At 43.5% G+C, this 71,402-nt stretch overlaps 4 protein-coding genes and 1 long non-coding RNA gene across 5 annotated transcripts; all 5 read right to left on the bottom strand.

Annotated features, from left to right (window-relative positions):
* Positions 1–4,135: 4,135 nt before the first annotated feature.
* LOC140358678 (uncharacterized) lies at positions 4,136–5,794 on the bottom strand. The gene is made up of 2 exons (XM_072443679.1): positions 5,524–5,794; positions 4,136–4,772 (listed from the first exon to the last, which is right to left on the bottom strand). Exons 1-2 carry the CDS (start codon positions 5,781–5,783, stop codon positions 4,262–4,264), a joined length of 771 nt encoding a protein of 256 aa, XP_072299780.1. The 5' UTR covers positions 5,784–5,794; the 3' UTR covers positions 4,136–4,261.
* Positions 5,795–30,008: 24,214 nt separating this feature from the next.
* On the bottom strand, positions 30,009–31,706 carry LOC140358672 (uncharacterized). The gene is made up of 2 exons (XM_072443675.1): positions 31,433–31,706; positions 30,009–30,666 (listed from the first exon to the last, which is right to left on the bottom strand). The coding sequence occupies exons 1-2, from the start codon at positions 31,690–31,692 to the stop codon at positions 30,132–30,134; spliced, it is 795 nt and encodes a 264-aa protein (XP_072299776.1). The 5' UTR covers positions 31,693–31,706; the 3' UTR covers positions 30,009–30,131.
* Positions 31,707–43,080: 11,374 nt separating this feature from the next.
* Positions 43,081–44,823, bottom strand: LOC140358673 (uncharacterized). The gene is made up of 2 exons (XM_072443676.1): positions 44,553–44,823; positions 43,081–43,720 (listed from the first exon to the last, which is right to left on the bottom strand). The coding sequence occupies exons 1-2, from the start codon at positions 44,810–44,812 to the stop codon at positions 43,204–43,206; spliced, it is 777 nt and encodes a 258-aa protein (XP_072299777.1). The 5' UTR covers positions 44,813–44,823; the 3' UTR covers positions 43,081–43,203.
* A 2,606-nt stretch (positions 44,824–47,429) lies between these two features.
* LOC140358676 (uncharacterized) lies at positions 47,430–53,344 on the bottom strand. The gene is made up of 4 exons (XR_011926720.1): positions 53,092–53,344; positions 48,361–48,645; positions 47,682–47,996; positions 47,430–47,524 (listed from the first exon to the last, which is right to left on the bottom strand). It is a non-coding gene; the product is annotated as an uncharacterized lncRNA (long non-coding RNA).
* A 2,706-nt stretch (positions 53,345–56,050) lies between these two features.
* Positions 56,051–57,787, bottom strand: LOC140358674 (uncharacterized). Its single transcript, XM_072443677.1, has 2 exons — positions 57,517–57,787; positions 56,051–56,684 (listed from the first exon to the last, which is right to left on the bottom strand). Exons 1-2 carry the CDS (start codon positions 57,774–57,776, stop codon positions 56,174–56,176), a joined length of 771 nt encoding a protein of 256 aa, XP_072299778.1. The 5' UTR covers positions 57,777–57,787; the 3' UTR covers positions 56,051–56,173.
* Between the last annotated feature and the right edge of the window lie 13,615 nt (positions 57,788–71,402).

Genomic DNA, 71,402 nt, shown 5'->3' with positions numbered 1-71,402 from the left:
ATAAATGGCTTGCGCTTTAATTAAACATTTACCATTTATCTCTCACCGGACACCTCAGGCTAAGATCCTGGAAGACCAGCAAACTTGACTCATCTAAATCAGTCTGGACTTTTTAACAAAACATTGAAATGATATTTTCTGGTAAATGACTCAGTGTCACCCAGTCAGAACTCGAATGCCACTTAATGCCTTATTGCGCCGAATGACTCACAATAGACAAGGGCCCATCTACTTTTAACATTGTGACCTCACGACCGAGAACAACAGGTTTCAAAGTGTAGAATGTGACCGTGCCGGGCAGATTAGTTTGACGGATCGCTGTAAGTCCATATTACTAGGAAATGCACTAGTGTGTGACTGTTGATTCTCTTTTATTTAAGGCATCAATCAGGACGTTTGTCACTTGGCCCTTGCAGCAGACAGATTACAGTTCACCTGCAGAGAAGAGGCACAAATTACAGCTTTCAGCCCCGAGTTCAGCCGTTTTGTGTGGGGAAACTTGGTCTCATTAGTCAGAATGTGGCACTGTGGGCAGAAAAAAGCCACTGTGATGTTAACTGCCCAGAGCGGAGAACTTAATGTGGTCCTTCCATTGAAACAGTAATATTATCTGAGGCTGTATAGACAGAGCTCACATGAAAAGACGTCTATTGCTGCATGAGTTTCAGACAACATTACAACATTCTATAAGACAATAATATTTAGGCTATTACAGGGGGAAAAAATCTATATTCTGTTTTGTCGGTGAAAATGTTGGCCCTGATTTGGCATTTGGCATGATTTTGCTCTTCCGACTGTACAATCGCATGAACTTACGCACTCGCTCACACCAAACAAGAGGAGTCACTATCATAAACGCCCACTTCAGAGGCTGTGAGGACATTTCATCCCCACACGACCGTCAGGAAAGAGACACCGAGGCCAAAAGAGTGGTTAAAATAGCTACTAAAGTTCAGTGGAGTTTGAAGGCCTTTAGAATATTTATGGTCTTAATAAATTATCTGGTATTCTCTGGCGCTGAGTCTCTCCAAGTCCTTGCAGAGTTGCTTCATGTAATAATAATCCAAGTCATTACATAGAGTCATTACGTTGTGTAATAAAACCACGTTTTGGAATCATTTTCCACACATATGGCCCATATTAAAAATAGCCGTTATTAAATTTTGAGACAAATTATTATAAAATTCATAAGGCACATATTTTTACAACCAATAAATAAAAAACTAAATATTCCTTTTTTAGCAGTGGCTTATTGTTAGAGCATGTGCCCACTAACCTAAAGGTTTGATATCAGTGTTTATAGATTTGTTTGACGATCTGCACTGGCCCCTTATGGATCCTCCTGCAGGATGTGGGTCCACGGGAGAGTGGCCCCACTTCACTCCTTTGGGCTGTGCCCAGCCGGGCCCCGTGGGGAATGACCCGGCCACCAGACGCTCACCGTCGAGAGCCCACCTCAGACCTGACTCCAGGGAGGGGCCCCGGCAATCCCAATCTGGGTGACGTAACTGGCCTTGTTATTTTACTCGTCATAAGGGGCTTCTGAACCAGCACAGTAATAACATAGTAATAGCATAATGATAGCATAGTAATAGCATAGTAATAGCATAGTAATTAAAAGGGTTATTAAATGGGACACATCTGTCACTTCACTTAAAGATTGTTCTTATTCTTTGGTAACAGGATTGATCCTAACTTTAACCTAACCAGTGTGTGAAGACTGTAAGTCAGCAGGAAATATGTTTGGTGTTTTCTTGGATATAATATAAAAACAGTAAGTGATTCCTCATTTGTCCAGCAGTGGTTCATGAAAAGATTTTCACAATGTTTGACAAGACTAGAAGTCATGTTTTTATGAGTTTCAAACTCTCTACAGATTGGCCATAACAGCATTACCTGGTGAGAATCACATCGTTCAGTTATAGAATATGTCTTTCCTTATTTGCCATGGCTCCCTCAGGACGTCTCTCATAACATGAAACAGCAGCTCTCCATCTCATCAAATAAGTTCTCCTCAGGAAGCCCAGTGGCACAAAGCTGTTATTTCAGAGCGTTGCAGAGCAGAGACTCGCCTGTGACCAGTATTCTTTTAGCACCATCTTGTGGACACAGCATGTATGAGGTGGAAGGCGGCGTGCGTGGCTTTGAGTGGAGCTGTGGGCTACTGGAAATATATTCTGCTGTTGTGTCATTAACCCTTCGGGGTCCGGAGCTTTTTGGGCCGTTTTTGGGTACCTTCAATTTTGCCCTGATATACTACATTAAGAAATGGTTACCAGACCAATGTTGGGTATCTTTTTTTTCAGCACAACCTCACCTATATGATGAGTTAGTTAGTTTTTCACTTTGACATACTATTTCAACACACTGGACCTAAACACACACAGAAAACACAAAGTCCGTCTAGAAAAATTATGTTTTTTTCATTGTGAAACCCTCAAACATGCTCAACCAAGCGTTTAAAAAGGTTCAAACTGAACCACAAGGTGCGAATATGAACATATAAAAGTATTCTTGTGATATATACAAGCAATAAACCACTATTTACAATAAAAAGTAGGTAAATCCTTAGGCGTTTTTCTATTTGTGCAACTTCTCAAAACAGTTTCAGTCCAAAATGACCTTGTACTTCCATGTGAGTGATGTTCAGAAGGAACTCTAAACCAGGTCTAAACCAGGTCTAAACCAGGTCCAACCCAGGTCTAAACCAGGTCTAAATCAGGACTAAACCAGGTCTAACCCAGGACTAAACCAGGTCTAAACCAGGTCTAAACCAGGTCTAAACCAGGACTAAACCAGGACTAAACCAGGACTAAACCAGGTCTAAACCAGGACTAAACCAGGACTAAACCAGGACCAAACCAGGTCTAAACCAGGTCTAAACCAGGTCTAAACCAGGACTAAACCAGGACTAAACCAGGACTAAACCAGGTCTAAACCAGGACTAAACCAGGTCTAAACCAGGACTAAACCAGGACTAAACCAGGTCTAAACCAGGACTAAACCAGGACTAAACCAGGTCTAAACCAGGACTAAACCAGGTCTAAACCAGGACTAAACCAGGACTAAACCAGGTCTAAACCAGGACTAAACCAGGACCAAAGCAGGTCTAAACCAGGTCTAAACTTGATCAACATGAAGTGTGCCCCTCATTTTGCTTCACAACTATATTACTGACAATGAAATACTAAAACTCTCCAAAACTACTCAAAAACAGTATTATTCCTCTCGTTCGTTCTTCCTCTTTGACTAATTGTCATGTGACTAATGTTTACGTTCCTCGTGTGCGTCCTGAACATCCGGGTTAGCACAAGGCTAACGTTTTTTTCCGTTTCGTTTTATCACAAAAGACGACAAAGTTATTATAAGAAATGTAACGCGCGCAGAAAAGAGCGCATATTTTTCCGCAAATTTTTAATGGAATTGAAACGTTCATAACTTTGGTTTTATCTGGTGGATTCGAAAAAAACAAAAACTCAGATGTTGCTACGGGTCCCCACTTCCGTATGACGTCAACGGCAGCCGTCTACGTTGTTTGGTTTTCATGCTACAGGGTCCTAAAGCCGACCTTGTTTTCACACGCGCCGGCGCGGGCGTCGACCCCGAAGGGTTAAGCAAGACACTTCATCCACCTTGTCTCAGTGTTTACTCAATGGTGTTTAAATGTGCCAGTGTGAATGTAAATGCCCAGCAATGAATACATGACACACTACAGCCCCCTTCACACACATGCAGGGTGGGTGTATGTGTGAATAAAGCCACAACATCGCCAGTAGTTTCTTAGGTTACTTGGTCTCCCAGGATACGCCATGCAGATAAGTTCCAATATTATTCAGGTTAAATGATGCAGCACGTTGCTTTAAGGACAGAATGCAGAGAGACACGTGTCAGGAGTGTGAACAGAGCAAAGCTGGTAATGTTCTGGGATGGAAGCCTGTGTGAATGGGGGTCCGAGCTGACTGTTCTGGCAATTTACTGGAAATGCTGTGTGAATGGGGCATTTGATGCTCACTTACTCCTGCTTTCGACCTGGATTAGATCAAATTGAGTTGGTACAGTTTAACCTTTGAACCATTGCCCAGTTTGGAGTAATATGGAGTGATAAGACTTTTTTTGTTGTTATAAAAGTCTTGCACATAATTGAGAAATGTTTTATTAATTACAATTTCACACATAAACAAGATAGAAAATAAATAAGAGAGTTGAGTGGGTGTAAACGTGACAGTCTGTGGGGGCATCTTGGAGAATTAAGATCATGGGTTTAGTCAGTTTGGCCCTCGGCTTTATCCTTTCTGATGGGGAACTCCAGTGAGCTTCTGAACTGCACCGCCACATCCTTCTCCTTCTCCTTCTCCTTCTCCTTCTCCTTCTCCTTCTCCTTCTCCTTCTCCTTCTTGTCTGTGGTTGGCTGTTTAGCGGCGGGGGCGTGGATCCGCAGCTGCCCGTTGTCCATGAGGGAGCAGGACAGGCCGGTCAGGTCCAGATGTGGGGGCAGCTCGATCTTCTGCGCGAAGCCCATCTTGGCGGCGGCGGAGGACTTGAAGGCAGCGTGTGACGTAGAGGATGAACAGGACTGGGAATCCTCTGCACCGGCCTGCTTCAGAGCCGACACCGCCAGGCTCCGCCCCTCCAGCTTCACAGTGATGTCAGCGGGAGCGTATCCCCGAGCGTCCAGGGTCACCAGGAGGTCACCGTTCTTCTGCGAGGCCGGCTGGACATCCCTGTGTGGATCCAGGCAGGACACGTCTTTATGTTGGTCGCCATTGCTCAGTCTGCACAAAGAAACAATGCTCTTCATTAGTTTGAATTTTTAAAATTCCAAAGATAAACAAACAATAAATAAAACTTAATGTCACTGTTTACACACAATGGGTGCCTTTCTTCAACCAATTATACGTTTTGTTTCAGTTTTGACACAGTTTAGGTGGGTAGAGAAGCCAACAATTATAGTAATAGATAAATAAATACTTTCAAGGCACTGTTACTTCTAAAAAATAGTACTTATGTACAAGTACAAGGCAGTGGTGTAAGAAATGTTTTTAAGTAAGAGTAAAAAGCATTTTGAGAAACCACTTCTGAAGTAAGAGTAACTTTAAGAGTAACTGTCTGGACGTAACTTATGATTTATAATGGATGTTTATTTAAGTTCTTTGAGGGAAATATATATATTTCCAAAGAATAGACAACAAAATTATGAACCAAAATCATATCTGATAAAAATGCATAGACTCTCTTTTCACTTGTAGACTGAGACTTACAGTGGGAAAAGTAACTAAAACCTTTAGTTAAGAGTACTGTTACTTCAATTAAAACAACTTGACTGTGTAAATGTATCTGAGTCCTACCCATGTCTAAGCATGTTTTACTTTTTAAATAAATCTTAATTTGTCTGTCCATGCCAACAAGGCTTGATTCAAATTCATTTAATCCTAAACTACAGTCATTGACTTCACCTCTAGTGAAGTCAATGACTGTAGTTTAGTCACAAAGTCTGTAAGCACTGCAGTGAAGGTCTGAACCCACCTTGGGAAAGCTGAGGACATGAGAGGCAGATGGGGCCCCTCGTGGATCTCCGTGAAGAGGCTGTCTGTGAGTTTGGCCCTCCTGTTAAAGAAGTCCTGCTGTATGGAGGAGAGGGCCTCAGTGCGCAGGGGCCACAGCAGACTGTCCTGGCTGAAGAATGGGTCATCCGCAAACAAACTGCTCAGGGCGCTCTGCTGGGACATCATGCTGAAAGTCTGTGGTTGTCCTTTGAGTTGAGCTGGAGTTCTTGTGTTTGACATGAGGGGATCTCTCAGTCTGCTCTTTATACTGTAGCTCCAGCTGTCCGGCTTGTCCACGCCTCCTGTGCTATTTTCTCCCGGTGAGCTCAGTGCTGTTAACGTTTGTGTATCAGTGAGGCCAGGAATGCCTCTGGACTCATCACGGGGCTAAAGACAGACTCACGGTCAGATCCTGTTTGTGTGCGCGGCACAGTTCACACTCAGCTTTAAAAGTGCCATAACTAACAGCTGTAGTTTGTAAGGACTGTGAAGGTATTTAAAGAGTTAATGTCTGAGCTCTGCCTAGCGACTGCTCTGCACATGTTGACTATACATTGGCATGACACCCCAATTCCACTGTAAATTCAAGTTTTGTTCAGATTTCATCATAATAATTACAAGAGTTCAGTAAAAATATATCTCAGATACAAATACCTCAAATACAGTGCATAACAATATTATAAACACTTTTACATAAAGGTGGTGGAGATTATGAAAAAGTAATAGTATTGATATGTACAGCTTCTGTCAGAAATTTTGTGTTGAGGACTGAACTCTCAACACAGATGTCTCATGTTGTCCTTTGGCTTTGTGGACCAAAAATCAGGTTGAATTCTACAATATTAGATCAACGACATGTTTTAAAATTTATGAAATAATGGTTAATTTAGTTTACGGCTAGGGCATAGGGTTGTGATACTAGGAACTGAAATCTGTGTTAGTTTATGGGGACCCAAATCAGGTCCCAATGAGAATATTACATCTTCTGTATTAGATCAACGGCATGATCTACATGTCTGAATATGCGTGATTTAAGTTTAAGGTTATAATTTTCCAGGGGTGGGCAATTATTTTCTTCCGAGGGCCATATTCGAATCCAGGCAAGTAGCGGAGGGCCGGCCCGCGATAATTGGTGTGAAAAAAATATATATATAATGAAATATCGAATCAAATATCACTTTAATGTTAAATATAAGCTATTGAATCTATTATTTAATTAATTTCATGTCATCTTTATTAAGGATACAAGTGCAGACAGATGTTACAGACAGTTAAAAAATAGAAAATAAATCTTTGTAGGGGCCAGATTAAAACATGCCGAGGGCCACATCTTGCCCCTGGGGCCACAAATGACCAGGTCTGGCCTAAGGGGGGAAAAAATGTTAAACAAAAAAATTGAACATTTTTCTAATATTACTTGGTTTGTTTGGCGGGCCGGATTATAAAGACAAACGGGCCGTATGTGGCCCGCAGGCCGTAGTTTGCCCAGAGTATAGAATAGTAATGATGGTTAAGGGCTAGGATCCAGGAAATTAATGCAAGACAATGGAAATGTGTGTGTGTGTGTGTGTGTGTATTTATGTATGTATTTATGTATGTATTTATGTATGTATTTATGTATATATGTATATATGTGCGTGTGAGAGAATAATAAGCCTAAAAAGGGGTGTGCATCACATTAATGACTCTGTAAAGTGACCAGCCAAAACCAGTCGTGGTGTTTATGTGACATTACATTATGTTGATGTCTTTAGCCTCATAATGTGGTGATGTGAGTCAGCTAGTGCCAGTGCAAAAACAGGATCATGTTTCAATGAAGGAAGCAGCTGCAAAATATAAAAGTGTGTCACTGAAATGGCGGGGGATGCCAGAGAGGGGGATTCAAGATGGCCGCCTCTGCTAAATATACAGCCCGGGTTATTTCTGTCAGGATGAGATCACACACTCATACAGGTAATTATGAATCAATGAGTTCAAATCTGTCCATAGTCTTGTTTTGATTAAAAGTAATTGCTGTGATCATCAACATGAGCAGTACAATTACAACGTTAAATAACCCCACTGTGTGCTTTTCTATAGCCATCTCATCAACGTATATGGTACTTACTTACTTACTTACTTACTTATTGACTTACTTACTTACTTACTTACTTACTTACTTACTTACTTACTTATTTACTTACTTACTTACTTACTTACTTACTTACTTACTTACTTACTGTGTGGCTAAAAGCTCATTAACAAGAACAATCTTGTGGACCACACCTTTAATGGTAGAAAAATAAGTACCTAAAACTAAACTAAACTTAATCATTACATGCAATATTATTTACATAAACAGAATTATGCACAATTTAAAAGAAAATAAATGAAAATTGAAAAATGTATACATACATATCTGTAACACCAACAGTCAAGGTTCAATGACCTAGTGAAACCTTCAGGTTTGTGATGATTTCTGAAAGAATAGTTCTAATAATTTTGATAAATGTTCTCTTCATCACCACACTCTATATTGGATGGATTTACATATATGTCATCCTCCTCCTCCTCCTGCTCCTCCTCCTCCACATCACCATCACCATCACCATCACTGTTGTACACTTGATTCATATTGGCTTTTTCTAATGCTATGTAGGTATTGCTTCCCAGGTTTCTTTTGGTACATTTCAGAGCATCTATGTTAGCGTAGGTCTCCTCCTCTTCTTCTTGCTCCTCATCATCATCTTCAAGAGAGTTGTGAGCAGGAACGTTCACTGAAACAGCAAGTACACACACTGAACAAGTGCAGACAATTTGCATGAATGAATGTTTTTCCAAACATACTTTCTATCTGAGTGTTTCCAGATGGTTTAGATTTTCTTTTCTGTATCACCCTGACGACAGCATACAGCAGGAGGAGCAACAGCAGACCTCCTATAGCTCTTGGGACCAGCACCAACACCAATGGCACTAAAGAGAAAAGTTCTTTATCAGATAACAGCAATAGGTTTTGGCCTATGCTCGCAAAAGGCATCACTATTATAATAATAATTTCAAATATGGATCTTTGTAAATCCAACCTGGTCATCTTCATTGTATTGTGAGCATTAAATGTATGATTACTTACACTTGATAATAAGATCCAGTGTTGTTTGTGAAATGTAGGTGCGTCCTGCCCCTGTGACCTCATACACACAGCGGTACTGTCCCTGGTGTTGGTTCTGGGACACAGGGAACGAGAAGGAGGCCGAGTGGTTGACTGAAGGCTCACTGACAGAGCTGTTGGAGCCAGAGAACCACAGGAGAAACAGGCCTTCAGAGACGTCTGAGGGAACAGAGCAGCGGAGGACAAAACTGTCTCCCCTGGTGACATGGACAGTGTCTGAGGAGCACGTTTCTCCAGCAGAAGAAGACACACACAGGCTGGGAACAGGTAAGTCCACTGGGAGGAAAAATATATATATATAGTGTAAAACGTAGTGTAATCCCTCATTCGTCCCGGAGTGTTCCATTGTAGAAAAAGATTCAGTTGTAGTGATCTGGACTATGTTTTTTTGAAAAGAAAAAAAAACTCCCGATGAAAAGGTGTTCAACACCTTCAACACCTTTTCATCAAGAGGTCACGCCCGGTGGGCAGGACCTATGCAGAGTAGAATAAATATCTGAGTTCCCTTCTTGAGTTCCCTTCCCTTCTTGATTCGCAGATTGAGAATGATAATTGGAGTCCAGATGTCTACAACTAAATCTTTTACTACTATAGAGTCAAACTTGACATTAGTCATAACATCATTTAAATGCAGACTTACCAGTGACTTGAAGCCTCACTGAGTCACTTTGTGGAGAGGTGAAAGTTTGACCCGAGAGCACTTTCTGATACACACAATACTATGGTCCTTTATTGTCAAAGGTCACTCGAGGTAAGTTGAAGGTGGCAGGGGTGGAGGTCGATGTCTGAACATCTCGAGTTGGGTTCTTTAGTAAGAATGTTCCTCCTGAATGCTCAGTATTTATGGAACAGCTGAGTTTGACACTTTGACCCCACATGACCTCCAGGGATGGAGTCACAGAAATAATGGGCTTTGAGAAAATGACTGAGAAAAAGTAGACAAAAGACATAAAGTATAACATATATAATTTTGCACAGTGTGGTGTCCCGAGGGTCGTTTAGCTTAGCCCTTCTGGTCCATAGTGGCTAAACCAGACTAAACCATCTAATGTTTATAAAAGCCAATAACGCCACCTGGGAGTTGGCCCAGGATCAGCTAAATATAAAAGGCACGTAGGTTCGTTGCTGATGGGAGGAGACTCCGTGTTAGCAAAAATACATGTTTATTTTTTTATGGTCAATAAGTTAATTTCTGGATGGACATTACAGTTGGAATAATTTAAGCACAGTTCATTGTTCGACGCTCAGGTCATTCACAAACAGTGCGGAACAGTGTAGAACGGTCAGGTAAAGCTAGAAAGACACAGGGCGAGACAAGGCGAGACAAGGCGAGACAAGGCGGCGACAAGGCGAGACAAGGCGAGAAAAGGCGAGACAAGGCGAGACAAGGCGAGACAAGGCGAGACAAGGCGAGACAAGGCGGCGACAAGGCGAGACAAGGCGAGACAAGGCGAGACAAGGCGAGACAAGGTGAGACAAGGTGAGACAAGGCGAGACAAGGTGAGACAAGGCGAGACAAGGCGGCGACAAGGCGAGACAAGGCGAGACAAGGCGAGACAAGGCGGCGACAAGGCGAGACAAGGCGAGACAAGGCGAGACAAGGCGAGACAAGGCGAGACAAGGTGAGACAAGGCGAGACAAGGCGAGACAAGGTGAGACAAGGCGAGACAAGGTGAGACAAGGTGAGACAAGGCGAGACAAGGCGAGACAAGGCGAGACAAGGCGAGACAAGGCGAGACAAGGTGAGACAAGGCGAGACAAGGTGAGACAAGGCGAGACAAGGCGAGACAAGGTGAGACAAGGCGAGACAAGGTGAGACAAGGCGGCGACAAGGCGAGACAAGGCGAGACAAGGCGAGACAAGGCGAGACAAGGCGAGACAAGGTGAGACAAGGCGAGACAAGGCGAGACAAGGCGGCGACAGTGCACACTAGCTCCATGGCTCAGATCTGCAGCTGGATAAGTGCGACGGAGGACTGGACAGACGGTAAATCAAATCAAATCAATTTATTTTTGTAAGGCCCAAAATCACAACAACAGTTGCCTCTGAGGGCCACAGGGAGAAATGAATCAACAATGTCTGTGGTGGTGATGGAGTCAGACAATGTCTATGGTGGCGAGGGACGATGTCCCAGGGTCCTCTGTCCTTAGACTCTCCTTCTCGGCCAGGAAAAACTACAAAAAAAACCTCTTTGGGAAAAAAGCGTAGAAACCTGGAGGAGTTCCAGTGAAGGAGAGATCCGACTCTCACAGACGGACAGACGGACACGAGGAGACTGGAGCTGGACCCACTCTTCAGGCAGATGAGGGACCGACTGAGGCGAGCTGGACCCACTCTTCAGGCAGAAGAGGGACCGTCTGAGTCGAGCTGGACCCACTCTTCAGATGAGGGACCGACTGAGGCGAACTGGACCCACTCTTCAGGCAGATGAGGGACCGACTGAGGCGAGCTGGACCCACTCTTCAGGCAGAAGAGGGACCGTCTGAGTCGAGCTGGACCCACTCTTCAGATGAGGGACCGACTGAGGCGAACTGGACCCACTCTTCAGGCAGATGAGGGACCGTCTGAGTCGAGCTGGACCCACTCTTCAGGCAGATGAGGGACCGTCGGAGGCGAGCTGGACCCACTCCTCAGGCAGATGAGGGACCGACTGAGGCGAGCTGGACCCACTCTTCAGGCAGAAGAGGGACCGTCTGAGTCGAGCTGGACCCACTCTTCAGATGAGGGACCGACTGAGGCGAACTGGACCCACTCTTCAGGCAGATGAGGGACCGTCTGAGTCGAGCTGGACCCACTCTTCAGGCAGATGAGGGACCGTCGGAGGCGAGCTGGACCCACTCCTCAGGCAGATGAGGGACCGTCGGAGGCGAGCTGGGCCCACTCTTCAGGCAGATGAGGGACCGTCCACACAGGGCAGGGACCACTTCACCAGGGGAGGGGCATCTGGGTCCACAGGTCCTCCGGAGTGAGAGAAAGAAAAGAAGGCGGTGAACAATTTGCAAGTGGAATCAAAAAATAAATATTGTTTGATAGCATAAGTAGTCAGAAGAAGAAGAGGATAGTGCTCAAGCTGTCATACTTCCCCCAGCATAATTACTCCTAAGGCAGCGTAGCTGAAGCTGTGGGTTTATGTTTCTGTTCCTAACTAGTCTGACCATAAGCGATTTCGAAGAGGAACGTTTTAAGCCTGGACTTAAATGAAGAGACTGTGTCAGCATATTTAACATGGGTCGGGAGCTGATTCCATAACACAGGAGCTTGATAGTTAAACGCTCTACCTCCTACAGTACTTTTAGAGACTCTTGGCACCACCAGAAGGCCAGCATTCTGAGAGCGAAGAGCTCTGTTTGGATGATATGGTTCTATAGCATCTTTGAGGTAGGATGGGGCCATGTCATTTATGGCTTTGTAGGTCAAGAGTAGAATTTTGAATTTGATTCTGGACTCGATGGGGAGCCAGTGAAGAGACTTCAGCACCGGCGTAATGTGCTCTCTTCTTTTTGTTCCTGTTAGTAATCTTGCTGCTGCATTTTGAACCAGTTGAAAGCTTTTTATGGAGCTTTTAGGACACGCTGCAAGCAGGGAGTTACAGTAGTCTAATCTAGTCGTTACAAATGCATGGATAAGTTTTTCGGCATCACTTTTAGGCAGGATTCTTCTGATTTTGGCTCTTGTTGCGCAAATGGAAATAGGCTGTTTTACAAGCTTGATTTATATGAGCTTTAAATGAGAGCTCCTGGTCAAATAAGACTCCAAGGTTTCTTACAGTAGAACTGGAGGCTACACTGACATTGTCCAGTGTGACTATCTGCTCAGATAGAGAGTCTCGTAGATGCTTAGGGCCAAGCACAATGACCTCGGTTTTTTCAGGGTTAAGAAGCAGGTAGTTTAGTGTCATCCAGGTTTTTATTTCCTTCACACAAGTACTAAGTCTGTCTACTTGATCGCTCTGATCAGGTTTCATTGATAAATACAGCTGAGTGTCGTCTGCATAGCAGTGGAAGTTAATGTCATGTTTTCTGATAATGTTGCCTAATGGTAGCATATAAAGAGTAAACAGAATTGGACCGAGTACCGAACCCTGTGGCACACCGTAAATTACTTTAGAGCTTGGTGAGGAGCTCTGGTTTACATTAACAAATTGGAACCTATCAGATAGATAGGATTTAAACCAGCTGAGGGCTGTTCCTCCAACACCTACATCACATTCTAACCTCTGCAGTAGAATGTTGTGGTCAATGGTGTCAAACGCTGCGCTCAGGTCCAACAGAACCAGGATTGAGACCAGTCCATCGTCAGCGGCTAATAACAAATCATTTGTGACTTTAACTAGTGCAGTTTCAGTGCTGTGGTGGGCTCTGAACCCTGACTGGAAAACTTCAAATAAGTTATTGTCCTGCAGGTGGCGACAAAGCTGTTTTACTACAACTTTTTCAAGGATTTTAGAGACGAAGGGAAGATTTGAAATAGGTCTGTAGTTTACCAATAGGTCGGGATCTAGATTAGGCTTTTTCAGAAGAGGTTTAATGACTGCATGTTTGAAGGACTGTGGAACATAGCCACTTTCGAGTGAAGTATTTATTATATTAAGAATAGGGTCTATAATTAGGGGGAGAATGTCTTTGAGGAGTCTGCTTGGAATGGGGTCTAGGACACAAGTTGAGCTTTTAGAGGACATAATGGCTGAAGTTATCTCTGCTTGATCAACAGCTGTGAACCTTTCTAAGTTTACAGGTGGATGTATATGAGACGTTAGATTTACAGCTTGGGCTAGTTCAGGGCTAATAGCGGGGGTAATTTCATCTAATTTATCTCTGATTGTTTTTATTTTATTGTTAAAAAATAGGAGGAAATCATCAGAGCTAAGTGTAGCTGGGATTGAGGGCTCTACTGCACTGTGACAGTTTGTTAGCCTAGCTACAGTGCTGAAAAGGAATTTAGTGTTACTTTTGTTGACTTCTATTAGATTTGAATAATATCTGGTTTGGGCCTTACGCAGAGCCTGCTTATAGGACAGCAGGCAACTTTTCCATGCTTTTAGGGATTCTTCTGTGTGAGAGCGACGAAATAATCCCTCTAACTCTTTGTTTATGTGAACGCAGTTCTTGGTTGTACCATGGGGAGGCGCGCTTTGGCCTAATGACCTTCTGTTTTAACAGCGCGACAACGTCAAGAGCAGACTTCAGAGAATTCATGGTCAAGTCGACACATTGATCACTTATACTGGGACTAAAGCTGTTCTCAGCAGGATCACATGACATGTCATGTGATCCTGCTGAGAAACAATAACAATAACACGCCCGATAGCCGGCATAACGGGCGGCACACAGAGAGCGCGTTGCAGCAGAAAGTGCAGGCCCATGGCAACAAGCACTAAATTATACACTTACAATCAGCGTTACAAATAACGCTAACGTTCTCACATGTCTGAATGTTGAACACTTCCTGAGAGTGGCGTGCGTGGCATAAACACCGGGAAACCGGAAGTAAGAGCGAGAGGTCAGAGGGCGCAAGGTAAGAACGGAAGCGCTTTTAAGACTGGTTGACGTTACCGCCAGCCAATAGAAGGCCTGATCAGTGGAAGAGCCCGCCTGCAGGCTATACTGCCACAGCACATTGAAAACGATTTTGTTTTTTATATAAACTTATTATTGGAGAGAACTTACCTGAGACATGAAACATTACAGAGTCACTTTGTGGAGAGGTGAACGTTTGACCTGAGAGCACTTTCTGATACACACAATAGTATGGTCCCTTATTGTCAAAGGTCACTCGAGGTAAGTTGAAGGTGGCAGGGGTGGAGGTTGATGTCTGAACATCTCGAGTTGAGTGCTTTAGTAAGAATGTTCCTCCTGAATATTCAGTCCTGATAGAACAGATGACACTGGCACTTTGACCCCAGGTGACCTTTGGAGGACTAAGTGAAATGCTTGACGCAGGAAGAGTCACTGAAATGAGACCAAACGTTTGTACATTGAAGTGGTCAATTAAAAATTATGAATCCAACTGCACTTCTGCTACTTTACATGCAACACCAGTCAACACATTTATTATGAAAATTCTCATGTGAAAACAACAAGTCCTACCTGAGCAAACTACACCTGCATCTTCACTGTGTTCACAGTTTTCAGTCCCAAATCCTGCGTGTCCACACTGAGTTAGAGAGCTCTCACTTCCAGAACACCCCACATCATCGAGCCAGATCTGACCAGAGCCTTGGCCAAACTCAGCGTTAGTTGACGCCTTTAAAGCAGTTCCACAGCCCAACTGTCTGCACACGACTGCAGCATCATAAATGTCCCATTCATCATCACAAACTGTGCCCCAGCTGCTGCTGAGATACACTTCAACTCTTCCAGAACATCGAGAAGAACCACCAACCAGTCTAATTGAAGCCCCTGTGAAATAAATCTGTATATTTTACATAGCACACTCCCAATGAAAAGAGGTATCGGTAAATTTCATGGTTTTACTATTTTAATGGGACCATTTTATAGTTTTTGGTCTTTGGTTTATTTAAGTAGTATGAATAAATAATGACACTTATAAATACGGTAAGTGACAGATCATCGGCAAGTTTCCAGTACTAACCTGCAGCAAGTGGAGCTAGAGAAAGCAGCAGACAGACTGTGGGGCACAAGACATATTCTTTTACCTCAATAGATTCTGCCATGATCTTATTGAAATATAAAATCTTACCTATGGTCAATTGCAAGTAGAGTCTGTCCTGTGTCTTTTCCATAGGCAAGGCAAGTTTATTTGTAGAGCACAATTCATACACAAGGCAATTCAAAGTGCTTCACACAGCAGGAAAAATGCATTCAAATCACAAAGAAATTACAGAAACAGAAATACGATAAAATTAACTAAATAATAAAAAAAAATTAAAAAACACCTAGCCACAAAGGGTAACGTGTTTTCGGAGTCCAACTCCTTTTTAAATCCCTTTTAAATCAGTCCAACTGATTGTCTAAACTAATGAAATCACATAAAAGAGAAGAGTGCAAATAAAAATCCTTTCAGTCACATGCACAGCTAAACAAAACTGTTTTTAGCTTGATTTGAACATTGTCAGAGTACAACCTGTCTCACATCTTCAGGAAGAATGTTCCAGATTTTAGCTGCATAACACTGGCACCAGCAGGAGGCCGGTCCATGTTTAGTCCTGACTCTGGCACCAGCAGGAGGCCGGTCCATGTTTAGTCCTGACTCTGGGCACCAGCAGGAGGCCGGTCCATGTTTAGTCCTGACTCTGGGCACCAGCAGGAGGCCGGTTCATGTTTAGTCCTGACTCTGGCACCAGCAGGAGGCCGGTTCATGTTTAGTCCTGACTCTGGCACCAGCAGGAGGCCGCTCCATGTTTAGTCCTGACTCTGGCACCAGCAGGAGGCCGGTCCATGTTTAGTCCTGACTCTGGCACCAGCAGGAGGCCGCTCCATGTTTAGTCCTGACTCTGGCACATGCAGGAGGCCGGTCCATGTTTAGTTCTGACTCTGGCACCAGCAGGAGGCCGGTCCATGTTTAGTCCTGACTCTGGCACCAGCAGGAGGCTGGTCCATGTTTAGTCCTGACTCTGGCACCAGCAGGAGGCCGGTCCATGTTTAGTCCTGACTCTGGCACCAGCAGAGATGGTTCATATGGCAATAACATGTCTGAGATGTTCTTTGGTGCTAGGCCATGGAGAGACTTGTGCACAAGCAGAGCTGCTTTAAAGTCTCTTCTTTGAGCCACAGGGGGCAGTGCAGAGACCTGAGAACAGGACTAATGTGATGGTACTTCCTGGTTCTGGTCAGGACCCGAGCAGCAGCGTTCTGGATGTACTGCAGCTGTTTTACAGCTCGTTTGGAGAGACCAGTGAGCGGCCGTTACAGGAGTCTAATCTACTGGAGACAAACGCATGGATCCAAGTCTCTCTGAGTCTGATTCAGACTAAAAGCTGCTGATGTTATTGATTTGACGCTGCTGTTGAATTTCACCTTTAAATATACTTAATCCCTCACATAGTTGAAGTTTTTCTGATTCTATTGTCAAAGGTCCCTCGAGGTATGTTGAAAGTGGCAGGTTTGTACAGAGCATACAAGCAAATGTCCATCAATGGGAAATGTAAACTATATAAATGCATTTTGATTGAAAATAGTTCCCTAACCTTTGTAGAGCAAATTGCATGTTGCCCAGTTTTATAGTTGGAGTAATATGGAGTGATAAGTCTTTTTTTTTTTGTTATAAAAGTCTTGCACATAATCAAGAAATGTTTTATTATTACAATTTCACACATAAACAAGATAGAAAATAAATAAGAGAGTTGAGTGGGTGTAAACGTGACAGTCTGTGGAGGCAGCTTGGAGAATTAAGATCATAGGTTTAGTCAGTTTGGCCCTCGGCTTTATCCTTTCTGATGGGGAACTCCAGTGAGCTTCTGAACTGCACCGCCACATCCTTCTCCTTCTCCTTCTCCTTCTCCTTCTCCTTCTCCTTCTCCTTCTCCTTCTCCTTCTCCTTCTCCTTCTCCTTCTTGTCTGTGGTTGGCTGTTTAGCGGCGGGGGCGTGGATCCGCAGCTGCCCGTTGTCCATGAGGGAGCAGGACAGGCCGGTCAGGTCCAGATGTGGGGGCAGCTCGATCTTCTGCGCGAAGCCCATCTTGGCGGCGGCGGAGGACTTGAAGGCAGCGTGTGACGTAGAGGATGAACAGGACTGGGAATCCTCTGCACCGGCCTGCTTCAGAGCCGACACCGCCAGGCTCCGCCCCTCCAGCTTCACAGTGATGTCAGCGGGAGCGTATCCCCGAGCGTCCAGGGTCACCAGGAGGTCACCGTTCTTCTGCGAGGCCGGCTGGACATCCCTGTGTGGATCCAGGCAGGACACGTCTTTATGTTGGTCGCCATTGCTCAGTCTGCACAAAGAAACAATGCTCTTCATTAGTTTGAATTTTTAAAATTCCAAAGATAAACAAACAATAAATAAAACTTAATGTCACTGTTTACACACAATGGGTGCCTTTCTTCAACCAATTATACGTTTTGTTTCAGTTTTGACACAGTTTAGGTGGGTAGAGAAGCCAACAATTATAGTAATAGATAAATAAATACTTTCAAGGCACTGTTACTTCTAAAAAATAGTACTTATGTACAAGTACAAGGCAGTGGTGTAAGAAATGTTTTTAAGTAAGAGTAAAAAGCATTTTGAGAAACCACTTCTGAAGTAAGAGTAACTTTAAGAATAACTGTCTGGACGTAACTTATGATTTATAATGGATGTTTATTTAAGTTCTTTGAGGGAAATATATATATTTCCAAAGAATAGACAACAAAATTATGAACCAAAATCATATCTGATGGAGCGGTGAAAGATAAAAATGCATAGACTCTCTTTTCACTTGTAGACTGAGACTTACAGTGGGAAAAGTAACTAAAACCTTTAGTTAAGAGTACTGTTACTTCAATTAAAACAACTTGACTGTGTAAATGTATCTGAGTCCTACCCATGTCTAAGCATGTTTTACTTTTTAAATAAATCTTAATTTGTCTGTCCATGCCAACAAGGCTTGATTCAAATTCATTTAATCCTAAACTACAGTCATTGACTTCACCTCTAGTGAAGTCAATGACTGTAGTTTAGTCACAAAGTCTGTAAGCACTGCAGTGAAGGTCTGAACCCACCTTGGGAAAGCTGAGGACATGAGAGGCAGATGGGGCCCCTCGTGGATCTCCGTGAAGAGGCTGTCTGTGAGTTTGGCCCTCCTGTTAAAGAAGTCCTGCTGTATGGAGGAGAGGGCCTCAGTGCGCAGGGGCCACAGCAGACTGTCCTGGCTGAAGAATGGGTCATCCGCAAACAAACTGCTCAGGGCGCTCTGCTGGGACATCATGCTGAAAGTCTGTGGTTGTCCTTTGAGTTGAGCTGGAGTTCTTGTGTTTGACATGAGGGGATCTCTCAGTCTGCTCTTTATACTGTAGCTCCAGCTGTCCGGCTTGTCCACGCCTCCTGTGCTATTTTCTCCCGGTGAGCTCAGTGCTGTTAACGTTTGTGTATCAGTGAGGCCAGGAATGCCTCTGGACTCATCACGGGGCTAAAGACAGACTCACGGTCAGATCCTGTTTGTGTGCGCGGCACAGTTCACACTCAGCTTTAAAAGTGCCATAACTAACAGCTGTAGTTTGTAAGGACTGTGAAGGTATTTAAAGAGTTAATATCTGAGCTCTGCCTAGCGACTGCTCTGCACATGTTGACTATACATTGGCATGACACCCCAATTCCACTGTAAATTCAAGTTTTGTTCAGATTTCATCATAATAATTACAAGAGTTCAGTAAAAATATATCTCAGATACAAATACCTCAAATACAGTGCATAACAATATTATAAACACTTTTACATAAAGGTGGTGGAGATTATGAAAAAGTAATAGTATTGATATGTACAGCTTCTGTCAGAAATTTTGTGTTGAGGACTGAACTCTCAACACAGATGTCTCATGTTGTCCTTTGGCTTTGTGGACCAAAAATCAGGTTGAATTCTACAATATTAGATCAACGACATGTTTTAAAATTTATGAAATAATGGTTAATTTAGTTTACGGCTAGGGCATAGGGTTGTGATACTAGGAACTGAAATCTGTGTTAGTTTATGGGGACCCAAATCAGGTCCCAATGAGAATATTACATCTTCTGTATTAGATCAACGGCATGATCTACATGTCTGAATATGCGTGATTTAAGTTTAAGGTTATAATTTTCCAGGGGTGGGCAATTATTTTCTTCCGAGGGCCATATTCGAATCCAGGCAAGTAGCGGAGGGCCGGCCCGCGATAATTGGTGTGAAAAAAATATATATATAATGAAATATCGAATCAAATATCACTTTAATGTTAAATATAAGCTATTGAATCTATTATTTAATTAATTTCATGTCATCTTTATTAAGGATACAAGTGCAGACAGATGTTACAGACAGTTAAAAAATAGAAAATAAATCTTTGTAGGGGCCAGATTAAAACATGCCGAGGGCCACATCTTGCCCCTGGGGCCACAAATGACCAGGTCTGGCCTAAGGGGGGAAAAAATGTTAAACAAAAAAATTGAACATTTTTCTAATATTACTTGGTTTGTTTGGCGGGCCGGATTATAAAGACAAACGGGCCGTATGTGGCCCGCAGGCCGTAGTTTGCCCAGAGTATAGAATAGTAATGATGGTTAAGGGCTAGGATCCAGGAAATTAATGCAAGACAATGGGAATGTGTGTGTGTGTGTGTGTGTGTATTTATGTATGTATTTATGTATGTATTTATGTATGTATTTATGTATATATGTATATATGTGCGTGTGAGAGAATAATAAGCCTAAAAAGGGGTGTGCATCACATTAATGACTCTGTAAAGTGACCAGCCAAAACCAGTCGTGGTGTTTATGTGACATTACATTATGTTGATGTCTTTAGCCTCATAATGTGGTGATGTGAGTCAGCTAGTGCCAGTGCAAAAACAGGATCATGTTTCAATGAAGGAAGCAGCTGCAAAATATAAAAGTGTGTCACTGAAATGGCGGGGGATGCCAGAGAGGGGGATTCAAGATGGCCGCCTCTGCTAAATATACAGCCCGGGTTATTTCTGTCAGGATGAGATCACACACTCATACAGGTAATTATGAATCAATGAGTTCAAATCTGTCCATAGTCTTGTTTTGATTAAAAGTAATTGCTGTGATCATCAACATGAGCAGTACAATTACAACGTTAAATAACCCCACTGTGTGCTTTTCTATAGCCATCTCATCAAAGTATATGGTACTTACTTACTTACTTACTTACTTATTTACTTACTTACTTACTTACTTACTTACTTACTTACTTACTTACTTATTTACTTACTTACTTACTTACTTACTTACTTACTTACTTACTTACTTACTTACTTATTTACTTACTTACTTACTTACTTACTTACTTACTTACTTACTTACTTACTTACTTACTTACTTACTTACTTATTTACTTACTTACTTACTTACTTACTTACTTACTTACTTACTTACTTACTTACTTACTGTGTGGCTAAAAGCTCATTAACAAGAACAATCTTGTGGACCACACCTTTAATGGTAGAAAAATAAGTACCTAAAACTAAACTAAACTTAATCATTACATGCAATATTATTTACATAAACAGAATTATGCACAATTTAAAAGAAAATAAATGAAAATTGAAAAATGTATACATACATATCTGTAACACCAACAGTCAAGGTTCAATGACCTAGTGAAACCTTCAGGTTTGTGATGATTTCTGAAAGAATAGTTCTAATAATTTTGATAAATGTTCTCTTCATCACCACACTCTATATTGGATGGATTTACATATATGTCATCCTCCTCCTCCTCCTGCTCCTCCTCCTCCACATCACCATCACCATCACCATCACTGTTGTACACTTGATTCATATTGGCTTTTTCTAATGCTATGTAGGTATTGCTTCCCAGGTTTCTTTTGGTACATTTCAGAGCATCTATGTTAGCGTAGGTCTCCTCCTCTTCTTCTTGCTCCTCATCATCATCTTCAAGAGAGTTGTGAGCAGGAACGTTCACTGAAACAGCAAGTACACACACTGAACAAGTGCAGACAATTTGCATGAATGAATGTTTTTCCAAACATACTTTCTATCTGAGTGTTTCCAGATGGTTTAGATTTTCTTTTCTGTATCACCCTGACGACAGCATACAGCAGGAGGAGCAACAGCAGACCTCCTATAGCTCTTGGGACCAGCACCAACACCAATGGCACTAAAGAGAAAAGTTCTTTATCAGATAACAGCAATAGGTTTTGGCCTATGCTCGCAAAAGGCATCACTATTATAATAATAATTTCAAATATGGATCTTTGTAAATCCAACCTGGTCATCTTCATTGTATTGTGAGCATTAAATGTATGATTACTTACACTTGATAATAAGATCCAGTGTTGTTTGTGAAATGTAGGTGCGTCCTGCCCCTGTGACCTCATACACACAGCGGTACTGTCCCTGGTGTTGGTTCTGGGACACAGGGAACGAGAAGGAGGCCGAGTGGTTGACTGAAGGCTCACTGACAGAGCTGTTGGAGCCAGAGAACCACAGGAGAAACAGGCCTTCAGAGACGTCTGAGGGAACAGAGCAGCGGAGGACAAAACTGTCTCCCCTGGTGACATGGACAGTGTCTGAGGAGCACGTTTCTCCAGCAGAAGAAGACACACACAGGCTGGGAACAGGTAAGTCCACTGGGAGGAAAAATATATATATATAGTGTAAAACGTAGTGTAATCCCTCATTCGTCCCGGAGTGTTCCATTGTAGAAAAAGATTCAGTTGTAGTGATCTGGACTATGTTTTTTTGAAAAGAAAAAAAAACTCCCGATGAAAAGGTGTTCAACACCTTCAACACCTTTTCATCAAGAGGTCACGCCCGGTGGGCAGGACCTATGCAGAGTAGAATAAATATCTGAGTTCCCTTCTTGAGTTCCCTTCCCTTCTTGATTCGCAGATTGAGAATGATAATTGGAGTCCAGATGTCTACAACTAAATCTTTTACTACTATAGAGTCAAACTTGACATTAGTCATAACATCATTTAAATGCAGACTTACCAGTGACTTGAAGCCTCACTGAGTCACTTTGTGGAGAGGTGAAAGTTTGACCCGAGAGCACTTTCTGATACACACAATACTATGGTCCTTTATTGTCAAAGGTCACTCGAGGTAAGTTGAAGGTGGCAGGGGTGGAGGTCGATGTCTGAACATCTCGAGTTGGGTTCTTTAGTAAGAATGTTCCTCCTGAATGCTCAGTATTTATGGAACAGCTGAGTTTGACACTTTGACCCCACATGACCTCCAGGGATGGAGTCACAGAAATAATGGGCTTTGAGAAAATGACTGAGAAAAAGTAGACAAAAGACATAAAGTATAACATATATAATTTTGCACAGTGTGGTGTCCCGAGGGTCGTTTAGCTTAGCCCTTCTGGTCCATAGTGGCTAAACCAGACTAAACCATCTAATGTTTATAAAAGCCAATAACGCCACCTGGGAGTTGGCCCAGGATCAGCTAAATATAAAAGGCACGTAGGTTCGTTGCTGATAGGAGGAGACTCCGTGTTAGCAAAAATACATGTTTATTTTTTTATGGTCAATAAGTTAATTTCTGGATGGACATTACAGTTGGAATAATTTAAGCACAGTTCATTGTTCGACGCTCAGGTCATTCACAAACAGTGCGGAACAGTGTAGAACGGTCAGGTAAAGCTAGAAAGACACAGGGCGAGACAAGGCGAGACAAGGCGAGACAAGGCGGCTACAAGGCGAGACAAGGCGAGAAAAGGCGAGACAAGGCGAGACAAGGCGAGACAAGGCGAGACAAGGCGAGACAAGGCGGCGACAAGGCGAGACAAGGCGAGACAAGGCGAGACAAGGCGAGACAAGGTGAGACAAGGTGAGACAAGGCGAGACAAGGTGAGACAAGGCGAGACAAGGCGGCGACAAGGCGAGACAAGGCGAGACAAGGCGGCGACAAGGCGAGACAAGGCGAGACAAGGCGAGACAAGGCGAGACAAGGCGAGACAAGGTGAGACAAGGCGAGACAAGGTGAGACAAGGTGAGACAAGGCGAGACAAGGCGAGACAAGGCGGCGACAAGGCGAGACAAGGCGAGACAAGGCGAGACAAGGTGAGACAAGGCGAGACAAGGCGAGACAAGGTGAGACAAGGCGAGACAAGGTGAGACAAGGCGAGACAAGGTGAGACAAGGCGAGACAAGGCGGCGACAGTGCACACTAGCTCCATGGCTCAGATCTGCAGCTGGATAAGTGCGACGGAGGACTGGACAGACGGTAAATCAAATCAAATCAATTTATTTTTGTAAGGCCCAAAATCACAACAACAGTTGCCTCTGAGGGCCACAGGGAGAAATGAATCAACAATGTCTGTGGTGGCGATGAAGTCAGACGATGTCTGTGGTGGCGAGGGACGATGTCCCAGGGTCCTCTGTCCTTAGACTCTCCTTCTCGGCCAGGAAAAACTACAAAAAAAACCTCTTTGGGAAAAAAGCGTAGAAACCTGGAGGAGTTCCAGTGAAGGAGAGATCCGACTCTCACAGACGGACAGACGGACACGAGGAGACTGGAGCTGGACCCACTCTTCAGGCAGATGAGGGACCGACTGAGGCGAGCTGGACCCACTCTTCAGGCAGAAGAGGGACCGTCTGAGTCGAGCTGGACCCACTCTTCAGATGAGGGACCGACTGAGGCGAACTGGACCCACTCTTCAGGCAGATGAGGGACCGACTGAGGCGAGCTGGACCCACTCTTCAGGCAGAAGAGGGACCGTCTGAGTCGAGCTGGACCCACTCTTCAGATGAGGGACCGACTGAGGCGAACTGGACCCACTCTTCAGGCAGATGAGGGACCGACTGAGGCGAACTGGACCCACTCTTCAGGCAGAAGAGGGACCGTCTGAGTCGAGCTGGACCCACTCTTCAGATGAGGGACCGACTGAGGCGAACTGGACCCACTCTTCAGGCAGATGAGGGACCGACTGAGGCGAGCTGGACCCACTCTTCAGATGAGGGACCGACTGAGGCGAACTGGACCCACTCTTCAGGCAGATGAGGGACCGTCTGAGTCGAGCTGGACCCACTCTTCAGGCAGATGAGGGACCGTCGGAGGCGAGCTGGGCCCACTCTTCAGGCAGATGAGGGACCGTCCACACAGGGCAGGGACCACTTCACCAGGGGAGGGGCATCTGGGTCCACAGGTCCTCAGGAGTGAGAGAAAGAAAAGAAGGCGGTGAACAATTTGCAAGTGGAATCAAAAAATAAATATTGTTTGATAGCATAAGTAGTCAGAAGAAGAAGAGGATAGTGCTCAAGCTGTCATACTTCCCCCAGCATAATTACTCCTAAGGCAGCGTAGCTGAAGCTGTGGGTTTCTGTTTCTGTTCCTAACTAGTCTGACCATAAGCGATTTCGAAGAGGAACGTTTTAAGCCTGGACTTAAATGAAGAGACTGTGTCAGCATATTTAACATGGGTCGGGAGCTGATTCCATAACACAGGAGCTTGATAGTTAAACGCTCTACCTCCTACAGTACTTTTAGAGACTCTTGGCACCACCAGAAGGCCGGCATTCTGAGAGCGAAGAGCTCTGTTTGGATGATATGGTTCTATAGCATCTTTGAGGTAGGATGGGGCCATGTCATTTATGTCTTTGTAGGTCAAGAGTAGAATTTTGAATTTGATTCTGGACTCGACGGGGAGCCAGTGAAGAGACTTCAGCACTGGCGTAATGTGCTCTCTTCTTTTTGTTCCTGTTAGTAATCTTGCTGCTGCATTTTGAACCAGTTGAAAGCTTTTTATGGAGCTTTTAGGACACGCTGCAAGCAGGGAGTTACAGTAGTCTAATCTAGTCGTTACAAATGCATGGATAAGTTTTTCGGCATCACTTTTAGGCAGGATTCTTCTGATTTTGGCTATGTTGCGCAAATGGAAATAGGCTGTTTTACAAGCTTGATTTATATGAGCTTTAAATGAGAGCTCCTGGTCAAATAAGACTCCAAGGTTTCTTACAGTAGAACTGGAGGCTTCACTGACATTGTCCAGTGTAACTATCTGCTCAGATAGAGCGTCTCGTAGATGCTTAGGGCCAAGCACAATGACCTCGGTTTTTTCAGGGTTAAGAAGCAGGTAGTTTAGTGTCATCCAGGTTTTTATTTCCTTCACACAAGTACTAAGTCTGTCTACTTGATCGCTCTGATCAGGTTTCATTGATAAATACAGCTGAGTGTCGTCTGCATAGCAGTGGAAGTTAATGTCATGCTTTCTGATAATGTTGCCTAATGGTAGCATATAAAGAGTAAACAGAATTGGACCGAGTACCGAACCCTGTGGCACACCGTAAATTACTTTAGAGCTTGGTGAGGAGCTCTGGTTTACATTAACAAATTGGAACCTATCAGATATATAGGATTTAAACCAGCTGAGGGCTGTTCCTCCAACACCTACATCACATTCTAACCTCTGCAGTAGAATGTTGTGGTCAATGGTGTCAAACGCTGCGCTGAGGTCCAACAGAACCAGGATTGAGACCAGTCCATCGTCAGCGGCTAATAACAAATCATTTGTGACTTTAACTAGTGCAGTTTCAGTGCTGTGGTGGGCTCTGAACCCTGACTGGAAAACTTCAAATAAGTTATTGTCCTGCAGGTGGCGACAAAGCTGTTTTACTACAACTTTTTCAAGGATTTTAGAGACGAAGGGAAGATTTGAAATAGGTCTGTAGTTTACCAATAGGTCGGGATCTAGATTAGGCTTTTTCAGAAGAGGTTTAATGACTGCATGTTTGAAGGACTGTGGAACATAGCCACTTTCGAGTGAAGTATTTATTATATTAAGAATAGGGTCTATAATTAGGGGGAGAATGTCTTTGAGGAGTCTGCTTGGAATGGGGTCTAGGACACAAGTTGAGCTTTTAGAGGACATAATGGCTGAAGTTATCTCTGCTTGATCAACAGCTGTGAACCTTTCTAAGTTTACAGGTGGATGTATATGAGACGTTAGATTTACAGCTTGGGCTAGTTCAGGGCTAATAGCGGGGGTAATTTCATCTAATTTATCTCTGATTGTTTTTATTTTATTGTTAAAAAATAGGAGGAAATCATCAGAGCTAAGTGTAGCTGGGATTGAGGGCTCTACTGCACTGTGACAGTTTGTTAGCCTAGCTACAGTGCTGAAAAGGAATTTAGTGTTACTTTTGTTGACTTCTATTAGATTTGAATAATATCTGGTTTGGGCCTTACGCAGAGCCTGCTTATAGGACAGCAGGCAACTTTTCCATGCTTTTAGGGATTCTTCTGTGTGAGAGCGACGAAATAATCCCTCTAACTCTTTGTTTATGTGAACGCAGTTCTTGGTTGTACCATGGGGAGGCGCGCTTTGGCCTAATGACCTTCTGTTTTAACAGCGCGACAACGTCAAGAGCAGACTTCAGAGAATTCATGGTCAAGTCGACACATTGATCACTTATACTGGGACTAAAGCTGTTCTCAGCAGGATCACATGACATGTCATGTGATCCTGCTGAGAAACAATAACAATAACACGCCCGATAGCCGGCATAACGGGCGGCACACAGAGAGCGCGTTGCAGCAGAAAGTGCAGGCCCATGGCAACAAGCACTAAATTATACACTTACAATCAGCGTTACAAATAACGCTAACGTTCTCACATGTCTGAATGTTGAACACTTCCTGAGAGTGGCGTGCGTGGCATAAACACCGGGAAACCGGAAGTAAGAGCGAGAGGTCAGAGGGCGCAAGGTAAGAACGGAAGCGCTTTTAAGACTGGTTGACGTTACCGCCAGCCAATAGAAGGCCTGATCAGTGGAAGAGCCCGCCTGCAGGCTATACTGCCACAGCACATTGAAAACGATTTTGTTTTTTATATAAACTTATTATTGGAGAGAACTTACCTGAGACATGAAACATTACAGAGTCACTTTGTGGAGAGGTGAACGTTTGACCTGAGAGCACTTTCTGATACACACAATAGTATGGTCCCTTATTGTCAAAGGTCACTCGAGGTAAGTTGAAGGTGGCAGGGGTGGAGGTTGATGTCTGAACATCTCGAGTTGAGTGCTTTAGTAAGAATGTTCCTCCTGAATATTCAGTCCTGATAGAACAGATGACACTGGCACTTTGACCCCAGGTGACCTTTGGAGGACTAAGTGAAATGCTTGACGCAGGAAGAGTCACTGAAATGAGACCAAACGTTTGTACATTGAAGTGGTCAATTAAAAATTATGAATCCAACTGCACTTCTGCTACTTTACATGCAACACCAGTCAACACATTTATTATGAAAATTCTCATGTGAAAACAACAAGTCCTACCTGAGCAAACTACACCTGCATCTTCACTGTGTTCACAGTTTTCAGTCCCAAATCCTGCGTGTCCACACTGAGTTAGAGAGCTCTCACTTCCAGAACACCCCACATCATCGAGCCAGATCTGACCAGAGCCTTGGCCAAACTCAGCGTTAGTTGACGCCTTTAAAGCAGTTCCACAGCCCAACTGTCTGCACACGACTGCAGCATCATAAATGTCCCATTCATCATCACAAACTGTGCCCCAGCTGCTGCTGAGATACACTTCAACTCTTCCAGAACATCGAGAAGAACCACCAACCAGTCTAATTGAAGCCCCTGTGAAATAAATCTGTATATTTTACATAGCACACTCCCAATGAAAAGAGGTATCGGTAAATTTCATGGTTTTACTATTTTAATGGGACCATTTTATAGTTTTTGGTCTTTGGTTTATTTAAGTAGTATGAATAAATAATGACACTTATAAATACGGTAAGTGACAGATCATCGGCAAGTTTCCAGTACTAACCTGCAGCAAGTGGAGCTAGAGAAAGCAGCAGACAGACTGTGGGGCACAAGACATATTCTTTTACCTCAATAGATTCTGCCATGATCTTATTGAAATATAAAATCTTACCTATGGTCAATTGCAAGTAGAGTCTGTCCTGTGTCTTTTCCATAGGCAAGGCAAGTTTATTTGTAGAGCACAATTCATACACAAGGCAATTCAAAGTGCTTCACACAGCAGGAAAAATGCATTCAAATCACAAAGAAATTACAGAAACAGAAATACGATAAAATTAACTAAATAATAAAAAAAAATCAAAAAACACCTAGCCACAAAGGGTAACGTGTTTTCGGAGTCCAACTCCTTTTTAAATCCCTTTTAAATCAGTCCAACTGATTGTCTAAACTAATGAAATCACATAAAAGAGAAGAGTGCAAATAAAAATCCTTTCAGTCACATGCACAGCTAAACAAAACTGTTTTTAGCTTGATTTGAACATTGTCAGAGTACAACCTGTCTCACATCTTCAGGAAGAATGTTCCAGATTTTAGCTGCATAACACTGGCACCAGCAGGAGGCCGGTCCATGTTTAGTCCTGACTCTGGCACCAGCAGGAGGCCGGTCCATGTTTAGTCCTGACTCTGGGCACCAGCAGGAGGCCGGTCCATGTTTAGTCCTGACTCTGGCACCAGCAGGAGGCCGGTCCATGTTTAGTCCTGACTCTGGGCACCAGCAGGAGGCCGGTCCATGTTTAGTCCTGACTCTGGGCACCAGCAGGAGGCCGGTTCATGTTTAGTCCTGACTCTGGCACCAGCAGGAGGCCGGTTCATGTTTAGTCCTGACTCTGGCACCAGCAGGAGGCCGCTCCATGTTTAGTCCTGACTCTGGCACCAGCAGGAGGCCGGTCCATGTTTAGTCCTGACTCTGGCACCAGCAGGAGGCCGGTCCATGTTTAGTCCTGACTCTGGCACCAGCAGGAGGCCGGTCCATGTTTAGTCCTGACTCTGGCACCAGCAGGAGGCCGTTTAGTCCTGACTCTGGCACACGCAGGAGGCCGGTCCATGTTTAGTCCTGACTCTGGCACACGCAGGAGGCCGGTCCATGTTTAGTTCTGACTCTGGCACCAGCAGGAGGCCGGTCCATGTTTAGTCCTGACTCTGGCACCAGCAGGAGGCCGGTCCATGTTTAGTTCTGACTCTGGCACCAGCAGGAGGCCGGTCCATGTTTAGTCCTGACTCTGGCACCAGCAGGAGGCTGGTCCATGTTTAGTCCTGACTCTGGCACCAGCAGGAGGCTGGTCCATGTTTAGTCCTGACTCTGGCACCAGCAGAGATGGTTCATATGGCAATAACATGTCTGAGATGTTCTTTGGTGCTAGGCCATGGAGAGACTTGTGCACAAGCAGAGCTGCTTTAAAGTCTCTTCTTTGAGCCACAGGGGGCAGTGCAGAGACCTGAGAACAGGACTAATGTGATGGTACTTCCTGGTTCTGGTCAGGACCCGAGCAGCAGCGTTCTGGATGTACTGCAGCTGTTTTACAGCTCGTTTGGAGAGACCAGTGAGCGGCCGTTACAGGAGTCTAATCTACTGGAGACAAACGCATGGATCCAAGTCTCTCTGAGTCTGATTCAGACTAAAAGCTGCTGATGTTATTGATTTGACGCTGCTGTTGAATTTCACCTTTAAATATACTTAATCCCTCACATAGTTGAAGTTTTTCTGATTCTATTGTCAAAGGTCCCTCGAGGTATGTTGAAAGTGGCAGGTTTGTACAGAGCATACAAGCAAATGTCCATCAATGGGAAATGTAAACTATATAAATGCATTTTGATTGAAAATAGTTCCCTAACCTTTGTAGAGCAAATTGCATGTTGCCCAGTTTTATAGTTGGAGTAATATGGAGTGATAAGTCTTTTTTTTTTGTTATAAAAGTCTTGCACATAATCAAGAAATGTTTTATTATTACAATTTCACACATAAACAAGATAGAAAATAAATAAGAGAGTTGAGTGGGTGTAAACGTGACAGTCTGTGGAGGCAGCTTGGAGAATTAAGATCATAGGTTTAGTCAGTTTGGCCCTCGGCTTTATCCTTTCTGATGGGGAACTCCAGTGAGCTTCTGAACTGCACCGCCACATCCTTCTCCTTCTCCTTCTCCTTCTCCTTCTCCTTCTCCTTCTCCTTCTCCTTCTCCTTCTCCTTCTCCTTCTCCTTCTCCTTCTTGTCTGTGGTTGGCTGTTTAGCGGCGGGGGCGTGGATCCGCAGCTGCCCGTTGTCCATGAGGGAGCAGGACAGGCCGGTCAGGTCCAGATGTGGGGGCAGCTCGATCTTCTGCGCGAAGCCCATCTTGGCGGCGGCGGAGGACTTGAAGGCAGCGTGTGACGTAGAGGATGAACAGGACTGGGAATCCTCTGCACCGGCCTGCTTCAGAGCCGACACCGCCAGGCTCCGCCCCTCCAGCTTCACAGTGATGTCAGCGGGAGCGTATCCCCGAGCGTCCAGGGTCATCAGGAGGTCACCGTTCTTCTGCGAGGCCGGCTGGACATCCCTGTGTGGATCCAGGCAGGACACGTCTTTATGTTGGTCGCCATTGCTCAGTCTGCACAAAGAAACAATGCTCTTCATTAGTTTGAATTTTTAAAATTCCAAAGATAAACAAACAATAAATAAAACTTAATGTCACTGTTTACACACAATGGGTGCCTTTCTTCAACCAATTATACGTTTTGTTTCAGTTTTGACACAGTTTAGGTGGGTAGAGAAGCCAACAATTATAGTAATAGATAAATAAATACTTTCAAGGCACTGTTACTTCTAAAAAATAGTACTTATGTACAAGTACAAGGCAGTGGTGTAAGAAATGTTTTTAAGTAAGAGTAAAAAGCATTTTGAGAAACCACTTCTGAAGTAAGAGTAACTTTAAGAGTAACTGTCTGGACGTAACTTATGATTTATAATGGATGTTTATTTAAGTTCTTTGAGGGAAATATATATATTTCCAAAGAATAGACAACAAAATTATGAACCAAAATCATATCTGATGGAGCGGTGAAAGATAAAAATGCATAGACTCTCTTTTCACTTGTAGACTGAGACTTACAGTGGGAAAAGTAACTAAAACCTTTAGTTAAGAGTACTGTTACTTCAATTAAAACAACTTGACTGTGTAAATGTATCTGAGTCCTACCCATGTCTAAGCATGTTTTACTTTTTAAATAAATCTTAATTTGTCTGTCCATGCCAACAAGGCTTGATTCAAATTCATTTAATCCTAAACTACAGTCATTGACTTCACCTCTAGTGAAGTCAATGACTGTAGTTTAGTCACAAAGTCTGTAAGCACTGCAGTGAAGGTCTGAACCCACCTTGGGAAAGCTGAGGACATGAGAGGCAGATGGGGCCCCTCGTGGATCTCCGTGAAGAGGCTGTCTGTGAGTTTGGCCCTCCTGTTAAAGAAGTCCTGCTGTATGGAGGAGAGGGCCTCAGTGCGCAGGGGCCACAGCAGACTGTCCTGGCTGAAGAATGGGTCATCCGCAAACAAACTGCTCAGGGCGCTCTGCTGGGACATCATGCTGAAAGTCTGTGGTTGTCCTTTGAGTTGAGCTGGAGTTCTTGTGTTTGACATGAGGGGATCTCTCAGTCTGCTCTTTATACTGTAGCTCCAGCTGTCCGGCTTGTCCACGCCTCCTGTGCTATTTTCTCCCGGTGAGCTCAGTGCTGTTAACGTTTGTGTATCAGTGAGGCCAGGAATGCCTCTGGACTCATCACGGGGCTAAAGACAGACTCACGGTCAGATCCTGTTTGTGTGCGCGGCACAGTTCACACTCAGCTTTAAAAGTGCCATAACTAACAGCTGTAGTTTGTAAGGACTGTGAAGGTATTTAAAGAGTTAATATCTGAGCTCTGCCTAGCGACTGCTCTGCACATGTTGACTATACATTGGCATGACACCCCAATTCCACTGTAAATTCAAGTTTTGTTCAGATTTCATCATAATAATTACAAGAGTTCAGTAAAAATATATCTCAGATACAAATACCTCAAATACAGTGCATAACAATATTATAAACACTTTTACATAAAGGTGGTGGAGATTATGAAAAAGTAATAGTATTGATATGTACAGCTTCTGTCAGAAATTTTGTGTTGAGGACTGAACTCTCAACACAGATGTCTCATGTTGTCCTTTGGCTTTGTGGACCAAAAATCAGGTTGAATTCTACAATATTAGATCAACGACATGTTTTAAAATTTATGAAATAATGGTTAATTTAGTTTACGGCTAGGGCATAGGGTTGTGATACTAGGAACTGAAATCTGTGTTAGTTTATGGGGACCCAAATCAGGTCCCAATGAGAATATTACATCTTCTGTATTAGATCAACGGCATGATCTACATGTCTGAATATGCGTGATTTAAGTTTAAGGTTATAATTTTCCAGGGGTGGGCAATTATTTTCTTCCGAGGGCCATATTCGAATCCAGGCAAGTAGCGGAGGGCCGGCCCGCGATAATTGGTGTGAAAAAAATATATATATAATGAAATATCGAATCAAATATCACTTTAATGTTAAATATAAGCTATTGAATCTATTATTTAATTAATTTCATGTCATCTTTATTAAGGATACAAGTGCAGACAGATGTTACAGACAGTTAAAAAATAGAAAATAAATCTTTGTAGGGGCCAGATTAAAACATGCCGAGGGCCACATCTTGCCCCTGGGGCCACAAATGACCAGGTCTGGCCTAAGGGGGGAAAAAATGTTAAACAAAAAAATTGAACATTTTTCTAATATTACTTGGTTTGTTTGGCGGGCCGGATTATAAAGACAAACGGGCCGTATGTGGCCCGCAGGCCGTAGTTTGCCCAGAGTATAGAATAGTAATGATGGTTAAGGGCTAGGATCCAGGAAATTAATGCAAGACAATGGGAATGTGTGTGTGTGTGTGTGTGTGTGTATTTATGTATGTATTTATGTATGTATTTATGTATGTATTTATGTATATATGTATATATGTGCGTGTGAGAGAATAATAAGCCTAAAAAGGGGTGTGCATCACATTAATGACTCTGTAAAGTGACCAGCCAAAACCAGTCGTGGTGTTTATGTGACATTACATTATGTTGATGTCTTTAGCCTCATAATGTGGTGATGTGAGTCAGCTAGTGCCAGTGCAAAAACAGGATCATGTTTCAATGAAGGAAGCAGCTGCAAAATATAAAAGTGTGTCACTGAAATGGCGGGGGATGCCAGAGAGGGGGATTCAAGATGGCCGCCTCTGCTAAATATACAGCCCGGGTTATTTCTGTCAGGATGAGATCACACACTCATACAGGTAATTATGAATCAATGAGTTCAAATCTGTCCATAGTCTTGTTTTGATTAAAAGTAATTGCTGTGATCATCAACATGAGCAGTACAATTACAACGTTAAATAACCCCACTGTGTGCTTTTCTATAGCCATCTCATCAAAGTATATGGTACTTACTTACTTACTTACTTACTTATTTACTTACTTACTTACTTACTTACTTACTTACTTACTTACTTACTTATTTACTTACTTACTTACTTACTTACTTACTTACTTACTTACTTACTTACTTATTTACTTACTTACTTACTTACTTACTTACTTACTTACTTACTTACTTACTTACTTACTTACTTACTTACTTACTTATTTACTTACTTACTTACTTACTTACTTACTTACTTACTTACTGTGTGGCTAAAAGCTCATTAACAAGAACAATCTTGTGGACCACACCTTTAATGGTAGAAAAATAAGTACCTAAAACTAAACTAAACTTAATCATTACATGCAATATTATTTACATAAACAGAATTATGCACAATTTAAAAGAAAATAAATGAAAATTGAAAAATGTATACATACATATCTGTAACACCAACAGTCAAGGTTCAATGACCTAGTGAAACCTTCAGGTTTGTGATGATTTCTGAAAGAATAGTTCTAATAATTTTGATAAATGTTCTCTTCATCACCACACTCTATATTGGATGGATTTACATATATGTCATCCTCCTCCTCCTCCTGCTCCTCCTCCTCCACATCACCATCACCATCACCATCACTGTTGTACACTTGATTCATATTGGCTTTTTCTAATGCTATGTAGGTATTGCTTCCCAGGTTTCTTTTGGTACATTTCAGAGCATCTATGTTAGCGTAGGTCTCCTCCTCTTCTTCTTGCTCCTCATCATCATCTTCAAGAGAGTTGTGAGCAGGAACGTTCACTGAAACAGCAAGTACACACACTGAACAAGTGCAGACAATTTGCATGAATGAATGTTTTTCCAAACATACTTTCTATCTGAGTGTTTCCAGATGGTTTAGATTTTCTTTTCTGTATCACCCTGACGACAGCATACAGCAGGAGGAGCAACAGCAGACCTCCTATAGCTCTTGGGACCAGCACCAACACCAATGGCACTAAAGAGAAAAGTTCTTTATCAGATAACAGCAATAGGTTTTGGCCTATGCTCGCAAAAGGCATCACTATTATAATAATAATTTCAAATATGGATCTTTGTAAATCCAACCTGGTCATCTTCATTGTATTGTGAGCATTAAATGTATGATTACTTACACTTGATAATAAGATCCAGTGTTGTTTGTGAAATGTAGGTGCGTCCTGCCCCTGTGACCTCATACACACAGCGGTACTGTCCCTGGTGTTGGTTCTGGGACACAGGGAACGAGAAGGAGGCCGAGTGGTTGACTGAAGGCTCACTGACAGAGCTGTTGGAGCCAGAGAACCACAGGAGAAACAGGCCTTCAGAGACGTCTGAGGGAACAGAGCAGCGGAGGACAAAACTGTCTCCCCTGGTGACATGGACAGTGTCTGAGGAGCACGTTTCTCCAGCAGAAGAAGACACACACAGGCTGGGAACAGGTAAGTCCACTGGGAGGAAAAATATATATATATAGTGTAAAACGTAGTGTAATCCCTCATTCGTCCCGGAGTGTTCCATTGTAGAAAAAGATTCAGTTGTAGTGATCTGGACTATGTTTTTTTGAAAAGAAAAAAAAACTCCCGATGAAAAGGTGTTCAACACCTTCAACACCTTTTCATCAAGAGGTCACGCCCGGTGGGCAGGACCTATGCAGAGTAGAATAAATATCTGAGTTCCCTTCTTGAGTTCCCTTCCCTTCTTGATTCGCAGATTGAGAATGATAATTGGAGTCCAGATGTCTACAACTAAATCTTTTACTACTATAGAGTCAAACTTGACATTAGTCATAACATCATTTAAATGCAGACTTACCAGTGACTTGAAGCCTCACTGAGTCACTTTGTGGAGAGGTGAAAGTTTGACCCGAGAGCACTTTCTGATACACACAATACTATGGTCCTTTATTGTCAAAGGTCACTCGAGGTAAGTTGAAGGTGGCAGGGGTGGAGGTCGATGTCTGAACATCTCGAGTTGGGTTCTTTAGTAAGAATGTTCCTCCTGAATGCTCAGTATTTATGGAACAGCTGAGTTTGACACTTTGACCCCACATGACCTCCAGGGATGGAGTCACAGAAATAATGGGCTTTGAGAAAATGACTGAGAAAAAGTAGACAAAAGACATAAAGTATAACATATATAATTTTGCACAGTGTGGTGTCCCGAGGGTCGTTTAGCTTAGCCCTTCTGGTCCATAGTGGCTAAACCAGACTAAACCATCTAATGTTTATAAAAGCCAATAACGCCACCTGGGAGTTGGCCCAGGATCAGCTAAATATAAAAGGCACGTAGGTTCGTTGCTGATAGGAGGAGACTCCGTGTTAGCAAAAATACATGTTTATTTTTTTATGGTCAATAAGTTAATTTCTGGATGGACATTACAGTTGGAATAATTTAAGCACAGTTCATTGTTCGACGCTCAGGTCATTCACAAACAGTGCGGAACAGTGTAGAACGGTCAGGTAAAGCTAGAAAGACACAGGGCGAGACAAGGCGAGACAAGGCGAGACAAGGCGGCTACAAGGCGAGACAAGGCGAGAAAAGGCGAGACAAGGCGAGACAAGGCGAGACAAGGCGAGACAAGGCGAGACAAGGCGGCGACAAGGCGAGACAAGGCGAGACAAGGCGAGACAAGGCGAGACAAGGTGAGACAAGGTGAGACAAGGCGAGACAAGGTGAGACAAGGCGAGACAAGGCGGCGACAAGGCGAGACAAGGCGAGACAAGGCGGCGACAAGGCGAGACAAGGCGAGACAAGGCGAGACAAGGCGAGACAAGGCGAGACAAGGTGAGACAAGGCGAGACAAGGTGAGACAAGGTGAGACAAGGCGAGACAAGGCGAGACAAGGCGGCGACAAGGCGAGACAAGGCGAGACAAGGCGAGACAAGGTGAGACAAGGCGAGACAAGGCGAGACAAGGTGAGACAAGGCGAGACAAGGTGAGACAAGGCGAGACAAGGTGAGACAAGGCGAGACAAGGCGGCGACAGTGCACACTAGCTCCATGGCTCAGATCTGCAGCTGGATAAGTGCGACGGAGGACTGGACAGACGGTAAATCAAATCAAATCAATTTATTTTTGTAAGGCCCAAAATCACAACAACAGTTGCCTCTGAGGGCCACAGGGAGAAATGAATCAACAATGTCTGTGGTGGCGATGAAGTCAGACGATGTCTGTGGTGGCGAGGGACGATGTCCCAGGGTCCTCTGTCCTTAGACTCTCCTTCTCGGCCAGGAAAAACTACAAAAAAAACCTCTTTGGGAAAAAAGCGTAGAAACCTGGAGGAGTTCCAGTGAAGGAGAGATCCGACTCTCACAGACGGACAGACGGACACGAGGAGACTGGAGCTGGACCCACTCTTCAGGCAGATGAGGGACCGACTGAGGCGAGCTGGACCCACTCTTCAGGCAGAAGAGGGACCGTCTGAGTCGAGCTGGACCCACTCTTCAGATGAGGGACCGACTGAGGCGAACTGGACCCACTCTTCAGGCAGATGAGGGACCGACTGAGGCGAGCTGGACCCACTCTTCAGGCAGAAGAGGGACCGTCTGAGTCGAGCTGGACCCACTCTTCAGATGAGGGACCGACTGAGGCGAACTGGACCCACTCTTCAGGCAGATGAGGGACCGACTGAGGCGAACTGGACCCACTCTTCAGGCAGAAGAGGGACCGTCTGAGTCGAGCTGGACCCACTCTTCAGATGAGGGACCGACTGAGGCGAACTGGACCCACTCTTCAGGCAGATGAGGGACCGACTGAGGCGAGCTGGACCCACTCTTCAGATGAGGGACCGACTGAGGCGAACTGGACCCACTCTTCAGGCAGATGAGGGACCGTCTGAGTCGAGCTGGACCCACTCTTCAGGCAGATGAGGGACCGTCGGAGGCGAGCTGGGCCCACTCTTCAGGCAGATGAGGGACCGTCCACACAGGGCAGGGACCACTTCACCAGGGGAGGGGCATCTGGGTCCACAGGTCCTCAGGAGTGAGAGAAAGAAAAGAAGGCGGTGAACAATTTGCAAGTGGAATCAAAAAATAAATATTGTTTGATAGCATAAGTAGTCAGAAGAAGAAGAGGATAGTGCTCAAGCTGTCATACTTCCCCCAGCATAATTACTCCTAAGGCAGCGTAGCTGAAGCTGTGGGTTTCTGTTTCTGTTCCTAACTAGTCTGACCATAAGCGATTTCGAAGAGGAACGTTTTAAGCCTGGACTTAAATGAAGAGACTGTGTCAGCATATTTAACATGGGTCGGGAGCTGATTCCATAACACAGGAGCTTGATAGTTAAACGCTCTACCTCCTACAGTACTTTTAGAGACTCTTGGCACCACCAGAAGGCCGGCATTCTGAGAGCGAAGAGCTCTGTTTGGATGATATGGTTCTATAGCATCTTTGAGGTAGGATGGGGCCATGTCATTTATGTCTTTGTAGGTCAAGAGTAGAATTTTGAATTTGATTCTGGACTCGACGGGGAGCCAGTGAAGAGACTTCAGCACTGGCGTAATGTGCTCTCTTCTTTTTGTTCCTGTTAGTAATCTTGCTGCTGCATTTTGAACCAGTTGAAAGCTTTTTATGGAGCTTTTAGGACACGCTGCAAGCAGGGAGTTACAGTAGTCTAATCTAGTCGTTACAAATGCATGGATAAGTTTTTCGGCATCACTTTTAGGCAGGATTCTTCTGATTTTGGCTATGTTGCGCAAATGGAAATAGGCTGTTTTACAAGCTTGATTTATATGAGCTTTAAATGAGAGCTCCTGGTCAAATAAGACTCCAAGGTTTCTTACAGTAGAACTGGAGGCTTCACTGACATTGTCCAGTGTAACTATCTGCTCAGATAGAGCGTCTCGTAGATGCTTAGGGCCAAGCACAATGACCTCGGTTTTTTCAGGGTTAAGAAGCAGGTAGTTTAGTGTCATCCAGGTTTTTATTTCCTTCACACAAGTACTAAGTCTGTCTACTTGATCGCTCTGATCAGGTTTCATTGATAAATACAGCTGAGTGTCGTCTGCATAGCAGTGGAAGTTAATGTCATGCTTTCTGATAATGTTGCCTAATGGTAGCATATAAAGAGTAAACAGAATTGGACCGAGTACCGAACCCTGTGGCACACCGTAAATTACTTTAGAGCTTGGTGAGGAGCTCTGGTTTACATTAACAAATTGGAACCTATCAGATATATAGGATTTAAACCAGCTGAGGGCTGTTCCTCCAACACCTACATCACATTCTAACCTCTGCAGTAGAATGTTGTGGTCAATGGTGTCAAACGTTGCGCTGAGGTCCAACAGAACCAGGATTGAGACCAGTCCATCGTCAGCGGCTAATAACAAATCATTTGTGACTTTAACTAGTGCAGTTTCAGTGCTGTGGTGGGCTCTGAACCCTGACTGGAAAACTTCAAATAAGTTATTGTCCTGCAGGTGGCGACAAAGCTGTTTTACTACAACTTTTTCAAGGATTTTAGAGACGAAGGGAAGATTTGAAATAGGTCTGTAGTTTACCAATAGGTCGGGATCTAGATTAGGCTTTTTCAGAAGAGGTTTAATGACTGCATGTTTGAAGGACTGTGGAACATAGCCACTTTCGAGTGAAGTATTTATTATATTAAGAATAGGGTCTATAATTAGGGGGAGAATGTCTTTGAGGAGTCTGCTTGGAATGGGGTCTAGGACACAAGTTGAGCTTTTAGAGGACATAATGGCTGAAGTTATCTCTGCTTGATCAACAGCTGTGAACCTTTCTAAGTTTACAGGTGGATGTATATGAGACGTTAGATTTACAGCTTGGGCTAGTTCAGGGCTAATAGCGGGGGTAATTTCATCTAATTTATCTCTGATTGTTTTTATTTTATTGTTAAAAAATAGGAGGAAATCATCAGAGCTAAGTGTAGCTGGGATTGAGGGCTCTACTGCACTGTGACAGTTTGTTAGCCTAGCTACAGTGCTGAAAAGGAATTTAGTGTTACTTTTGTTGACTTCTATTAGATTTGAATAATATCTGGTTTGGGCCTTACGCAGAGCCTGCTTATAGGACAGCAGGCAACTTTTCCATGCTTTTAGGGATTCTTCTGTGTGAGAGCGACGAAATAATCCCTCTAACTCTTTGTTTATGTGAACGCAGTTCTTGGTTGTACCATGGGGAGGCGCGCTTTGGCCTAATGACCTTCTGTTTTAACAGCGCGACAACGTCAAGAGCAGACTTCAGAGAATTCATGGTCAAGTCGACACATTGATCACTTATACTGGGACTAAAGCTGTTCTCAGCAGGATCACATGACATGTCATGTGATCCTGCTGAGAAACAATAACAATAACACGCCCGATAGCCGGCATAACGGGCGGCACACAGAGAGCGCGTTGCAGCAGAAAGTGCAGGCCCATGGCAACAAGCACTAAATTATACACTTACAATCAGCGTTACAAATAACGCTAACGTTCTCACATGTCTGAATGTTGAACACTTCCTGAGAGTGGCGTGCGTGGCATAAACACCGGGAAACCGGAAGTAAGAGCGAGAGGTCAGAGGGCGCAAGGTAAGAACGGAAGCGCTTTTAAGACTGGTTGACGTTACCGCCAGCCAATAGAAGGCCTGATCAGTGGAAGAGCCCGCCTGCAGGCTATACTGCCACAGCACATTGAAAACGATTTTGTTTTTTATATAAACTTATTATTGGAGAGAACTTACCTGAGACATGAAACATTACAGAGTCACTTTGTGGAGAGGTGAACGTTTGACCTGAGAGCACTTTCTGATACACACAATAGTATGGTCCCTTATTGTCAAAGGTCACTCGAGGTAAGTTGAAGGTGGCAGGGGTGGAGGTTGATGTCTGAACATCTCGAGTTGAGTGCTTTAGTAAGAATGTTCCTCCTGAATATTCAGTCCTGATAGAACAGATGACACTGGCACTTTGACCCCAGGTGACCTTTGGAGGACTAAGTGAAATGCTTGACGCAGGAAGAGTCACTGAAATGAGACCAAACGTTTGTACATTGAAGTGGTCAATTAAAAATTATGAATCCAACTGCACTTCTGCTACTTTACATGCAACACCAGTCAACACATTTATTATGAAAATTCTCATGTGAAAACAACAAGTCCTACCTGAGCAAACTACACCTGCATCTTCACTGTGTTCACAGTTTTCAGTCCCAAATCCTGCGTGTCCACACTGAGTTAGAGAGCTCTCACTTCCAGAACACCCCACATCATCGAGCCAGATCTGACCAGAGCCTTGGCCAAACTCAGCGTTAGTTGACGCCTTTAAAGCAGTTCCACAGCCCAACTGTCTGCACACGACTGCAGCATCATAAATGTCCCATTCATCATCACAAACTGTGCCCCAGCTGCTGCTGAGATACACTTCAACTCTTCCAGAACATCGAGAAGAACCACCAACCAGTCTAATTGAAGCCCCTGTGAAATAAATCTGTATATTTTACATAGCACACTCCCAATGAAAAGAGGTATCGGTAAATTTCATGGTTTTACTATTTTAATGGGACCATTTTATAGTTTTTGGTCTTTGGTTTATTTAAGTAGTATGAATAAATAATGACACTTATAAATACGGTAAGTGACAGATCATCGGCAAGTTTCCAGTACTAACCTGCAGCAAGTGGAGCTAGAGAAAGCAGCAGACAGACTGTGGGGCACAAGACATATTCTTTTACCTCAATAGATTCTGCCATGATCTTATTGAAATATAAAATCTTACCTATGGTCAATTGCAAGTAGAGTCTGTCCTGTGTCTTTTCCATAGGCAAGGCAAGTTTATTTGTAGAGCACAATTCATACACAAGGCAATTCAAAGTGCTTCACACAGCAGGAAAAATGCATTCAAATCACAAAGAAATTACAGAAACAGAAATACGATAAAATTAACTAAATAATAAAAAAAAATCAAAAAACACCTAGCCACAAAGGGTAACGTGTTTTCGGAGTCCAACTCCTTTTTAAATCCCTTTTAAATCAGTCCAACTGATTGTCTAAACTAATGAAATCACATAAAAGAGAAGAGTGCAAATAAAAATCCTTTCAGTCACATGCACAGCTAAACAAAACTGTTTTTAGCTTGATTTGAACATTGTCAGAGTACAACCTGTCTCACATCTTCAGGAAGAATGTTCCAGATTTTAGCTGCATAACACTGGCACCAGCAGGAGGCCGGTCCATGTTTAGTCCTGACTCTGGCACCAGCAGGAGGCCGGTCCATGTTTAGTCCTGACTCTGGGCACCAGCAGGAGGCCGGTCCATGTTTAGTCCTGACTCTGGCACCAGCAGGAGGCCGGTCCATGTTTAGTCCTGACTCTGGGCACCAGCAGGAGGCCGGTCCATGTTTAGTCCTGACTCTGGGCACCAGCAGGAGGCCGGTTCATGTTTAGTCCTGACTCTGGCACCAGCAGGAGGCCGGTTCATGTTTAGTCCTGACTCTGGCACCAGCAGGAGGCCGCTCCATGTTTAGTCCTGACTCTGGCACCAGCAGGAGGCCGGTCCATGTTTAGTCCTGACTCTGGCACCAGCAGGAGGCCGGTCCATGTTTAGTCCTGACTCTGGCACCAGCAGGAGGCCGGTCCATGTTTAGTCCTGACTCTGGCACCAGCAGGAGGCCGTTTAGTCCTGACTCTGGCACACGCAGGAGGCCGGTCCATGTTTAGTCCTGACTCTGGCACACGCAGGAGGCCGGTCCATGTTTAGTTCTGACTCTGGCACCAGCAGGAGGCCGGTCCATGTTTAGTCCTGACTCTGGCACCAGCAGGAGGCCGGTCCATGTTTAGTTCTGACTCTGGCACCAGCAGGAGGCCGGTCCATGTTTAGTCCTGACTCTGGCACCAGCAGGAGGCTGGTCCATGTTTAGTCCTGACTCTGGCACCAGCAGGAGGCTGGTCCATGTTTAGTCCTGACTCTGGCACCAGCAGAGATGGTTCATATGGCAATAACATGTCTGAGATGTTCTTTGGTGCTAGGCCATGGAGAGACTTGTGCACAAGCAGAGCTGCTTTAAAGTCTCTTCTTTGAGCCACAGGGGGCAGTGCAGAGACCTGAGAACAGGACTAATGTGATGGTACTTCCTGGTTCTGGTCAGGACCCGAGCAGCAGCGTTCTGGATGTACTGCAGCTGTTTTACAGCTCGTTTGGAGAGACCAGTGAGCGGCCGTTACAGGAGTCTAATCTACTGGAGACAAACGCATGGATCCAAGTCTCTCTGAGTCTGATTCAGACTAAAAGCTGCTGATGTTATTGATTTGACGCTGCTGTTGAATTTCACCTTTAAATATACTTAATCCCTCACATAGTTGAAGTTTTTCTGATTCTATTGTCAAAGGTCCCTCGAGGTATGTTGAAAGTGGCAGGTTTGTACAGAGCATACAAGCAAATGTCCATCAATGGGAAATGTAAACTATATAAATGCATTTTGATTGAAAATAGTTCCCTAACCTTTGTAGAGCAAATTGCATGTTGCCCAGTTTTATAGTTGGAGTAATATGGAGTGATAAGTCTTTTTTTTTTTGTTATAAAAGTCTTGCACATAATCAAGAAATGTTTTATTATTACAATTTCACACATAAACAAGATAGAAAATAAATAAGAGAGTTGAGTGGGTGTAAACGTGACAGTCTGTGGGGGCATCTTGGAGAATTAAGATCATGGGTTTAGTCAGTTTGGCCCTCGGCTTTATCCTTTCTGATGGGGAACTCCAGTGAGCTTCTGAACTGCACCGCCACATCCTTCTCCTTCTCCTTCTCCTTCTCCTTCTCCTTCTCCTTCTCCTTCTCCTTCTCCTTCTCCTTCTTGTCTGTGGTTGGCTGTTTAGCGGCGGGGGCGTGGATCCGCAGCTGCCCGTTGTCCATGAGGGAGCAGGACAGGCCGGTCAGGTCCAGATGTGGGGGCAGCTCGATCTTCTGCGCGAAGCCCATCTTGGCGGCGGCGGAGGACTTGAAGGCAGCGTGTGACGTAGAGGATGAACAGGACTGGGAATCCTCTGCACCGGCCTGCTTCAGAGCCGACACCGCCAGGCTCCGCCCCTCCAGCTTCACAGTGATGTCAGCGGGAGCGTATCCCCGAGCGTCCAGGGTCACCAGGAGGTCACCGTTCTTCTGCGAGGCCGGCTGGACATCCCTGTGTGGATCCAGGCAGGACACGTCTTTATGTTGGTCGCCATTGCTCAGTCTGCACAAAGAAACAATGCTCTTCATTAGTTTGAGCTTTCCAGCTTTTTCTGCTGTTTTTCAGAATCTAAAAATGATACAACTGCGTAACTAAAGTGTTTTTAAATGTATTTTTCATTTTTAAAATTCCAAAGATAAACAAACAATAAATAAAACTTAATGTCACTGTTTACACACAATGGGTGCCTTTCTTCAACCAATTATACGTTTTGTTTCAGTTTTGACACAGTTTAGGTGGGTAGAGAAGCCAACAATTATAGTAATAGATAAATAAATACTTTCAAGGCACTGTTACTTCTAAAAAATAGTACTTATGTACAAGTACAAGGCAGTGGTGTAAGAAATGTTTTTAAGTAAGAGTAAAAAGCATTTTGAGAAACCACTTCTGAAGTAAGAGTAACTTTAAGAGTAACTGTCTGGACGTAACTTATGATTTATAATGGATGTTTATTTAAGTTCTTTGAGGGAAATATATATATTTCCAAAGAATAGACAACAAAATTATGAACCAAAATCATATCTGATAAAAATGCATAGACTCTCTTTTCACTTGTAGACTGAGACTTACAGTGGGAAAAGTAACTAAAACCTTTAGTTAAGAGTACTGTTACTTCAATTAAAACAACTTGACTGTGTAAATGTATCTGAGTCCTACCCATGTCTAAGCATGTTTTACTTTTTAAATAAATCTTAATTTGTCTGTCCATGCCAACAAGGCTTGATTCAAATTCATTTAATCCTAAACTACAGTCATTGACTTCACCTCTAGTGAAGTCAATGACTTTAGTTTAGTCACAAAGTCTGTAAGCACTGCAGTGAAGGTCTGAACCCACCTTGGGAAAGCTGAGGACATGAGAGGCAGATGGGGCCCCTCGTGGATCTCCGTGAAGAGGCTGTCTGTGAGTTTGGCCCTCCTGTTAAAGAAGTCCTGCTGTATGGAGGAGAGGGCCTCAGTGCGCAGGGGCCACAGCAGACTGTCCTGGCTGAAGAATGGGTCATCCGCAAACAAACTGCTCAGGGCGCTCTGCTGGGACATCATGCTGAAAGTCTGTGGTTGTCCTTTGAGTTGAGCTGGAGTTCTTGTGTTTGACATGAGGGGATCTCTCAGTCTGCTCTTTATACTGTAGCTCCAGCTGTCCGGCTTGTCCACGCCTCCTGTGCTATTTTCTCCCGGTGAGCTCAGTGCTGTTAACGTTTGTGTATCAGTGAGGCCAGGAATGCCTCTGGACTCATCACGGGGCTAAAGACAGACTCACGGTCAGATCCTGTTTGTGTGCGCGGCACAGTTCACACTCAGCTTTAAAAGTGCCATAACTAACAGCTGTAGTTTGTAAGGACTGTGAAGGTATTTAAAGAGTTAATGTCTGAGCTCTGCCTAGCGACTGCTCTGCACATGTTGACTATACATTGGCATGACACCCCAATTCCACTGTAAATTCAAGTTTTGTTCAGATTTCATCATAATAATTACAAGAGTTCAGTAAAAATATATCTCAGATACAAATACCTCAAATACAGTGCATAACAATATTATAAACACTTTTACATAAAGGTGGTGGAGATTATGAAAAAGTAATAGTATTGATATGTACAGCTTCTGTCAGAAATTTTGTGTTGAGGACTGAACTCTCAACACAGATGTCTCATGTTGTCCTTTGGCTTTGTGGACCAAAAATCAGGTTGAATTCTACAATATTAGATCAACGACATGTTTTAAAATTTATGAAATAATGGTTAATTTAGTTTACGGCTAGGGCATAGGGTTGTGATACTAGGAACTGAAATCTGTGTTAGTTTATGGGGACCCAAATCAGGTCCCAATGAGAATATTACATCTTCTGTATTAGATCAACGGCATGATCTACATGTCTGAATATGCGTGATTTAAGTTTAAGGTTATAATTTTCCAGGGGTGGGCAATTATTTTCTTCCGAGGGCCATATTCGAATCCAGGCAAGTAGCGGAGGGCCGGCCCGCGATAATTGGTGTGAAAAAAATATATATATAATGAAATATCGAATCAAATATCACTTTAATGTTAAATATAAGCTATTGAATCTATTATTTAATTAATTTCATGTCATCTTTATTAAGGATACAAGTGCAGACAGATGTTACAGACAGTTAAAAAATAGAAAATAAATCTTTGTAGGGGCCAGATTAAAACATGCCGAGGGCCACATCTTGCCCCTGGGGCCACAAATGACCAGGTCTGGCCTAAGGGGGGAAAAAATGTTAAACAAAAAAATTGAACATTTTTCTAATATTACTTGGTTTGTTTGGCGGGCCGGATTATAAAGACAAACGGGCCGTATGTGGCCCGCAGGCCGTAGTTTGCCCAGAGTATAGAATAGTAATGATGGTTAAGGGCTAGGATCCAGGAAATTAATGCAAGACAATGGAAATGTGTGTGTGTGTGTGTGTGTGTATTTATGTATGTATTTATGTATGTATTTATGTATGTATTTATGTATATATGTATATATGTGCGTGTGAGAGAATAATAAGCCTAAAAAGGGGTGTGCATCACATTAATGACTCTGTAAAGTGACCAGCCAAAACCAGTCGTGGTGTTTATGTGACATTACATTATGTTGATGTCTTTAGCCTCATAATGTGGTGATGTGAGTCAGCTAGTGCCAGTGCAAAAACAGGATCATGTTTCAATGAAGGAAGCAGCTGCAAAATATAAAAGTGTGTCACTGAAATGGCGGGGGATGCCAGAGAGGGGGATTCAAGATGGCCGCCTCTGCTAAATATACAGCCCGGGTTATTTCTGTCAGGATGAGGTCACACACTCATACAGGTAATTATGAATCAATGAGTTCAAATCTGTCCATAGTCTTGTTTTGATTAAAAGTAATTGCTGTGATCATCAACATGAGCAGTACAATTACAACGTTAAATAACCCCACTGTGTGCTTTTCTATAGCCATCTCATCAACGTATATGGTACTTACTTACTTACTTACTTACTTATTGACTTACTTACTTACTTACTTACTTACTTACTTACTTACTTACTTATTTACTTACTTACTTACTTACTTACTTACTTACTTACTTACTTACTGTGTGGCTAAAAGCTCATTAACAAGAACAATCTTGTGGACCACACCTTTAATGGTAGAAAAATAAGTACCTAAAACTAAACTAAACTTAATCATTACATGCAATATTATTTACATAAACAGAATTATGCACAATTTAAAAGAAAATAAATGAAAATTGAAAAATGTATACATACATATCTGTAACACCAACAGTCAAGGTTCAATGACCTAGTGAAACCTTCAGGTTTGTGATGATTTCTGAAAGAATAGTTCTAATAATTTTGATAAATGTTCTCTTCATCACCACACTCTATATTGGATGGATTTACATATATGTCATCCTCCTCCTCCTCCTGCTCCTCCTCCTCCACATCACCATCACCATCACCATCACTGTTGTACACTTGATTCATATTGGCTTTTTCTAATGCTATGTAGGTATTGCTTCCCAGGTTTCTTTTGGTACATTTCAGAGCATCTATGTTAGCGTAGGTCTCCTCCTCTTCTTCTTGCTCCTCATCATCATCTTCAAGAGAGTTGTGAGCAGGAACGTTCACTGAAACAGCAAGTACACACACTGAACAAGTGCAGACAATTTGCATGAATGAATGTTTTTCCAAACATACTTTCTATCTGAGTGTTTCCAGATGGTTTAGATTTTCTTTTCTGTATCACCCTGACGACAGCATACAGCAGGAGGAGCAACAGCAGACCTCCTATAGCTCTTGGGACCAGCACCAACACCAATGGCACTAAAGAGAAAAGTTCTTTATCAGATAACAGCAATAGGTTTTGGCCTATGCTCGCAAAAGGCATCACTATTATAATAATAATTTCAAATATGGATCTTTGTAAATCCAACCTGGTCATCTTCATTGTATTGTGAGCATTAAATGTATGATTACTTACACTTGATAATAAGATCCAGTGTTGTTTGTGAAATGTAGGTGCGTCCTGCCCCTGTGACCTCATACACACAGCGGTACTGTCCCTGGTGTTGGTTCTGGGACACAGGGAACGAGAAGGAGGCCGAGTGGTTGACTGAAGGCTCACTGACAGAGCTGTTGGAGCCAGAGAACCACAGGAGAAACAGGCCTTCAGAGACGTCTGAGGGAACAGAGCAGCGGAGGACAAAACTGTCTCCCCTGGTGACATGGACAGTGTCTGAGGAGCACGTTTCTCCAGCAGAAGAAGACACACACAGGCTGGGAACAGGTAAGTCCACTGGGAGGAAAAATATATATATATAGTGTAAAACGTAGTGTAATCCCTCATTCGTCCCGGAGTGTTCCATTGTAGAAAAAGATTCAGTTGTAGTGATCTGGACTATGTTTTTTTGAAAAGAAAAAAAAACTCCCGATGAAAAGGTGTTCAACACCTTCAACACCTTTTCATCAAGAGGTCACGCCCGGTGGGCAGGACCTATGCAGAGTAGAATAAATATCTGAGTTCCCTTCTTGAGTTCCCTTCCCTTCTTGATTCGCAGATTGAGAATGATAATTGGAGTCCAGATGTCTACAACTAAATCTTTTACTACTATAGAGTCAAACTTGACATTAGTCATAACATCATTTAAATGCAGACTTACCAGTGACTTGAAGCCTCACTGAGTCACTTTGTGGAGAGGTGAAAGTTTGACCCGAGAGCACTTTCTGATACACACAATACTATGGTCCTTTATTGTCAAAGGTCACTCGAGGTAAGTTGAAGGTGGCAGGGGTGGAGGTCGATGTCTGAACATCTCGAGTTGGGTTCTTTAGTAAGAATGTTCCTCCTGAATGCTCAGTATTTATGGAACAGCTGAGTTTGACACTTTGACCCCACATGACCTCCAGGGATGGAGTCACAGAAATAATGGGCTTTGAGAAAATGACTGAGAAAAAGTAGACAAAAGACATAAAGTATAACATATATAATTTTGCACAGTGTGGTGTCCCGAGGGTCGTTTAGCTTAGCCCTTCTGGTCCATAGTGGCTAAACCAGACTAAACCATCTAATGTTTATAAAAGCCAATAACGCCACCTGGGAGTTGGCCCAGGATCAGCTAAATATAAAAGGCACGTAGGTTCGTTGCTGATAGGAGGAGACTCCGTGTTAGCAAAAATACATGTTTATTTTTTTATGGTCAATAAGTTAATTTCTGGATGGACATTACAGTTGGAATAATTTAAGCACAGTTCATTGTTCGACGCTCAGGTCATTCACAAACAGTGCGGAACAGTGTAGAACGGTCAGGTAAAGCTAGAAAAACACAGGGCGAGACAAGGCGAGACAAGGCGAGACAAGGCGGCTACAAGGCGAGACAAGGCGAGAAAAGGCGAGACAAGGCGAGACAAGGCGAGACAAGGCGAGACAAGGCGAGACAAGGCGGCGACAAGGCGAGACAAGGCGGCGACAAGGCGAGACAAGGCGAGACAAGGCGAGACAAGGCGAGACAAGGCGAGACAAGGTGAGACAAGGCGAGACAAGGTGAGACAAGGCGAGACAAGGCGGCGACAAGGCGAGACAAGGCGAGACAAGGCGAGACAAGGCGGCGACAAGGCGAGACAAGGCGAGACAAGGCGAGACAAGGCGAGACAAGGCGAGACAAGGTGAGACAAGGCGAGACAAGGTGAGACAAGGTGAGACAAGGCGAGACAAGGCGAGACAAGGCGGCGACAAGGCGAGACAAGGCGAGACAAGGCGAGACAAGGTGAGACAAGGCGAGACAAGGCGAGACAAGGTGAGACAAGGCGAGACAAGGTGAGACAAGGCGAGACAAGGTGAGACAAGGCGAGACAAGGCGGCGACAGTGCACACTAGCTCCATGGCTCAGATCTGCAGCTGGATAAGTGCGACGGAGGACTGGACAGACGGTAAATCAAATCAAATCAATTTATTTTTGTAAGGCCCAAAATCACAACAACAGTTGCCTCTGAGGGCCACAGGGAGAAATGAATCAACAATGTCTGTGGTGGCGATGAAGTCAGACGATGTCTGTGGTGGCGAGGGACGATGTCCCAGGGTCCTCTGTCCTTAGACTCTCCTTCTCGGCCAGGAAAAACTACAAAAAAAACCTCTTTGGGAAAAAAGCGTAGAAACCTGGAGGAGTTCCAGTGAAGGAGAGATCCGACTCTCACAGACGGACAGACGGACACGAGGAGACTGGAGCTGGACCCACTCTTCAGGCAGATGAGGGACCGTCTGAGTCGAGCTGGACCCACTCTTCAGATGAGGGACCGACTGAGGCGAACTGGACCCACTCTTCAGGCAGATGAGGGACCGACTGAGGCGAGCTGGACCCACTCTTCAGGCAGAAGAGGGACCGTCTGAGTCGAGCTGGACCCACTCTTCAGATGAGGGACCGACTGAGGCGAACTGGACCCACTCTTCAGGCAGATGAGGGACCGACTGAGGCGAGCTGGACCCACTCTTCAGATGAGGGACCGACTGAGGCGAACTGGACCCACTCTTCAGGCAGATGAGGGACCGTCTGAGTCGAGCTGGACCCACTCTTCAGGCAGATGAGGGACCGTCGGAGGCGAGCTGGGCCCACTCTTCAGGCAGATGAGGGACCGTCCACACAGGGCAGGGACCACTTCACCAGGGGAGGGGCATCTGGGTCCACAGGTCCTCAGGAGTGAGAGAAAGAAAAGAAGGCGGTGAACAATTTGCAAGTGGAATCAAAAAATAAATATTGTTTGATAGCATAAGTAGTCAGAAGAAGAAGAGGATAGTGCTCAAGCTGTCATACTTCCCCCAGCATAATTACTCCTAAGGCAGCGTAGCTGAAGCTGTGGGTTTCTGTTTCTGTTCCTAACTAGTCTGACCATAAGCGATTTCGAAGAGGAACGTTTTAAGCCTGGACTTAAATGAAGAGACTGTGTCAGCATATTTAACATGGGTCGGGAGCTGATTCCATAACACAGGAGCTTGATAGTTAAACGCTCTACCTCCTACAGTACTTTTAGAGACTCTTGGCACCACCAGAAGGCCGGCATTCTGAGAGCGAAGAGCTCTGTTTGGATGATATGGTTCTATAGCATCTTTGAGGTAGGATGGGGCCATGTCATTTATGTCTTTGTAGGTCAAGAGTAGAATTTTGAATTTGATTCTGGACTCGACGGGGAGCCAGTGAAGAGACTTCAGCACTGGCGTAATGTGCTCTCTTCTTTTTGTTCCTGTTAGTAATCTTGCTGCTGCATTTTGAACCAGTTGAAAGCTTTTTATGGAGCTTTTAGGACACGCTGCAAGCAGGGAGTTACAGTAGTCTAATCTAGTCGTTACAAATGCATGGATAAGTTTTTCGGCATCACTTTTAGGCAGGATTCTTCTGATTTTGGCTATGTTGCGCAAATGGAAATAGGCTGTTTTACAAGCTTGATTTATATGAGCTTTAAATGAGAGCTCCTGGTCAAATAAGACTCCAAGGTTTCTTACAGTAGAACTGGAGGCTTCACTGACATTGTCCAGTGTAACTATCTGCTCAGATAGAGCGTCTCGTAGATGCTTAGGGCCAAGCACAATGACCTCGGTTTTTTCAGGGTTAAGAAGCAGGTAGTTTAGTGTCATCCAGGTTTTTATTTCCTTCACACAAGTACTAAGTCTGTCTACTTGATCGCTCTGATCAGGTTTCATTGATAAATACAGCTGAGTGTCGTCTGCATAGCAGTGGAAGTTAATGTCATGCTTTCTGATAATGTTGCCTAATGGTAGCATATAAAGAGTAAACAGAATTGGACCGAGTACCGAACCCTGTGGCACACCGTAAATTACTTTAGAGCTTGGTGAGGAGCTCTGGTTTACATTAACAAATTGGAACCTATCAGATATATAGGATTTAAACCAGCTGAGGGCTGTTCCTCCAACACCTACATCACATTCTAACCTCTGCAGTAGAATGTTGTGGTCAATGGTGTCAAACGTTGCGCTGAGGTCCAACAGAACCAGGATTGAGACCAGTCCATCGTCAGCGGCTAATAACAAATCATTTGTGACTTTAACTAGTGCAGTTTCAGTGCTGTGGTGGGCTCTGAACCCTGACTGGAAAACTTCAAATAAGTTATTGTCCTGCAGGTGGCGACAAAGCTGTTTTACTACAACTTTTTCAAGGATTTTAGAGACGAAGGGAAGATTTGAAATAGGTCTGTAGTTTACCAATAGGTCGGGATCTAGATTAGGCTTTTTCAGAAGAGGTTTAATGACTGCATGTTTGAAGGACTGTGGAACATAGCCACTTTCGAGTGAAGTATTTATTATATTAAGAATAGGGTCTATAATTAGGGGGAGAATGTCTTTGAGGAGTCTGCTTGGAATGGGGTCTAGGACACAAGTTGAGCTTTTAGAGGACATAATGGCTGAAGTTATCTCTGCTTGATCAACAGCTGTGAACCTTTCTAAGTTTACAGGTGGATGTATATGAGACGTTAGATTTACAGCTTGGGCTAGTTCAGGGCTAATAGCGGGGGTAATTTCATCTAATTTATCTCTGATTGTTTTTATTTTATTGTTAAAAAATAGGAGGAAATCATCAGAGCTAAGTGTAGCTGGGATTGAGGGCTCTACTGCACTGTGACAGTTTGTTAGCCTAGCTACAGTGCTGAAAAGGAATTTAGTGTTACTTTTGTTGACTTCTATTAGATTTGAATAATATCTGGTTTGGGCCTTACGCAGAGCCTGCTTATAGGACAGCAGGCAACTTTTCCATGCTTTTAGGGATTCTTCTGTGTGAGAGCGACGAAATAATCCCTCTAACTCTTTGTTTATGTGAACGCAGTTCTTGGTTGTACCATGGGGAGGCGCGCTTTGGCCTAATGACCTTCTGTTTTAACAGCGCGACAACGTCAAGAGCAGACTTCAGAGAATTCATGGTCAAGTCGACACATTGATCACTTATACTGGGACTAAAGCTGTTCTCAGCAGGATCACATGACATGTCATGTGATCCTGCTGAGAAACAATAACAATAACACGCCCGATAGCCGGCATAACGGGCGGCACACAGAGAGCGCGTTGCAGCAGAAAGTGCAGGCCCATGGCAACAAGCACTAAATTATACACTTACAATCAGCGTTACAAATAACGCTAACGTTCTCACATGTCTGAATGTTGAACACTTCCTGAGAGTGGCGTGCGTGGCATAAACACCGGGAAACCGGAAGTAAGAGCGAGAGGTCAGAGGGCGCAAGGTAAGAACGGAAGCGCTTTTAAGACTGGTTGACGTTACCGCCAGCCAATAGAAGGCCTGATCAGTGGAAGAGCCCGCCTGCAGGCTATACTGCCACAGCACATTGAAAACGATTTTGTTTTTTATATAAACTTATTATTGGAGAGAACTTACCTGAGACATGAAACATTACAGAGTCACTTTGTGGAGAGGTGAACGTTTGACCTGAGAGCACTTTCTGATACACACAATAGTATGGTCCCTTATTGTCAAAGGTCACTCGAGGTAAGTTGAAGGTGGCAGGGGTGGAGGTTGATGTCTGAACATCTCGAGTTGAGTGCTTTAGTAAGAATGTTCCTCCTGAATATTCAGTCCTGATAGAACAGATGACACTGGCACTTTGACCCCAGGTGACCTTTGGAGGACTAAGTGAAATGCTTGACGCAGGAAGAGTCACTGAAATGAGACCAAACGTTTGTACATTGAAGTGGTCAATTAAAAATTATGAATCCAACTGCACTTCTGCTACTTTACATGCAACACCAGTCAACACATTTATTATGAAAATTCTCATGTGAAAACAACAAGTCCTACCTGAGCAAACTACACCTGCATCTTCACTGTGTTCACAGTTTTCAGTCCCAAATCCTGCGTGTCCACACTGAGTTAGAGAGCTCTCACTTCCAGAACACCCCACATCATCGAGCCAGATCTAACCAGAGCCTTGGCCAAACTCAGCGTTAGTTGACGCCTTTAAAGCAGTTCCACAGCCCAACTGTCTGCACACGACTGCAGCGTCATAAATGTCCCATTCATCATCACAAACTGTGCCCCAGCTGCTGCTGAGATACACTTCAACTCTTCCAGAACATCGAGAAGAACCACCAACCAGTCTAATTGAAGCCCCTGTGAAATAAATCTGTATATTTTACATAGCACACTCCCAATGAAAAGAGGTATCGGTAAATTTCATGGTTTTACTATTTTAATGGGACCATTTTATAGTTTTTGGTCTTTGGTTTATTTAAGTAGTATGAATAAATAATGACACTTATAAATACGGTAAGTGACAGATCATCGGCAAGTTTCCAGTACTAACCTGCAGCAAGTGGAGCTAGAGAAAGCAGCAGACAGACTGTGGGGCACAAGACATATTCTTTTACCTCAATAGATTCTGCCATGATCTTATTGAAATATAAAATCTTACCTATGGTCAATTGCAAGTAGAGTCTGTCCTGTGTCTTTTCCATAGGCAAGGCAAGTTTATTTGTAGAGCACAATTCATACACAAGGCAATTCAAAGTGCTTCACACAGCAGGAAAAATGCATTCAAATCACAAAGAAATTACAGAAACAGAAATACGATAAAATTAACTAAATAATAAAAAAAAATCAAAAAACACCTAGCCACAAAGGGTAACGTGTTTTCGGAGTCCAACTCCTTTTTAAATCCCTTTTAAATCAGTCCAACTGATTGTCTAAACTAATGAAATCACATAAAAGAGAAGAGTGCAAATAAAAATCCTTTCAGTCACATGCACAGCTAAACAAAACTGTTTTTAGCTTGATTTGAACATTGTCAGAGTACAACCTGTCTCACATCTTCAGGAAGAATGTTCCAGATTTTAGCTGCATAACACTGGCACCAGCAGGAGGCCGGTCCATGTTTAGTCCTGACTCTGGCACCAGCAGGAGGCCGGTCCATGTTTAGTCCTGACTCTGGGCACCAGCAGGAGGCCGGTCCATGTTTAGTCCTGACTCTGGCACCAGCAGGAGGCCGGTCCATGTTTAGTCCTGACTCTGGGCACCAGCAGGAGGCCGGTCCATGTTTAGTCCTGACTCTGGGCACCAGCAGGAGGCCGGTTCATGTTTAGTCCTGACTCTGGCACCAGCAGGAGGCCGGTTCATGTTTAGTCCTGACTCTGGCACCAGCAGGAGGCCGCTCCATGTTTAGTCCTGACTCTGGCACCAGCAGGAGGCCGGTCCATGTTTAGTCCTGACTCTGGCACCAGCAGGAGGCCGGTCCATGTTTAGTCCTGACTCTGGCACCAGCAGGAGGCCGGTCCATGTTTAGTCCTGACTCTGGCACCAGCAGGAGGCCGTTTAGTCCTGACTCTGGCACACGCAGGAGGCCGGTCCATGTTTAGTCCTGACTCTGGCACCAGCAGGAGGCCGGTCCATGTTTAGTCCTGACTCTGGCACCAGCAGGAGGCCGTTTAGTCCTGACTCTGGCACACGCAGGAGGCCGGTCCATGTTTAGTCCTGACTCTGGCACCAGCAGGAGGCCGGTCCATGTTTAGTTCTGACTCTGGCACCAGCAGGAGGCCGGTCCATGTTTAGTCCTGACTCTGGCACCAGCAGGAGGCCGGTCCATGTTTAGTTCTGACTCTGGCACCAGCAGGAGGCCGGTCCATGTTTAGTCCTGACTCTGGCACCAGCAGGAGGCTGGTCCATGTTTAGTCCTGACTCTGGCACCAGCAGGAGGCTGGTCCATGTTTAGTCCTGACTCTGGCACCAGCAGAGATGGTTCATATGGCAATAACATGTCTGAGATGTTCTTTGGTGCTAGGCCATGGAGAGACTTGTGCACAAGCAGAGCTGCTTTAAAGTCTCTTCTTTGAGCCACAGGGGGCAGTGCAGAGACCTGAGAACAGGACTAATGTGATGGTACTTCCTGGTTCTGGTCAGGACCCGAGCAGCAGCGTTCTGGATGTACTGCAGCTGTTTTACAGCTCGTTTGGAGAGACCAGTGAGCGGCCGTTACAGGAGTCTAATCTACTGGAGACAAACGCATGGATCCAAGTCTCTCTGAGTCTGATTCAGACTAAAAGCTGCTGATGTTATTGATTTGACGCTGCTGTTGAATTTCACCTTTAAATATACTTAATCCCTCACATAGTTGAAGTTTTTCTGATTCTATTGTCAAAGGTCCCTCGAGGTATGTTGAAAGTGGCAGGTTTGTACAGAGCATACAAGCAAATGTCCATCAATGGGAAATGTAAACTATATAAATGCATTTTGATTGAAAATAGTTCCCTAACCTTTGTAGAGCAAATTGCATGTTGCCCAGTTTTATAGTTGGAGTAATATGGAGTGATAAGTCTTTTTTTTTTTGTTATAAAAGTCTTGCACATAATCAAGAAATGTTTTATTATTACAATTTCACACATAAACAAGATAGAAAATAAATAAGAGAGTTGAGTGGGTGTAAACGTGACAGTCTGTGGAGGCAGCTTGGAGAATTAAGATCATAGGTTTAGTCAGTTTGGCCCTCGGCTTTATCCTTTCTGATGGGGAACTCCAGTGAGCTTCTGAACTGCACCGCCACATCCTTCTCCTTCTCCTTCTCCTTCTCCTTCTCCTTCTCCTTCTCCTTCTCCTTCTCCTTCTTGTCTGTGGTTGGCTGTTTAGCGGCGGGGGCGTGGATCCGCAGCTGCCCGTTGTCCATGAGGGAGCAGGACAGGCCGGTCAGGTCCAGATGTGGGGGCAGCTCGATCTTCTGCGCGAAGCCCATCTTGGCGGCGGCGGAGGACTTGAAGGCAGCGTGTGACGTAGAGGATGAACAGGACTGGGAATCCTCTGCACCGGCCTGCTTCAGAGCCGACACCGCCAGGCTCCGCCCCTCCAGCTTCACAGTGATGTCAGCGGGAGCGTATCCCCGAGCGTCCAGGGTCACCAGGAGGTCACCGTTCTTCTGCGAGGCCGGCTGGACATCCCTGTGTGGATCCAGGCAGGACACGTCTTTATGTTGGTCGCCATTGCTCAGTCTGCACAAAGAAACAATGCTCTTCATTAGTTTGAGCTTTCCAGCTTTTTCTGCTGCTTTTCAGAATCTAAAAATGATACAACTGCGTAACTAAAGTGTTTTTAAATGTATTTTTCATTTTTAAAATTCCAAAGATAAACAAACAATAAATAAAACTTAATGTCACTGTTTACACACAATGGGTGCCTTTCTTCAACCAATTATACGTTTTGTTTCAGTTTTGACACAGTTTAGGTGGGTAGAGAAGCCAACAATTATAGTAATAGATAAATAAATACTTTCAAGGCACTGTTACTTCTAAAAAATAGTACTTATGTACAAGTACAAGGCAGTGGTGTAAGAAATGTTTTTAAGTAAGAGTAAAAAGCATTTTGAGAAACCACTTCTGAAGTAAGAGTAACTTTAAGAGTAACTGTCTGGACGTAACTTATGATTTATAATGGATGTTTATTTAAGTTCTTTGAGGGAAATATATATATTTCCAAAGAATAGACAACAAAATTATGAACCAAAATCATATCTGATAAAAATGCATAGACTCTCTTTTCACTTGTAGACTGAGACTTACAGTGGGAAAACTAACTAAAACCTTTAGTTAAGAGTACTGTTACTTCAATTAAAACAACTTGACTGTGTAAATGTATCTGAGTCCTACCCATGTCTAAGCATGTTTTACTTTTTAAATAAATCTTAATTTGTCTGTCCATGCCAACAAGGCTTGATTCAAATTCATTTAATCCTAAACTACAGTCATTGACTTCACCTCTAGTGAAGTCAATGACTTTAGTTTAGTCACAAAGTCTGTAAGCACTGCAGTGAAGGTCTGAACCCACCTTGGGAAAGCTGAGGACATGAGAGGCAGATGGGGCCCCTCGTGGATCTCCGTGAAGAGGCTGTCTGTGAGTTTGGCCCTCCTGTTAAAGAAGTCCTGCTGTATGGAGGAGAGGGCCTCAGTGCGCAGGGGCCACAGCAGACTGTCCTGGCTGAAGAATGGGTCATCCGCAAACAAACTGCTCAGGGCGCTCTGCTGGGACATCATGCTGAAAGTCTGTGGTTGTCCTTTGAGTTGAGCTGGAGTTCTTGTGTTTGACATGAGGGGATCTCTCAGTCTGCTCTTTATACTGTAGCTCCAGCTGTCCGGCTTGTCCACGCCTCCTGTGCTATTTTCTCCCGGTGAGCTCAGTGCTGTTAACGTTTGTGTATCAGTGAGGCCAGGAATGCCTCTGGACTCATCACGGGGCTAAAGACAGACTCACGGTCAGATCCTGTTTGTGTGCGCGGCACAGTTCACACTCAGCTTTAAAAGTGCCATAACTAACAGCTGTAGTTTGTAAGGACTGTGAAGGTATTTAAAGAGTTAATGTCTGAGCTCTGCCTAGCGACTGCTCTGCACATGTTGACTATACATTGGCATGACACCCCAATTCCACTGTAAATTCAAGTTTTGTTCAGATTTCATCATAATAATTACAAGAGTTCAGTAAAAATATATCTCAGATACAAATACCTCAAATACAGTGCATAACAATATTATAAACACTTTTACATAAAGGTGGTGGAGATTATGAAAAAGTAATAGTATTGATATGTACAGCTTCTGTCAGAAATTTTGTGTTGAGGACTGAACTCTCAACACAGATGTCTCATGTTGTCCTTTGGCTTTGTGGACCAAAAATCAGGTTGAATTCTACAATATTAGATCAACGACATGTTTTAAAATTTATGAAATAATGGTTAATTTAGTTTACGGCTAGGGCATAGGGTTGTGATACTAGGAACTGAAATCTGTGTTAGTTTATGGGGACCCAAATCAGGTCCCAATGAGAATATTACATCTTCTGTATTAGATCAACGGCATGATCTACATGTCTGAATATGCGTGATTTAAGTTTAAGGTTATAATTTTCCAGGGGTGGGCAATTATTTTCTTCCGAGGGCCATATTCGAATCCAGGCAAGTAGCGGAGGGCCGGCCCGCGATAATTGGTGTGAAAAAAATATATATATAATGAAATATCGAATCAAATATCACTTTAATGTTAAATATAAGCTATTGAATCTATTATTTAATTAATTTCATGTCATCTTTATTAAGGATACAAGTGCAGACAGATGTTACAGACAGTTAAAAAATAGAAAATAAATCTTTGTAGGGGCCAGATTAAAACATGCCGAGGGCCACATCTTGCCCCTGGGGCCACAAATGACCAGGTCTGGCCTAAGGGGGGAAAAAATGTTAAACAAAAAAATTGAACATTTTTCTAATATTACTTGGTTTGTTTGGCGGGCCGGATTATAAAGACAAACGGGCCGTATGTGGCCCGCAGGCCGTAGTTTGCCCAGAGTATAGAATAGTAATGATGGTTAAGGGCTAGGATCCAGGAAATTAATGCAAGACAATGGAAATGTGTGTGTGTGTGTGTGTGTGTATTTATGTATGTATTTATGTATGTATTTATGTATGTATTTATGTATATATGTATATATGTGCGTGTGAGAGAATAATAAGCCTAAAAAGGGGTGTGCATCACATTAATGACTCTGTAAAGTGACCAGCCAAAACCAGTCGTGGTGTTTATGTGACATTACATTATGTTGATGTCTTTAGCCTCATAATGTGGTGATGTGAGTCAGCTAGTGCCAGTGCAAAAACAGGATCATGTTTCAATGAAGGAAGCAGCTGCAAAATATAAAAGTGTGTCACTGAAATGGCGGGGGATGCCAGAGAGGGGGATTCAAGATGGCCGCCTCTGCTAAATATACAGCCCGGGTTATTTCTGTCAGGATGAGGTCACACACTCATACAGGTAATTATGAATCAATGAGTTCAAATCTGTCCATAGTCTTGTTTTGATTAAAAGTAATTGCTGTGATCATCAACATGAGCAGTACAATTACAACGTTAAATAACCCCACTGTGTGCTTTTCTATAGCCATCTCATCAACGTATATGGTACTTACTTACTTACTTACTTACTTATTGACTTACTTACTTACTTACTTACTTACTTACTTACTTACTTACTTACTTACTTACTTACTTACTTACTTACTTACTTACTTACTTACTTACTGTGTGGCTAAAAGCTCATTAACAAGAACAATCTTGTGGACCACACCTTTAATGGTAGAAAAATAAGTACCTAAAACTAAACTAAACTTAATCATTACATGCAATATTATTTACATAAACAGAATTATGCACAATTTAAAAGAAAATAAATGAAAATTGAAAAATGTATACATACATATCTGTAACACCAACAGTCAAGGTTCAATGACCTAGTGAAACCTTCAGGTTTGTGATGATTTCTGAAAGAATAGTTCTAATAATTTTGATAAATGTTCTCTTCATCACCACACTCTATATTGGATGGATTTACATATATGTCATCCTCCTCCTCCTCCTGCTCCTCCTCCTCCACATCACCATCACCATCACCATCACTGTTGTACACTTGATTCATATTGGCTTTTTCTAATGCTATGTAGGTATTGCTTCCCAGGTTTCTTTTGGTACATTTCAGAGCATCTATGTTAGCGTAGGTCTCCTCCTCTTCTTCTTGCTCCTCATCATCATCTTCAAGAGAGTTGTGAGCAGGAACGTTCACTGAAACAGCAAGTACACACACTGAACAAGTGCAGACAATTTGCATGAATGAATGTTTTTCCAAACATACTTTCTATCTGAGTGTTTCCAGATGGTTTAGATTTTCTTTTCTGTATCACCCTGACGACAGCATACAGCAGGAGGAGCAACAGCAGACCTCCTATAGCTCTTGGGACCAGCACCAACACCAATGGCACTAAAGAGAAAAGTTCTTTATCAGATAACAGCAATAGGTTTTGGCCTATGCTCGCAAAAGGCATCACTATTATAATAATAATTTCAAATATGGATCTTTGTAAATCCAACCTGGTCATCTTCATTGTATTGTGAGCATTAAATGTATGATTACTTACACTTGATAATAAGATCCAGTGTTGTTTGTGAAATGTAGGTGCGTCCTGCCCCTGTGACCTCATACACACAGCGGTACTGTCCCTGGTGTTGGTTCTGGGACACAGGGAACGAGAAGGAGGCCGAGTGGTTGACTGAAGGCTCACTGACAGAGCTGTTGGAGCCAGAGAACCACAGGAGAAACAGGCCTTCAGAGACGTCTGAGGGAACAGAGCAGCGGAGGACAAAACTGTCTCCCCTGGTGACATGGACAGTGTCTGAGGAGCACGTTTCTCCAGCAGAAGAAGACACACACAGGCTGGGAACAGGTAAGTCCACTGGGAGGAAAAATATATATATATAGTGTAAAACGTAGTGTAATCCCTCATTCGTCCCGGAGTGTTCCATTGTAGAAAAAGATTCAGTTGTAGTGATCTGGACTATGTTTTTTTGAAAAGAAAAAAAAACTCCCGATGAAAAGGTGTTCAACACCTTCAACACCTTTTCATCAAGAGGTCACGCCCGGTGGGCAGGACCTATGCAGAGTAGAATAAATATCTGAGTTCCCTTCTTGAGTTCCCTTCCCTTCTTGATTCGCAGATTGAGAATGATAATTGGAGTCCAGATGTCTACAACTAAATCTTTTACTACTATAGAGTCAAACTTGACATTAGTCATAACATCATTTAAATGCAGACTTACCAGTGACTTGAAGCCTCACTGAGTCACTTTGTGGAGAGGTGAAAGTTTGACCCGAGAGCACTTTCTGATACACACAATACTATGGTCCTTTATTGTCAAAGGTCACTCGAGGTAAGTTGAAGGTGGCAGGGGTGGAGGTCGATGTCTGAACATCTCGAGTTGGGTTCTTTAGTAAGAATGTTCCTCCTGAATGCTCAGTATTTATGGAACAGCTGAGTTTGACACTTTGACCCCACATGACCTCCAGGGATGGAGTCACAGAAATAATGGGCTTTGAGAAAATGACTGAGAAAAAGTAGACAAAAGACATAAAGTATAACATATATAATTTTGCACAGTGTGGTGTCCCGAGGGTCGTTTAGCTTAGCCCTTCTGGTCCATAGTGGCTAAACCAGACTAAACCATCTAATGTTTATAAAAGCCAATAACGCCACCTGGGAGTTGGCCCAGGATCAGCTAAATATAAAAGGCACGTAGGTTCGTTGCTGATAGGAGGAGACTCCGTGTTAGCAAAAATACATGTTTATTTTTTTATGGTCAATAAGTTAATTTCTGGATGGACATTACAGTTGGAATAATTTAAGCACAGTTCATTGTTCGACGCTCAGGTCATTCACAAACAGTGCGGAACAGTGTAGAACGGTCAGGTAAAGCTAGAAAGACACAGGGCGAGACAAGGCGAGACAAGGCGAGACAAGGCGAGACAAGGCGAGACAAGGCGGCGACAAGGCGAGACAAGGCGAGAAAAGGCGAGACAAGGCGAGACAAGGCGAGACAAGGCGAGACAAGGCGAGACAAGGCGGCGACAAGGCGAAACAAGGCGAGACAAGGCGAGACAAGGCGAGACAAGGCGAGACAAGGTGAGACAAGGCGAGACAAGGTGAGACAAGGCGAGACAAGGCGGCGACAAGGCGAGACAAGGCGAGACAAGGCGGCGACAAGGCGAGACAAGGCGAGACAAGGCGAGACAAGGCGAGACAAGGCGAGACAAGGTGAGACAAGGCGAGACAAGGTGAGACAAGGCGGCGACAAGGCGAGACAAGGCGAGACAAGGCGAGACAAGGCGAGACAAGGCGAGACAAGGCGAGACAAGGCGGCGACAAGGCGAGACAAGGCGAGACAAGGCGGCGACAAGGCAAGACAAGGTGAGACAAGGCGAGACAAGGTGAGACAAGGCGAGACAAGGCGGCGACAGTGCACACTAGCTCCATGGCTCAGATCTGCAGCTGGATAAGTGCGACGGAGGACTGGACAGACGGTAAATCAAATCAAATCAATTTATTTTTGTAAGGCCCAAAATCACAACAACAGTTGCCTCTGAGGGCCACAGGGAGAAATGAATCAACAATGTCTGTGGTGGCGATGGAGTCAGACAATGTCTGTGGTGGCGAGGGACGATGTCCCAGGTCCTCTGTCCTTAGACTCTCCTTCTCGGCCAGGAAAAACTACAAAAAAAACCTCTTTGGGAAAAAAGCGTAGAAACCTGGAGGAGTTCCAGTGAAGGAGAGATCCGACTCTCACAGACGGACAGACGGACACGAGGAGACTGGAGCTGGACCCACTCTTCAGGCAGATGAGGGACCGACTGAGGCGAGCTGGACCCACTCTTCAGGCAGAAGAGGGACCGTCTGAGTCGAGCTGGACCCACTCTTCAGATGAGGGACCGACTGAGGCGAACTGGACCCACTCTTCAGGCAGATGAGGGACCGTCGGAGGCGAGCTGGACCCACTCCTCAGGCAGATGAGGGACCGTCGGAGGCGAGCTGGGCCCACTCTTCAGGCAGATGAGGGACCGTCCACACAGGGCAGGGACCACTTCACCAGGGGAGGGGCATCTGGGTCCACAGATCCTCAGGAGTGAGAGAAAGAAAAGAAGGCGGTGAACAATTTGCAAGTGGAATCAAAAAATAAATATTGTTTGATAGCATAAGTAGTCAGAAGAAGAAGAGGATAGTGCTCAAGCTGTCATACTTCCCCCAGCATAGTTACTCCTAAGGCAGCGTAGCTGAAGCTGTGGGTTTATGTTTCTGTTCCTAACTAGTCTGACCATAAGCGATTTCGAAGAGGAACGTTTTAAGCCTGGACTTAAATGAAGAGACTGTGTCAGCATATTTAACATGGGTCGGGAGCTGATTCCATAACACAGGAGCTTGATAGTTAAACGCTCTACCTCCTACAGTACTTTTAGAGACTCTTGGCACCACCAGAAGGCCGGCATTCTGAGAGCGAAGAGCTCTGTTTGGATGATATGGTTCTATAGCATCTTTGAGGTAGGATGGGGCCATGTCATTTATGGCTTTGTAGGTCAAGAGTAGAATTTTGAATTTGATTCTGGACTCGACGGGGAGCCAGTGAAGAGACTTCAGCACCGGCGTAATGTGCTCTCTTCTTTTTGTTCCTGTTAGTAATCTTGCTGCTGCATTTTGAACCAGTTGAAAGCTTTTTATGGAGCTTTTAGGACACGCTGCAAGCAGGGAGTTACAGTAGTCTAATCTAGTCGTTACAAATGCATGGATAAGTTTTTCGGCATCACTTTTAGGCAGGATTCTTCTGATTTTGGCTATGTTGCGCAAATGGAAATAGGCTGTTTTACAAGCTTGATTTATATGAGCTTTAAATGAGAGCTCCTGGTCAAATAAGACTCCAAGGTTTCTTACAGTAGAACTGGAGGCTACACTGACATTGTCCAGTGTGACTATCTGCTCAGATAGAGCGTCTCGTAGATGCTTAGGGCCAAGCACAATGACCTCGGTTTTTTCAGGGTTAAGAAGCAGGTAGTTTAGTGTCATCCAGGTTTTTATTTCCTTCACACAAGTACTAAGTCTGTCTACTTGATCGCTCTGATCAGGTTTCATTGATAAATACAGCTGAGTGTCGTCTGCATAGCAGTGGAAGTTAATGTCATGCTTTCTGATAATGTTGCCTAATGGTAGCATATAAAGAGTAAACAGAATTGGACCGAGTACCGAACCCTGTGGCACACCGTAAATTACTTTAGAGCTTGGTGAGGAGCTCTGGTTTACATTAACAAATTGGAACCTATCAGATAGATAGGATTTAAACCAGCTGAGGGCTGTTCCTCCAACACCTACATCACATTCTAACCTCTGCAGTAGAATGTTGTGGTCGATGGTGTCAAACGCTGCGCTGAGGTCCAACAGAACCAGGATTGAGACCAGTCCATCGTCAGCGGCTAATAACAAATCATTTGTGACTTTAACTAGTGCAGTTTCAGTGCTGTGGTGGGCTCTGAACCCTGACTGGAAAACTTCAAATAAGTTATTGTCCTGCAGGTGGCGACAAAGCTGTTTTACTACAACTTTTTCAAGGATTTTAGAGACGAAGGGAAGATTTGAAATAGGTCTGTAGTTTACCAATAGGTCGGGATCTAGATTAGGCTTTTTCAGAAGAGGTTTAATGACTGCATGTTTGAAGGACTGTGGAACATAGCCACTTTGGAGTGAAGTATTTATTATATTAAGAATAGGGTCTATAATTAGGGGGAGAATGTCTTTGAGGAGTCTGCTTGGAATGGGGTCTAGGACACAAGTTGAGCTTTTAGAGGACATAATGGCTGAAGTTATCTCTGCTTGATCAACAGCTGTGAACCTTTCTAAGTTTACAGGTGGATGTATATGAGACGTTAGATTTACAGCTTGGGCTAGTTCAGGGCTAATAGCGGGGGTAATTTCATCTAATTTATCTCTGATTGTTTTTATTTTATTGTTAAAAAATAGGAGGAAATCATCAGAGCTAAGTGTAGCTGGGATTGAGGGCTCTACTGCACTGTGACAGTTTGTTAGCCTAGCTACAGTGCTGAAAAGGAATTTAGTGTTACTTTTGTTGACTTCTATTAGATTTGAATAATATCTGGTTTGGGCCTTACGCAGAGCCTGCTTATAGGACTGCTTTTAGGGATTCTTCTGTGTGAGAGCGACGAAATAATCCCTCTAACTCTTTGTTTATGTGAACGCAGTTCTTGGTTGTACCATGGGGAGGCGCGCTTTGGCCTAATGACCTTCTGTTTTAACAGCGCGACAACGTCAAGAGCAGACTTCAGAGAATTCATGGTCAAGTCGACACATTGATCACTTATACTGGGACTAAAGCTGTTCTCAGCAGGATCACATGACATGTCATGTGATCCTGCTGAGAAACAATAACAATAACACGCCCGATAGCCGGCATAACGGGCGGCACACAGAGAGCGCGTTGCAGCAGAAAGTGCAGGCCCATGGCAACAAGCACTAAATTATACACTTACAATCAGCGTTACAAATAACGCTAACGTTCTCACATGTCTGAATGTTGAACACTTCCTGAGAGTGGCGTGCGTGGCATAAACACCGGGAAACCGGAAGTAAGAGCGAGAGGTCAGAGGGCGCAAGGTAAGAACGGAAGCGCTTTTAAGACTGGTTGACGTTACCGCCAGCCAATAGAAGGCCTGATCAGTGGAAGAGCCCGCCTGCAGGCTATACTGCCACAGCACATTGAAAACGATTTTGTTTTTTATATAAACTTATTATTGGAGAGAACTTACCTGAGACATGAAACATTACAGAGTCACTTTGTGGAGAGGTGAACGTTTGACCTGAGAGCACTTTCTGATACACACAATAGTATGGTCCCTTATTGTCAAAGGTCACTCGAGGTAAGTTGAAGGTGGCAGGGGTGGAGGTTGATGTCTGAACATCTCGAGTTGAGTGCTTTAGTAAGAATGTTCCTCCTGAATATTCAGTCCTGATAGAACAGATGACACTGGCACTTTGACCCCAGGTGACCTTTGGAGGACTAAGTGAAATGCTTGACGCAGGAAGAGTCACTGAAATGAGACCAAACGTTTGTACATTGAAGTGGTCAATTAAAAATTATGAATCCAACTGCACTTCTGCTACTTTACATGCAACACCAGTCAACACATTTATTATGAAAATTCTCATGTGAAAACAACAAGTCCTACCTGAGCAAACTACACCTGCATCTTCACTGTGTTCACAGTTTTCAGTCCCAAATCCTGCGTGTCCACACTGAGTTAGAGAGCTCTCACTTCCAGAACACCCCACATCATCGAGCCAGATCTGACCAGAGCCTTGGCCAAACTCAGCGTTAGTTGACGCCTTTAAAGCAGTTCCACAGCCCAACTGTCTGCACACGACTGCAGCATCATAAATGTCCCATTCATCATCACAAACTGTGCCCCAGCTGCTGCTGAGATACACTTCAACTCTTCCAGAACATGGAGAAGAACCACCAACCAGTCTAATTGAAGCCCCTGTGAAATAAATCTGTATATTTTACATAGCACACTCCCAATGAAAAGAGGTATCGGTAAATTTCATGGTTTTACTATTTTAATGGGACCATTTTATAGTTTTTGGTCTTTGGTTTATTTAAGTAGTATGAATAAATAATGACACTTATAAATACGGTAAGTGACAGATCATCGGCAAGTTTCCAGTACTAACCTGCAGCAAGTGGAGCTAGAGAAAGCAGCAGACAGACTGTGGGGCACAAGACATATTCTTTTACCTCAATAGATTCTGCCATGATCTTATTGAAATATAAAATCTTACCTATGGTCAATTGCAAGTAGAGTCTGTGCTGTGTCTTTTCCATAGCTCTGTGTGGTTTACAGGAAACTTCAGAGGAACTTAAAAGAAAATATGTGAACCACCTCCCTATGTTTTCACACTGGCACTGCCCACTCGACAGCTTTAACGTGCTTATAAAAAAAAGTCCAAGAATGTGTGCATATATGTGGCTTGATGGTGGTTGAGTTTAGAACGAGGCTCGTTGATCACATACTGTCTTCAAAGTACACACACGAATACAATCAATGCCCACTCAGGGTTCTCTCTAAATTAGATTTTACACTCTTTTACAAAAACGCAAAGTTCCATAGTTACATAAACTGTAACAATGATCAAGAAACGTTCATCAATGTGAACAACAAAAGAAAAAATAATTGTATGACATTGTTACATTGTTGTTGACTGTCTTTTTTATATATGTATAAAAGCCCAACAAGGGAGGGACATTGAGAATTTAGTGTGTAACATGAACTCATGTACTTTTATCCATCAAATAAACCTAAATAAATACAAAATAGATCAAATATTGTCCTACAGGATCTATCTTCTTCTTTTTATCATATTTTGGGAATTACCGGTATTATTGATAAGACATTATTTATGGAAATATCACATAATTTACATCCATCCTCTATTTTGATCTTGTTTTCCTATAATATGTATGTAATAGACATATGGGGTAATAATTCGCAGTTTGGTAAGAAATATTCAACCAACCATTTAACAATTCAAACTAATTAGAAATAAATGTAATTTGAATAGAATGTTAAATGCATAATTCAGTTGTATTGAAAATTTTACTGTACATAATATAAATATAATAGTAGTAATATTGGTGTGGATACAATTATTAGGCCCACACCATGAGGTAGGAAAGCGCAAGCTTATAAATGCATAGTTTATGATATTTGAAAAATGGGAAACATTGTTTTCACATCGGAATATTCTTCTTCTTCTTCTTCAAAAATTAGCGCGTCAGCGCCCCCTAATGTACCAAAAATGCATTGAGAGATAGGAAATGACCCCAAAAAAATCTGATCGTAGAATCATGAAATTTGGCGCAGAGGTAGATGTTGACAAGAGAAGTAAAAAATATTATTACGGCAACGCCGTCCGCCCAACCAAATGTCGGCCATATTGGTTCAAAAATGGCAAAGCATGCCTCTGGAGTTTTTCCAAATGTCGTACTTTTACGAACTCCTCCCAGGGCGTTGGCCCTAAAAAGCTGAAATTTGGTGAAAATGGTGCTGAGGAGTGGGACATCAAAAGTTATTCAAATTACTTTGATATCTGTCACGGTCTCTGCAAACTGTAGCTAGAATTTCAGAAAAATTAGAATCAGTTGTTAAACCCCCTACAGATTTTATATGGAGGGTAAAATGACAAAATTTAATTTTGGCATCGCGATCAAAAAAGTCAATGAGACCCATGTCATAATTGTTACGGCTTTTGCCGTAGCGATGACAGAAACCGCCCATGTTATTCCAATTTCAGATCTCTGAAATTCGAACATGCTGACACTTTATACTTTTACAAACTCCTCCAAGGGCGTTAGCCCTATTAGCATGAAATTTGGTGAGACTCATCTTCAAGGGTGGACCATCAAAAGTTATCAGAATTTGTTTTCTAAGAGTCATGGTCTCTGTGCGGCAAAGCCGCACATTTTGCCAAGAATTCAAAATAAAATTGCTTTTTGAGTGGTAAAACAAAGGGGAGAAGACGCGACAGCGTCATGGATTCAGCAGTAGGTGTAATAAAAGGACAATTGGGGCGCGTTAGCGCCCTCTCCTCTTGAGGCGTGGCGGTGGTGGCGTGGCGAGGGCCGATCATTGCCGCTTGCGGCTATATTTATTACTATAGTTTTTAATTTATTACTTGTTTTAAATTGTGTTTAAAACACTGTAAAGCACTTTGAATTGCAGCTTGTATGAATTGTGCTTTATAAATAAATTTGATTTGATAGTGTATTAATATCTCATCTATCATAAATCTAGAAAATAATGTATCTAAACATAAAACAATTTACAATTAAATTAAAGCAACCACAGTTGTTATTTTTTTGTAATTATTATTTTGTGTAGAAATGTTATAGAGATTTTTTTTATTGAAGTTTGCAGTGATAACAGCCATAAGAAATAATGTGTGGAAACTCAACACATGCATTGGGATTGATCCTGAAACGTTTTTGCGAGACATTTATGTTCATGTTGGTCCCGGCAGGGCAAGTACTCACAGAGAGAGTTACACTGGGAAGAGCAAAGTGTGATGCCCAATGAACCACCATTTATGGTCATAGTGTGTTCTGTTTCTCCTCCTTTCTGTTTGATTTATCCATTAATCTTCTACACTGGTGTGTTCTTGTTCTCTATTGCTGATGCATTGGTTGATGAGACGATTAGAATTAAACATAAAAAAAAATTGTATTAGAAGACTTACCTGTATGAAGCAAGATGGAGTCACTTTTTGGAGATGTGAGAAATGTACCTAAAATATCTATATGAAGAAAAGTCCTTCATTGTCAAAGGTTTTATGAGGAAGGGTGAAGTGGCAGGGTTGGAATCTGAAGTTTGAACAACCTGATTTGCCAGACTTAAAATAGACAGTCCTCCTGGAAACTCGGTTTTGATTGAGCAGGTAACCACTGAGGCACTCACGGAAAAGCTGGACTTTGGGAGACTTGCTGAAATAATATTTCATTGGAAAACGCTTAACACATATCCAGACTGAATACACACCGGAGCACACCACCCCAGCATCCTATCTATGTTCACAGTAGTGTGTTCCAACAGCTCCTCAGAGACCCCTCATGCCCCAAACACCAGACATCATCCATCCAGATTTGACCAACGCCTTGACCAAACAACCAGTCTGATTTGACCTGTCAAGTTAAAGTAGCAAGTGAATTCATATTTTAAAAATCTTTAATAACTATATTACAGGGGCAAATAGAGAACACGTCTCTCTTACAGGAGGAAACTGAAATCGGCTCCATCCGAAATGAGAAGTTCCTTTGTGTGTGATTGTGTCTCTTGTGACAGCAGTTTTTGTTTTTCTCTTCTGCCTCGAAGTCTTTATTAGACAGGACAGCTTTAGTGTGAAATGGGGAGAGAGTGCAGGTAGACATTCTGCAAATGGCTGTGACAGGACGTGAACCCATGATGCCGCAGTAGCAATCCCCCACGAGGCTGAGAACTATTTAGATTTCTCTCACATTTAAACATCAGGGACCAGATGAATGGTTGTGACCATGTCATGGCAAAAAAATCATTCAAATCACAAAGAAATTACAGAAGTCACAAAACTGTTTAAGAAATGAAAGAAAAGAGTACAAAGAAAATCCTTTCAGTCATATGCGCAGCTAAACAAAACTGTTTTTAGCTTGATTTGAACATTGTCAGAGTACAACCTGTCTCACATCTTCAGGAAGAATGTTCCAGATTTTAGCTGCATAAAACTGAAACGCAGATTCCCCATGTTTAGTCCTGACTCTGGGCACCAGCAGGAGGCCATGTTTAGTCCTGACTCTGGCACCAGCAGGAGGCCGGTCCATGTTTAGTCCTGACTCTGGCACCAGCAGGAGGCCGGTCCATGTTTAGTCCTGACTCTGGCACCAGCAGGAGGCCGGTCCATGTTTAGTCCTGACTCTGGCACCAGCAGGAGGCTGGTCCATGTTTAGTCCTGACTCTGGCACCAGCAGGAGGCTGGTCCATGTTTAGTCCTGACTCTGGCACCAGCAGGAGGCCGTTCCATGTTTAGTCCTGACTCTGGCACCAGCAGAGATGGTTCATATGGCACTAACATGTCTGAGATGTTCTTTGGTGCTAGGCCATGGAGAGACTTGTACACAAGCAGAGCTGCTTTAAAGTCTCTTCTCTGAGCCACAGGGGGCAGTGTGGAGACCTGAGAACAGGACTAATGTGATGGTACTTCCTGGTTCTAGTCAGGACTAATGTGATGGTACTTCCTGGTTCTAGTCAGGACTAATGTGATGGTACTTCCTGGTTCTAGTCAGGACCCGAGCAGCAGCGTTCTGGATGTACTGCAGCTGTTTTACAGCTCGTTTGGAGAGGCCAGTGAGCAGCCGTTACAGGAGTCTAATCTACTGCTTGTGCTGTAGTGGGTGATCAGAGCCAAAGAGCAACACTTTAAGACAAAACCTGCTTCACCCTAAGGACAAGATGCCGACCCAAAAACAGAGCAATGTAGTTTATTCTGTCCAATGCAGTGAAGAAAATTGTGAAGAGCATGTTACATGGGAGAGACAAAACAGCCTCTACACAAGAGGCTTTATCAGCACAGAAGAAATGCAAGTTCAGGACCTCAGAGTGCCGTGCATCTCCATCTTGAAGCCTCTAATCACTCTATTGAAAACAGTGACGTGAAGATTATAAGCAGGGGAAAAGATGGTTTGAAAGAGGAGTTAAAGAGGCAATTTTGTTCAAAAAGAAAGACCATCATTAAATAGGAGATTCAACCTTCCTGTGGTT

The sequence above is a fragment of the Eucyclogobius newberryi genome, unplaced genomic scaffold (genome assembly GCF_026437365.1).
Source record: "Eucyclogobius newberryi isolate DKJ021-1_F unplaced genomic scaffold, fEucNew1.0.hap1 SCAF_13, whole genome shotgun sequence".
NCBI lineage: Eukaryota > Metazoa > Chordata > Actinopteri > Gobiiformes > Gobiidae > Eucyclogobius > Eucyclogobius newberryi.
The sequence above is the reverse complement of the archived record's forward strand: the minus strand, read 5'-3'. Positions and strand labels throughout refer to the sequence as shown.

Bases quoted from the DNA above. Each gene is read 5' to 3' on its own strand.
- LOC140358678 (XM_072443679.1), bottom strand. From the start codon at position 5,783: ATGTCAAACACAAGAACTCCAGCTCAACTCAAAGGACAACCACAGACT. The intron at 4,773-5,523 runs GTGGGTTCAGAC...TTCTTTGTGCAG, and splicing joins ATGTCCTCAGCTTTCCCAAG to ACTGAGCAATGGCGACCAAC.
- LOC140358672 (XM_072443675.1), bottom strand. From the start codon at position 31,692: ATGTCAAACACAAGAACTCCAGCTCAACTCAAAGGACAACCACAGACT. The intron at 30,667-31,432 runs GTGGGTTCAGAC...TTCTTTGTGCAG, and splicing joins ATGTCCTCAGCTTTCCCAAG to ACTGAGCAATGGCGACCAAC.
- LOC140358673 (XM_072443676.1), bottom strand. From the start codon at position 44,812: ATGTCAAACACAAGAACTCCAGCTCAACTCAAAGGACAACCACAGACT. The intron at 43,721-44,552 runs GTGGGTTCAGAC...TTCTTTGTGCAG, and splicing joins ATGTCCTCAGCTTTCCCAAG to ACTGAGCAATGGCGACCAAC.
- LOC140358674 (XM_072443677.1), bottom strand. From the start codon at position 57,776: ATGTCAAACACAAGAACTCCAGCTCAACTCAAAGGACAACCACAGACT. The intron at 56,685-57,516 runs GTGGGTTCAGAC...TTCTTTGTGCAG, and splicing joins ATGTCCTCAGCTTTCCCAAG to ACTGAGCAATGGCGACCAAC.